Genomic DNA, 72,089 nt, shown 5'->3' with positions numbered 1-72,089 from the left:
CATAATATGTCTTCTTGAACTGCTCCCTAGAGATTTTGATTCAATATATCTGGAAATATGCATTTCATTAAAAATCCTCAATTAATCCTTAAGAAGTTATATTGACATACATTTGAGGTTAACATGAGGAATATCTGTTTTCAAAAATTCAAATCAATGATCCTCTATTTTTTAAAATATTTTATATATATTTATAAGTTTATTTTTATTATTTTTATTTGCTTAACTAATGTTATGAACTGAATGCTTGTCTTCCCACAAAATCCATCTGTTGAATCCCTAAAACCCAGTGTGGCTGTATTTGGAAATGGAAATTCTAAAAAAGTAATTCAGATGAGGGTCTAATCCGATAAGATTAGTATACTTATAAGAAAAGTATCAGAAAGCTCACTCTCTCTTTCTCAGAGAATACACCTAGGAATGCCACATAATGACACAACAATAAGATGGCCATCTGCAAGCCAGGAAGAGAGCTGTCACCAGACACCGATTATGCTGGCACCTTGATCTTGGACTGCTAGCTTCCAGAACTGTGAGAAATAATTTTCAGTTGTTTAAACCACTCAGTCTATAGCAGTGGTATCCAAACTGCGGCCCGTGGGCCAACTGCGGCCCGCAATCCATTTTTTATTGGCCCGCAGCAAATTCCAAAAATATATTTGGTTTACTTAAATAAAGCAGGTGAGTCAATACGTACTTCACCTCAAGTGAGTGGCCCGGCTGTTTGTGTATTTTACTGCATATGGCCCTTGGTGAAAAACGTTGAAAAAATTTTAGACATCCCTGGTCTATAGTATTTTGTCATGGCAGCTTGAACAGATTGACGAAATAAGTTAGATAGTATTTTCTCTCGTTTTTTATTTTTCATTATCCTATTTATAGTAAAGCTCCTTATTTCCAAAAGGCATGTTTCTGGTTTTCCTTTATTTAGAGGGGTTAATCATAAACAAAACAAAACAAAACAAAAGGGGGGAAGAAAAACACACTAGATGTCAGCAAAGAAAACAGAGTTTTTAGATGAACGTGATCAAAAGGTACAAACTTTCAGTTATTCCAAAAATAAGTACTGAGGATGTAATGTATAAGACTATAGATAACAATGGTAGATTGCCGGTATATTTAAAATTGCTAAAAGAGTATATCCTAAAAGTTCTCATTACAAGGGGAAAATTAACTATATGAAGTGATGGATGTTAAGTAAACTTATTGTGGTGATCATTTTGCAATATAATGTCAAGTCATTAGGCCATACACCCTAAACTTATGCAGTGTTGTATATCAATTACATCTCAATAAAAATGGAAGACAATAGAGTTATTAAGCACTAAGGGAATCAGAATATGTTATCTAAATTAGACCTCATCCAAATGAGTGAGTGTGGGAATAGTTTGAGAAAAAAAAAACCAATTAAAAAACATATACATATATATGCATATATATGTATATATATGTATATGTGTGTGTATATATACATATATGCTGCAAGAAAATCCAAGAAGTGAAGCACATCTAACAACTGAAGTACAATGGAAAGAGGGATCTCCTAGCAAAGTCTATGGGAATGGGAATTTCCAGCTCTTGGGGACTTTTTTTCTTTTTTTTTTTCAAACCTTCCAAATCTCATGTAAGTTGTAACCTTTGCCATCTGGAATCCAAAATCCAGAAAAGGGGATTCATGGAAAAAACACTCTCAGCCTTAGCCGAGTCAACATCAGAGTAATACAAACCAGAACAAGAAGCAACAAACAAAGAACTGAGCAGTTCAGTATTCTCTCCAAGTAAAGGTTAATTTTTCTCTGATTCTTCACAGTAAAATAGAGTTTGATAATAAAGCACTGACTTGGGAGTCAGAAAAATGAGGGATAATGCTATTTATTCCTTAAATAGCTGTATACCACAATACAAGTCTTTCAACATTTTCAGGTTAACCAGTTCCTTATATGAAATGAGGTTATTAAATTAATGATGGCTAAGCTGTTTCCTGGTCTAAAATTCTATTATTCTCCTTATTATTCTTTGTTTCTTTGTTGGCCATAGCAAAGAAAATCTAAAAATATGGTGAGCTATTGGAGTTTTTTATATAATACGGAGGTCTGCATCAATCAAACACAAGGTGCATTGTTTATTCTTGCCCTTGGATATTACCTGCTCTTTACAACCTTACATTATCCTGCTTTATCCCAGACAAGATTTGCTTTACAAACGCATTCAGCCTTGTGCTCCTTCCTCTATAATATCTACGTTATTTCTGATTACGATATTTCATCATTAGGCACCCAATTTTAGAAGCTGCCTTTGTAAAAGATGTTGCAGGGAACCTGAATTTGGAAAGCAATATTTTAATTATAAAGATTGCTCCATTAGAACAAAATGAAGATAGTATACTTTCTCTTCAAGTGTCACATTGTGTTAAATTGAACAATACTTTCTTCTTTTTATTTTTTTTATTAAAAGAGATTATTGTTAGAGAGAGAATAGTTAATTTCTCTAGATGAATCCAGATAATTTATGAAGATAATCTCTCCTCAAGAAAATGGAACTGCTTCACCCCTTTGTGAGTATGGGTTCTACTTAGCGACTTACTTTAAAAGGGGGCAGGAGTAATTTTACTTTGGCAAAACTTGGCAAACACTGCTTGGGGTAAGTGCGAGTTATGTCATCATTGATAACCCCTATTGATAGCACATACTACCAGGTAATGTGATGAGCATGGTACTTTACCTCTGTGGAATTCCTTTCAAATTACATAACCCTACATAGTTTAAACCCCAGGAGAAAAAGTGCTGTACAGAATACCTTTCCAGTACTCTTTGAAAGTGTTAAGGTATCATCAAAAACAAGGAAATTCTGAGAAACACCACAGCCAAAAGAAGACTAAAGAGGCATAACAATTAAATATAATCTGTCAGGATGGGATCCTGGAACAGAACAAGAACATTAGGAAAAAAATTAGTGATATCTGAATAAATTTGTGGAGTTTAGTTAATTGTAATGTACCAAGTTTGGCTCTTGCTTTCTGACAAATATACCATGAAAATATAAAATGTTGAAAATAAAACCGATGAGGGGCATATGGGAACTTTGTCTTATTTTTACAACTTTTCTGTAGATCTGAAACTAGTCTAAATTAACATTTAGGAAAATCATAGATTATTAGATAAAACTTGTGACTATATTATTTATTCATTCACTTAATATTAATATTAAATGCCTGCTTTTACACCCCTACCCTCAAACACACACATCTAGATTTGATTCCTTGGGAAAAACACACACAAAAAACACACACAACTCATTGTTTGTTAATATTGGGCCCATATTCTCTTACAGTAATAGTTAATTGGAGAGTATTGTGTTTTTCCATTTAGATAGGGCATGGGCTGTCTTGTTCACCAGAGTTTTCATCCAACCCATAAATCTCATTTGTCTTTTTTGTCCTTGCAGGCATTTACATCTGTAACTCACAATCTAAGAAACAAGACAGTATGATAAACAAAAAATGGTATATAGTATCATGAAACTGCAAAACTTTTCATATCATGTGAAAAGAAGGAACTCTTTCAAATGCCAATTTTTTTATTGTCTTGAATTATGTGTCACAGAAATATTATTTTCAAATATGAATCGGATTGTGGCAGGAAGAAATGTGGTAGTAGGGCAGGCTAGACTGAGATGCTACCACACATAAAAGCTTGGAAATCAAGAAGTTAGCTAGAGCTCCACCATATAATAGTGTTTCTTAATCTTGGCTGATTACCAGAATTACCTGAAAATTTGTTAAAAACACAAATTCCTAAGGGTAGTGTTTCTTAAAATGAAGTCTCATTACTAGCGATGTTACTATCACTAGGTCACTAGGTATACTTGAGAAATGCAAGTTCTTGGACCCTTGCTCAGATCAACTGAATCATACACTCTGTACATGGAACTCAAAAGTCTGTGTTTTCCCGTCTTTCAGCTAATTCTGGTTCCAGGTTAAAGGTTGGAAACCACTTCCAAAAGATGTGATATAGTTATTTTATGCAGCATTATTATTTTTTTTAAATCTAGCATTCATGAAAAAATGTGGGAAATACTGTTTGTATAAAGATACAAATATTGTGGAGAGGTATGTCGACCCATCATCCTACTCAACTCATAGAATGCAGTATGTTTGACTTTGATACAGAATAATGGAAGATTAATAACAACAACAACAACAAAAACAAAAATAAACAAGAAAAATTATCTACATTCATTGCTTATCTTCTGATATTTATTCTAGATTACTCTGGTCAAGCTACTTCTATGTTTTGTTTTGTTCTTTAAAACTACATTTTGAGCCATTATATGGTAAGTGTGAAGAAATATCCCTGTTTTATGTCTTCTAAAGAGTGAACAGAAAAATAATACATTTGTACAAATTTAAATAGAAGTTTTTAAAAATCTCTCCTGAAATTATGTCCTAGCATTAATATATACCTTTTAAATTTATAGATATAAATTTCCTGTATTTATGACAACATAATTGATATATATTAAGTCAATAAAAATGATCATGGATTCTGACCTACGAGAAAAAATAATTCCTCCTCCTAATGAGTATGATTTTAAATGATTAAAAATTTCATTAACCAATTATGATAAAGTACAATTTAAAATTATACTAAATTTAAATACAGAGTGTGTCCCCTCAAAAGTATACATGTTTTAAGACAGGAAAAAAAATATTAAAGTGGTAATGCTCAATATGTACGGATAGCAAAAGATGAATGCAAGTCACGTTTGACTTCTGCAATTACAAGAGGTTCTCAAAGTGGTTACTATCAACGTAATTTTAATACAGTTTTTTTTTTTTTCCTTTTTAAAAAGGTATATACATTTTTTGGCACCTTCTGTATTATTATCGTTTTAATTTAAAACTAAAAAAGTAAGAATCATTTGTAGTCTTGATAAATATAATAATAAAAACATACACAAAATTAAAAATATATATATTAATTTAATTTCGGTTATGTGTTGGATTTTTCCGGAACTATTTAATGTATATTGATGGTTTTGATTTGTTCATTTTTAAAAATATTTTGAGAGGAAAATACATCTTTGAGATACTACCATAAGTAATGTAATTGGATGCTGCTGCTGAGGAGTCTGACAGCTTGAAAGGCAATAGTTGCAGTGGGGTTTACACTGCTTTCTCCTCCCTGGCATTTGAAAAGAGAATTAAACCACTTTACATTAAAATGTGCACAAGACACAAGCCAAGAAGCTTTGGGCAAAGCTGTGAGACAACAGGGTAAAGGAGACAACTTTCTGTTAATGAGAATATGGGTCTAGTGTAATCTATTAATAAAAATTAAAAGACAGAGATATTGCAATATTTTTTACTTAAAGTTCAACATTTGAGATATTTCGGTTTTAAGCCTGCGGTACAAATACTGTTTGCCCAACATGGAACTTTTTGCATCATTTTGGTTTTTCCTAGCATGTTTTAATAATCCTCTCCCACCCCATCTCCATCTTAATTTATTATCAAAGTATAATTAAATTAGTGTTGTTTTCTGTATTTGCTCATATATTCATTATTTTTTGTTGTTGTTGGTTAAACCTTGATATACTTATTTTCCAATCAGAATATACTTAAAAAAATAATCTGAAAAGTATCGTGTCCATGGGTTTTTATTTGGGGAATAATAATCTTCTTTCTTTTCAAAATGAGAAAAGCAGTTTTAATGACCACTTAACCATTGATGAGAGAAAAACAATATCAGACAATGTGAAACATTATTACCAACCACTTCATATTCCATATCCTTAGTATCTCCTTGACCCTCAGTTTTTAAAGTTATGTATCTTTGTGTTTCTTTTTATTGTTCTCAGACCAGTACTAAAGTTGTTTTCATTCTGTTTGTATTGATAAAGTCACCCCCTACTTTTTTAGAGTTACTAACCATTGTCTTGTTACAACAGTTAACAGCAGTGGAGAACTTTTGCATTCATTTTGCGTTTGTGTCATTGTGAAGGTCAAAATCTGTGGGGCTGCAGCACATGTACTCATAATAAGGTTGTCTTTCTTTTACTTCTTCACCCTCAGGCACAGTGCATAATTCCTCATGAGTGGCTTCTGTCACAAAGACATACCAGGACTCGAAGTACTAGAAATGAGGGGTTTGGTGGTTTAGTGATTAAAACTGCTGACCCTTTACCTCAGAGAACATGGCTTAAATTCAAACATTCAATGTAACTGAAAAGAGATGGAGTTACTGATATTATCAGTGCAGAGTGTTTTCAAATAAAACAATATCTGTAACAACAACAACAAACGTCTCAAGACTAAATTTACTTGAAACGCCACTAACCTCCAGAGCACATGGCTTTGGAATTTGAAATTAGGATTGCTTTGTAATCCTGAGTTATTTGTTATCAATTCTCCTCTTCATCTCTGAGCCATTGTTAATTTCTTCACTATCCCTGAAGACATAAGATCCATAATTAAAACCAAGACCTTTATCTGTTTTAAAAAGAAAACCACCATTTCAATGACTAGTGTTTTTCAAGTGTACCATTCTTAGATATTAAATAAATGTTAATTAATATCTCAACTTCTTTAAAGATTCAATGAAAAAGTTCAACAAACCCAAATTGTTTATTGCAAATAGAGAAACAGTGAGATTAAAATAGTTTCTTAAAATAGTAATGTATATTACTATAGCTAATCCCTTTTCTAGCATCCCCTTTGTTATCTATATAATTATTTTTAATTGGTTAAATATATTATAATTGTTTAATATTTTGATTATGTGTAAATCATTGTATATATCTGCATATAAGGTGTCTCAGCACAGCTAATCCTTTTCCATCATGTTCCAGTATATCTTAGTGTGTTTTTCACATGGAATGATAATGGATCGTTTCCTCATCTAAAACCATAGTTTCAGAGAGCTTCATGCCACATTTTCCCATTTACAGCTTACATCAAGTAGAGCACTGGCAACTAGAAAGTTCTTAAATGAAAGTGAGGGAAAAAAAAAAAGTGTATTTAAATCTGAAAAATAACTGTTTTGAGATAATTCGATAGTTATCAAATTATTTTCAAAATAACATTGTTGCTTTATAAATTAAGTAGTATATCACTGCTGAAATTAAATAATTGAGGTCTGTACCATGTGTATAGAAAAAAGTCAGCTAGGCCATAGAATTTCTTCAGTGTTTTGTTTGCTTTCTTTATTTCTGCTTGTTATACCACTGCTTTCAAGATTATGTACATCTGAAAAATTTTGTCACAATTTCCTGCTAAAAAAAGTATTTCTTATTTATATGTTAGGGTTAATTATATATCATAACTTCAAAGTATTCTAAAAGATTGCATTATTCTCAGAGAGCACGTGGCTCCACAATATTTGTCATGAGCTTAAGGAATTCCAGAATTTTCTACACAAAACCATTCCCCAACATAACTTTATCACATTATATATATATATATATATATATATATATATATATATGTATACATATATGTGTGTATATATATATATATATATACATGTATAATCACTTGAAGTTCTAATTCTTCCTTTTGTCTTAATGATTTGCTTTCCAATGCTATATACCAAAGTTTTTTAGAATATTTCTCTATGTTATCTATCTATCTATCTATCTATCTATCTATCTATCTATCATCTATCTAATCTATCTCTGTCTATAATCTCTCTATGTATGGGTGCTTTTTCATTCCATCAGACTGAATCCCAAATCTTGATTCTTCCTTGGACATTTCTTTGAAGATTTCCCACGGTTCTTTGAATGTGTGTCAAGATGCGCTGCTCAGGTCCTCCTTTCTGGATCAAAGCACTCTTCCCAGCTGCTGAAAATATGATTGCTGCTAATGACTGTCAAGAACTGTAAAGGATCTGAGATTTTATTCTACTTGCAAACTACTGAGTTGGTCTGCCACAGTTTCATGGACGCTAGTAGAAGAGACAAGACTCCCAACTGAGGTACAACAAACACTTCATTACTCAGTGCAATGGCTGTAATCAGTATATCAGCACCATTTCCCAAAGGGTCACATATAGGGTGAAAGATGATATGCATATCTGTATTGGATTGTATCACACAAGAGGGACATTTAACTAAGATAATTTGAATTTTTTATAATAAACAGTAGCATGCGTGCCCCTGGCTCTAGCTGGAGGCATTATCTTTATTGTACTGAACAGTAAGCATCCCTGCCCTTTGCTGTAGAGGAAGATACTATCTCTGTCTTCCAAGTATGTTTATTATAGAAACATTCTTGAAAAGATAATGAGGAACAAAGAGGAATTAGTGTCTCACTCACAAAAATATGCAGAATTATAAAAGACCAATAAAATATTGAATTGCACATGATTGAAAATAACAGACTCACTCAACCTTACTCTCCTCACCACAGGCAGCCTGCACCTGAAGTCTGGTTGAAGTGGGAATTCAAAGATACAGCTCTGACTCTTGGGGTTCTCTGCAGAGTTGTCGCAATTGGAACAACTCTGCAGTGATCTCTGTGGATTTTCTGAAGTCTCAGTTGCTGCTCGATCAAGTTCAATTTTTCCCTCTGCCTAATCCTGATTCCATCAATCCCTTACAGTTTTTTACCCAGACAGCCCTTCCCTCATTAAGTTCCTGCATACAAATCTCCATTTCAAAGTGTGTTTCCTACCTAAGAAAGTTTCTCACTCTGTAGTCCATGAATTATTCCTACCCTGCACAGGCACGGCAGCTGGAATCTCATCAGAGAGACAGGTGAGCATTCAGCGCCCCTAGAATTGATGTTTAAACTTGAATTATCTCAGAGAATAGCTTTATTTTGTTTCAAGAGCAGTTTGGGGTTTGGAAGGTACAGAGATATTCCATATAACCCAAGCCAACATGTGCACAGCCTTCCTCATTATTAACACTCCTCACCAAAGTGGTATTTGTTACAACTGAAGCTATATTGACACATCGTTATCATTCCCAATTTGATAGATTAAATTAGGTTTCATTCTTGGTGTTGTACATTCTATGGGTTTGGGCAAATTAGTAATGACATGTAGCCATCATTCTATTACACGGAATATTTTCACTGCTTTAAAACCCTCAGTTCTCCATCAATTCATCCCTCCCCTCCCTGCCCCTGGCAACCACTGTAGTTGTGCCTTTATCAGAACGACATAGTTAGAATCATATATTGTGTGGCCTTTTCAGATTGGCTTCTTTCACTTAGTAGTATGCATGTGAGTCCTCCATGTTTTCCCATATCTTGAACTCATTTCTTATTAGCACTGAATAATATGCCACCATCTGGATGTACCACAGTTTATTGATCCATTTACCTACTGAAGGACATCTTGGCTGTTTCCAAGGTTTGAAAATTAAGAATAAAGTTGCTATAAACATTCCTGTGCAGGTTTATGTGTAGACATAAGTTTTTAACTCCTTTGGGTAAATACTAAGGAGCACAACTGCTGGACTGTATGAAAAGAGTATGTTTAATTTGTAAGAAACCACCAAACTGACTTCCAAAGTGGGTGTACATTTTGCATTCCCACCTGTAATGAATGAGACTTCCTCTTGGTCCACGTTCTCACCAGCATTTGATGTTGTCAGTGTTTTGGATTTTGGCCATTCTTTAGGGGTATAGTGGTATCTCGTTGTTGCTTTAATTTGTATTTCTCTAATGGCACATGATGTAGAACATCTTTTTGTATGTTTATTTGCCATCTGTGTATCTTCTTTGGTGAAGTATCTGTTAAGGTCCTTGACCCATTTTTAATCAAGTTGTTTGTTTTCCTACTGTTGAATTTTAAGCGTTACTTTACATTACAGATAATAGTTTTCTATTCGATACGTCTTTTGCACGTATTTTCTTTCAGTCTGTGGGTTGTGTTTTCATTTTCTTGACAGTGTCTTTCACAGAGTAGAAATTTGTAATTTTAATGAAGTCGAGTTTATTAATTCTTTCTCTCATGGATCACGACTTTGATGTCTTATCTAAAAAGTAATTGCTAAATCCAAAGTAATCCACATTTTCTGTTATCTTCGAGGGGGTTTATAGTTTTATGTTTTACATTTAGGTCTACGATCCATTTTGTGTTTTGTGTGTTTGTGTGTGTGTGTGTGCGTGTGTGTGTGGAATGTAATATCTGTATGTAGATTATTATTATTATTTGCACACGGATGTTTAATTGTTCCAGCACCATTTACTAAAAAGACTATCTTTGCTTCATTGTATTGCTTTTGCTCTTTTGTCAAAGATCAACTGATTATATTTATGTGGGCCTGTTTCTAAACTCTCAATTCTGTTCCTTTGATCTATTTGTCTGTTCTTTCACCAACACCACACTGTGTTGATTACTGTAGCTTTATAGTAAGTCTTGAATTTGGGTAGGATCAGACCTCCAACTTTGTTCTTCAGTATTGTGTTGGTTATTCTGGGTCTTTTGTCTTTCCATATATACTTGGAAATGAGTTTATCAAAATCTACAAATTTTGTTTCTGGGATTTTTATTAGAACTCTCTTAAATCTAGCTGAAGTTGGGAAGAATTGACATCTTGACAATATTGAGTCTTCCTATCCATAAACATGAAATAACTCTTCATTTATTTAGTTATTTGACTATTTTAAATACATCTAGTAATTTTTCTCATATAGATAGTGCACCTATTTTATTTTGGGGATGTGCTAATACAAATTGTAGTGCTTTTAATGTCAAATTCTACTTGTTCATTACTGGTATACAAAAAAATTGATGGCTTTTGTATATTCACCATGCATCCTGCAACATTGTTATAATTTCTTTTAAGTTCCAGTAGTTTGTTGTTTCTTTCTGATTTCATACATATTCGATCATGTCACTTGAAAACAAAGATGGTTTTCTTTTTTCCTAATCAGCACACCTTCTCTTGTCTCATGTTGTCTAGTCTTTTCTTGTCTTGACTTATTGAATTAACCAGGACCTTAAATATGATGTTGAATAAGATTCATGAAAGGAGCCATCCTTGCTGTGTTTTTCATCTTAGTGGGAAAGCTTACAGTGTGTCATCAGATAGCATGATATTAGCTGTCATTTTTGTCAATATTCTTTATCAGTTGAGAAAGTTCCCCACTATTTCAGGTTTACTGAGAATTTTTTTCATAAATGGTTGTTGGATATTGTCAAATGTTTCTGTGGCTTCTATTTTCACGGTCATATGATTATTCTTTAGCCTCTTGATGTGGTGTACGACATTAATTGATTTTCAAATGTTGAATCAGTATGCATACCTGGGATAAATCCCACTTGGTCATGCTTTATAAAAATTTTATACATTGTTGGATTCAATTTGCAAATATTTTGTTGAGGATTTTTGCATCTATGTTGATGAGAAATATTAGTTTGTAGTTCTCTTTTTCTTGAAATGTCTTTGTCTGGTTTTGATATTAAGATGATGCTGGCTTGATAGAATAAGTTAGGAAGTACATCCTTTGCTTCTATCCTCTGGAAGAGATTGTTGATTGTTAGAATTCACCAGTGAATCCATGCGGGGCTGGGTGTTTTGTTTTGAAGGTTGTTAATTTTTATTTGATTCATTTAATAGATATAAATCTATTCAGATTATCTATTACTTCTTGTGTAAGGTTGAGAAGATTGTGTTTTTCAAGGAATTCATCCATTTCATGCAAGTTATTAAATATGCAGTCACAGAGCTGTTTGCAGTAATTCTTTATTATTCTTTTAATGTCCATGGTATCCGTAGTGATGTTCTCCATTCATTTCATTTCTGATATTAGTATTCCATGTTTTTTGCTTAATTGTTTGGTTTTTTGTGTGTTTTTGTTTTGTTTTGTTTGTTTGTTTGTTTGTTTTTGTTGTTGTTGTTAGCATGGCTCTAGGCTTACCAATTTTGTTGGACTTTTCAAATAACAGCTTTTGGTTTCATTGATTTTCTCTACTGATTTACTGTTTTCACTATCATTTATTTATTATTTTTCATTCTACTTGGACTTAACTTCTTCCTACTTCCCTAGTTTCCTAAGGTGGAAACTTAGATTATTGATCAGCTGTTTCTTCTTTAGTACTATTCACATTCAATGCTACAAATTTCCCCAAGCACTGTTGGTGCTGCATCCCACAAATTTTAATGTTGTGTTTTTATTAGTTCAAAATATGTTTAAAATGTTTTCTTTATGTTTCTTCTTTGAACCATGTGTAATCTAGAAAGTGAGTTGTTTAAAATACACATAAAGTTGGGATTTTCAAGTTATCTTTTTGTTTTAATTCGATTGTGGAGTGAGAGTAGATATTGTATAATTCCTATTATTTTAAATTTGTTAAAGTGAATTTATGGCTCAGAATGTGGTCTATATTTATGACTTTTCCATGTGATCTTGAGAAGAATGTGTATTCTGCTATCATATGAAATAGTACAAATATCAGTTGTATCTAGTACATTGGTGGTGTTGAGTTATTCTACATACTGATTTTCTGCCTTCTAGACGTCTCCATTTATGAAAGATGGGTGTTGAAGTCTCCCATTGCAATAATGAATTCATCTATTTTTCCTTTCTTCTATCGGTTTTCATGTTTTATGAAGTTTGATGTTCTGTTGTTATCACATATATTTTAAGAGTAGTTATTCTCTAGGATAATTAACCTTTTTTTTTTTTTTTTTTTTTTTTTTTTTTTTTATCATTTTGTTATGTCCCTTTGTATCCCTGATAACTTCCTTGGTTTGAAACCTCAGTCTTAGGTTTCTTGTATAAAACATGTATTTGGGTTTTATTTCTTGATCCACTCTGATATTCTCTACCTTTTAATTGGTGTGTTATAACATTGGTGTTCAACAAGATTATTGATATACTTGGATTAATATTTACCATATTTGTTATTGTTTACTATTTGTTACCCTTGATTTTTGTTCCTCTTTGTCTTCCACTCTTTCTGCCTTTTGTGTATTTGATTGAGCAATTCATGTGATTGAATTTTATATTCTTTCTTAGCACACCAGTTATGTTTCTTTATTTACGTATTTAGTGATTGTCCTAGATTTTTCAAATACATTTACAAATATCACAAGCCCACTTTCAAATAACACTACAATGCTTCTTAGATAATAATGTGAGTACCGTATAATAACAAAATGATTCTTATTCTTTTTCTCCCAATCCTTATATCATTGTTATTCATTTCACATATATATCGGTGCATATACAGTGGTACCTTGGTTTTCGAACATAATCCGTTCCAGAAGACCGTTTGAGTTCTGAAATGTTCGAAAACTGAGGCCCGGTTTTCCCATAGAAAGTAATGCAAAATGGATTAATCCATTCCAGACATTTAAATTCAACCCCTAAAACTGTAAATTTAGCATGAATTTTACTATCTAATCGTACCATAGATCCATCAAATTTATGGCGTTTGTAAACCAAAATGTTCATCAACAGAGACATTCAAAAACGGAGGTACCACTGTAAATGTAAATATATAATATATTGTATATAAAATACATATTTGAATGCATTTGGTATCATTATTTTGAAAAAAAACAACTATGATCTGTTAGCTGAATTAAAAGTAGACAAATAAAGGTTTTATTTTACTTTCACTTATTTAATCTTTGATGCTCTTCTATTCTTTATTCTTTATTTGATGCTCTTTGATTGTCTGAGTTTCTGATGTACGTTATTTTCTTTTAATTGGGAGAACTTTAACATTTATCTCACAGCAGGTCTTCTGGCAAAATAAATAAATAAATAAATAAATAAATAAATAAATAAAACTCTCAATTATTTGTCTGAAAAAGTATTCTGGACATTTAAAGGATAATTTTTCAGGGAACAGAATTCTAGGTTGGTGTTTTTTGTTTGTTTTTTTTCTCCCAGCTCTTTAAACATTTCATTCCACTCTTTCCTAATATGCATGGTTTTTGAGTAGAAGTTCTGTAAATCTCATCTTTTTTTCCTCTGTAGCTCTTTTGTTTTACCTTTCAGAATGCTTTCAGGATTTTGTCCTTTTTTAAAAATTTGATATTCTGGTGCAGTTTTGGGGGCATTTATCTTGCCCTGTGAGATCTGTGTTTCCTGGATCTGTGGTTTCATATTTGACATTAAACTGGAGAAACTCTCAGTCCAGTCATTATTATTTCAAATATTTCTTGTCTCTTGCTTTATTTTCTTGTGATAATCCTGCTACATGTATGTAATATATTTTGTAGTTGTACCACAGTTCATAGATATTCTTTTCTGTTTTTTTTTTTTTTTTCACTCTTTGTTGCCTCATTGTTTTTAGTGTTGGAGATTTCTATTGCTATATCCTCAAGTTTAGAAACTGAAAAATAAATATTTTATTTAATCTCTTCTCAAGCCTGTAACTAAAAGTAACAGAAATATTGGGGATATTCCACTACCACCACTTCTCCCCTCACAAATGTTTATACTTTCCAGTTAAGAAATATTGCTCCTTGATAATATGGATCATTAATTATGAGATTTTGTAATATAATTGAATTTTAATTGCTAGAGGAAAAAGTATAGCAGATGTTATATTATTCTGAGAAGAAATTTTTAAAAGATTTTTCAAAAAATATTTCCAAAAAAATTGGTTATTTTAAAATCCAAACCATTTTAGAGAAGAATAACACCTAATTTCAATTATGTGATTGCTCTAATGTATAAATGATGAAATTTTGCTGAATTTACATTTTTCATAATTGATTTGATAATATGTTGTCTAAAATAACTTAAATTTTAAGGATGTGTATGTATGTGTGTATGCAAATTTAATAATTAAGTACTTTAAAATATTCAGTTGAAGCCTCATCTAGTTGTACACTGCTACTGAATTTTCATTAAGCATACAATGATAAAAAATAAGATTTATAGTTTAAAATTGATTTCACTGATAAAAAAATACATAATGTGCATATGAAAATTGAAGGTTTTATCTCAGTAAAGTAGCCACAAGGGAGAAAAAAAGAGAGAGACAGATAAAATGCAGAACTTTTCTAAATCTCTACAGTCAATTTTATAGCATGTCATATTTATCAGGTAAGAAATTATTGGAACCACTATATTTTAGTGAAATTTTGTGTTTCAGCATCAGAAAAAAAATCTAAAGTATATGAACAAGTATATAGTAAAACTGTCTGTAATGACTTTGCAGATAGTTCTGGACACATTTCTAACTTAAAAAATATTTTGGCTGATATTGCCAATATTACTGTCACCATGGCAATTGTCACTTTAAAAATGATTTTACATAAGAAGGCAAAAGGGAAAGTAATCATCCAACATGTGAAATATAAATTGCATGAAATCTTCTGCTGATTTATTGAGAAAAAAATAGAATTTAAAAACAGTTTTCCAAAATTAAACCGAACAGAGTTTTGAACATTTCAAATTTAGTTTTATCAAATATGTGACAATTTTAACACTTAGTATTGAGAAGCATGTTATTGATAAAACATATGTAACATTATCTTCAAGTGTAGAAGACACTTTATTCATGAATTGATTTTCAGGTAAAACTCTTCTTGTTCACTTTGCTAAATGAAAACTCCAGAGTAGAAATTTTTGTTTCTTTCACTTAAAAAACAATAACAACAACAACAATAGCAACAAAACAACAGTATTTTTCCCCTTGGAAAAATGTACTGAGGATGTTGTGGTAAGTAGAAAAAAATATTAATTTACTTAAAATGTAAGGTGCATTACTTCAAATATAATGAAAAAAAATGGGCAAAGCCTTCAGCTATTACATTGAAATTAGGACAAGTCCTACCCACATTTTGTGCCCACTTGTGGTCCACTGAATTAAATTTTAGATGGTGATGGTGAGGATGAAAAATCCCACATCAAATTTCCTCTAGTAAAGCATTGGGTAAGTCCCTTAAATTGTGTTTTCTTTTTTTAATCAAATTTATTGGGGTGACATTGGTTAGTAAAATTATACAGGTTTTAAGTATACAATTCTATAATACATCATCTATATATTGCATTGTATGTTCATTACTCAGAGTCAATTCTCTTTTCATCACTACCTCCTTTCCTCTCTGCTACCACCCACCTCCTCCTCTGGTTACCACTCAACTGTTTGTGTGTGTTTTGTTTTTTTTCTTTGCTTGCCTTGTTCATGTGTTGTTTTCAGTTTTACATCCCACATATCAGTGAGGTAATATGGTTCTCAACTTTTTCTAACTTATTTCAATTAGCATGATAATCTCAAGATCCATCCATGTTGTCGCAAATGGCAGTATGACATCTTTTCTTATAGGTGAGTAATAGTCCATTGTATATATTTAGCACATCTTTGCCCAATAATCTATCGAAGGACATTTTGTTTGTTTCCATGTCTTGGCCCAATTTTACTTATTGATTTTGTTAAAGAGAAAACTACAGTCCCAAAATGGTGTTATATATTCTAAAGCCCATGATTTAAAACAAAACAAAACAAAACAAAAAAAACAACAACTAGACTTAATACCAGACTTAATTGCAGTTTTGACCTTCACCAGAAATGCAATCTTAACCATCCAGTCTGGAATTTTCCAGTCAACACAAATGAGGTAATCTATCACATGGGCTCATTCCATTCTTCCCCCAAAGGAAAAAGAGGCAACCTTCATGATGAAACTCTTCTTTTCCCTTCCTTCCACAAGAAGTCCTGTTCTGTAAATAATCTTTTTTTTTTCTTTTGCTAATAACTACTCTGCCATACTCTTCTTATAAAAACTTTCCCTTTTGTACACCTCCTCGGAGCACGCTTCTACTTGCTAGATGGGATGCTGCCTGATTCAAGCATCACTTAGTAAAGTCAATTAGATCTTCTAATTTACTCAGATGAATTTTGTTCTTTCACATTGTTGTTTACATGCTAGTTGCAGATGAGTCCTACATAGGTTAGTTTCTTACCTTACTCAAATCTTTATTGTATAACTAAATACACAGATGTTTTTTTCTTATATGGATGCACATATGAAATATGAATTTCTCACTGTATAGTGATTTGCAGTGCAAAAACCTATAATTTATGTTTGATCATAGACTTTATTTATGACAGGAATATTGTAGCTGTTTAATATTGCTAGTACCATGTTTCCCCAAAAATAAGACCTAGCCAGTCAATCAGCTCTAATGCATCTTTTGGAGCAAAAATTATTATAAGACCTAGTATTATTTTATGATAGTATATTAATACCTTATATTATAGTAAAATAAGACTGGGTCTATAATATAAGATACTAATATATTATAGCAAAATAAGATTGGGAATATAATATCAGGTCTTATTTAATCTAATCTAATTTAATACCGGGTCTTATATTAATTTTTGCTCCAAAAGATGCATTAGAGCTTATTGTCTGGCTAAATCTTATTTTCGGGGAAACACAGCATTTAATTACAAAAGATTTCCCATATTATTCAATCCAGTAATATTCTTATGCAAGGAAAGTGGTGAGAAAGATGGAAATTGGCTGATAAATATATTGCTCACTACAGAAACTTGTTCAATCTATCTTCTTGCTGTCTTAATGACTGTGGAAGCCTGCCCACTGTGATTGGAGTAAAGGTCAGAAGCTTTGTAAAGTACAAATCTTCTTGCAAAGTCACGAGTGGCAACCAGAGTATGGATCTGGAAAAAACAAAAATTACAATAACAAAGCACTATATGTGTATGTATGTATATATGTGTGTGTGTGTATATCCATACATTTATATGGAAAATTTGAAAATCGGTTAACAGGATATTACAATACCACATTGAAAACTAAGCATGGGCTGTAAATTTCTATGCATTTTGTTTCACTACACATAGCACAAGCATTATAAACTAGATGCCTTTTTAACATGCAGAAATTGCTTAATTATGATAGGTTTCTAGGTTTTACAAAAGCTTACTTTGCCATTATATAAACCATTCTTTGAGTTAAAGGCACTCAAAGCATGCATCCATTACAAAAGAAAAGGAGAAATTATCTCATCTAAATTATTTTGGTGCAGGAAAGAAGTGCTACTGCTAGCCTAAAGGGCAAAATATTATATATAATATACATATCATATATATATATATATATGTATATATATGGAGCAAAAATTATATATAATGATGTTTGACTTATCATTTAATTGTTCCTTCACTAATATGTAAGAAAAACAAATAATATGTTACTTAAAAGATGGGTGAAATTTGAAAAATTATGTCTTTTCCTAAATTTTATAATGTAGAAAAAATATGATCCACTGAGAGTTCAAAAAGACATATTTGCTATGCTATTTTATTTGGTTTTAATTCATTGCACTAGTACATTAATTATTTAAGAAGCTTGCAACTTTAATTTCAATCCTGCTATTCTCACTAAGAAAATGAGTAGGTGCTTAATGAAAAGAAGGCAGGTCAGTGTTAAATAGTAATTATCTAGTTAGTAGAGTTAAACTACTTGATAGTTGTTTTCTGCAAATAGTGATGAATGGAAGTAACACTTTAAATGATGAACAAAACTGTATATACAACATTAAAATAATATAAAAATAATTTCCAATAAAGTAATATTCTCATTTCATAACTAAAACCTGCATGGACAGAATATTAAGAAAATAATCATGATCCATAAAATCCTATCAGCATACAAATTTTAAAATTTAGTAAAAAGTAGTTTTTAAGTAAAATGATTGTTCAATTCCATTTTATATCCCAGGTCCTTTTAATTTGTAATATTCTGGAAAATTGCATATCTGCAATGAAAATAAAGAAAAACCCTTATCAAGTGAAGACCTATATTTAAATGAAGAAAAATATTAACCTATATTAGACTTGAAAAAGAAGCCCATTTACCCCTTCAACTTCAATTTTATTCATAAACCAACTGCTTATAACTTATTGAAAACATGTATAACATTTGCATTAAACTTTATTTTTATAAATAACTATTAAAAGTTGTTCCAAATATATCATAGCATGAATACAAGCTTCTGACATCTCTTTCAAATATTTTTTTAAAAATGGGTAAAGTCATGTAACTCAAGCAGAGCCAAAAGAAATACAAAGTTTTTTGCTGGAATCTCTGGGGGAGAAATGTGATGTTAGAATGCAAGTGAATCTTAGTGATGTTGCAAGAGCTAGTATGAGTGTAAAGAGAAGACACAGAGATCCAAGGGGTAGAAAAAGTAAGTCCTAATGGCATGGCTGGTGTCTGGGCTTTAAGCTACAGTTTTAAGTAAATGTGATTTATTTAGCCATTTAATGTTAGACTTTCTGTAACCTCCAAAATAAGACCGTATTCATGCAATTGTATACAAGAGACTATGACTGGATTACATGTCTATAAAATATATGTCGAAAATCAAGCTGAATTTCACAGATCCTAAATCAGTTTGTCACCCCTTTTTTGTCTTCATAGTACAATTTCAAATACTAGAACTATTTTATCATCTCTAAAGCAACTAAATGACTCAAAATAATACTAAAATGAATGATAATTACAACTGAAAGTCACAAATGTTCTCGGGTATCCATTCTTTTCTTTATCAACCTCAGTATTCTATAGCTTTTTGAGAAGGCAATTTTACAGTCCTGACCACAATCATATGTTCTGGCTAAAAGATGAGCACTGTTATTTGTTGATAAACTTGATAAATTTGTTTAGTACTTTAAGCCCCTTTCTCACTATACCACATTATATAACTTGCTCAGCTCAAGTTCTGTTTTCTACACATCTCTCTAACTAATGTACTTACTAGATCTAACATTATATTGTGCGATCACTGTTTGATTGCACACCTGTAAAAGACAGCACAGTTGATCACTATTGCTCTAAAATGTAATTTACCTTTGAAATGTTTGCTCTGGAATATGTTCATAAATTGGGGTGGGGGAGATAATTCACCAACACTCTGAATTATTGTGCAATATCTTTTTTAATGCTTCCATTTGAAAATATTGCATCCATTTTTCTTTTCCTTCACATATGTACACAATGGTACAAATTGATTTGATAGTGAAGATTAATGCCATGTGCTCTTACCTTTCGTGATCTGTAATCTAGGGATGTTAGAGATTTACCTGGAGAAAGTGAGAGTAATGAGGAAAAGTGTTTAATTTAAATGAATGAAAACAACTATCTAAACATGTTTAATTCCTTTTGCAATTATGCTTTATGTTCTTATTAGTCAAAGAGACATTCGGACATTGTTGTTAGAAGGAATAATAAAGACTTCCATCTGTTCTTTCTCACAGCAAGGGTCATGATCATGCACATGGTAGAGAGATCCTGATTTAAGTTTGGAGCACATATTACGTCCAATAATTCATGCTATTTCAATTATTATATCTCATTTAAATTATAAGGATAAACTAGAACATCAAGCTTTTAAATTTATGAACACCAAATCTAGGGAAGTGGATCTTTTAACTGTAACTAAGAATATGCAATAGCAAAAAGCCTGCTAATATTAAAGATAGGGCCCTTTCTATTTAACTCATCAACTGTCTCTCACCAGATAAATGAAATAGTTTTGGCAGCCAAACTTAGTCTTTACAGTAAGAAAAGTTAAATATGTGATATTCTTCTGTTTTATTTGCATAAGCCTTTCTCTTTTGCTTGCTTTGAATTTATCTTTTATATTTTTCCTATTTCATTTAAACTCTAGATAAATGGGATTACTCTGAACATGAAATTTTAATAAGCTTCTAGTTATATCTACTTTTGCTCTCATTTAATTCTTAGAAGCACTGAAAGCACATCTTATGGGGAAAAGAGGGAGGATAAAGTACTTAGTTAACTTTTGTCCATTTTCATATGGAAACAAAAGGGAATCTTCAAAAGAATGAATTATCTCTTTATTCTATCTGAAACTTGTAGACGGTTGTTGGAGTAAACTGCAGGTAACTTCATCCTAGATGGTTATGACTTGCCCATTAACATTGCTTTTCAATTTTAGATTTGCTAAGGATAGATAATTATTTCTGCTTCTGTGGTAATAGTGCATTAGGCATACAAATACCCAGATATACCATAATCAGTGGCAGTATTATTACAACAATTAATTTGCAATGGAAAGGTGTCTTATTGACTACGTCACAATTTTAGAAGTTCCCCTTCCACTTTTCATAAAAACCATTGACAGTAGTTCTCAATATTTTATAAAATGCTTGACAAACTCAGGTAATGCCCTCCTCCCTCTATTGCAACCTGATTACTTCCCCTAAATTCCACTTAAGTAACAATTTGCCAACCACCCAAAATGATTTTTCATAGAGTTATACATTAGAGACAAGTCAAATTCTAGAGTCATTTACACGTACAAATGGTATTCTGAGGATAATCACATGAAAGCATTAAAAAGTGGGGTTTTTTTAATACAGATTTTCTTTTTAATATCTATTGACAAGAAATAGAGTCATGGTTACCTCACTATAAACAATGTAATTAACATGATACTTTTATTTTCAGAAGACAAAAAGTAGATATTATCATAAATTGACAGGCTATTAAAATAATTTTGTATAGTGCATAAATATAGACAATAGAAAATTAACAAAAACAGGCAAAAACATTACTCGTACAATTACTGTATTTTCATAATTTTATAAAGGTAAAGATTATAAAGGATATTATTGACAAAACAGTTTTTATTAGCTCTATTAATATGAGGTATGAAGATGGTAACAATGACACAGTAAACCATTAAATAAATAGATTGATTATACAATGCCTTCTAATTCCTGAGAGTAATAAGTGAAAAAAAGAGACATGTTTTCACAAGTTCAACATACGGACTCAGCATAATACTAGTCAAAATAATAATAATAATAATAATAAATCCATTTGTCATAAAAGCAAGTATTAAAACAGATATTTGTATGAATACAACATATTGAAAATGAAATGATAATAAATATAAATTAATAAAAATAAAGTTATTTCCCTTTTGCAGACTAGGAGTTATATGTTTCATTATTAATAATCATCCTTACTAATAATCAACAGTAAATTCTACCCTAAATATGTCCTACTCATTGATAAAAGCAAGGGAATATGAATTATAAAGCCAGATTTTTACGTTTAGATAGTTTGATGTATTATATGTACATAAGCAAGGCATTTCCATTTTCTCCATCCTTAGTCTCTTGATCTCCAAAATTAGTGCACCGGCACCTATGCGCTCTACCTGAGGCTGTTGTTAATGTCAAATAACAAGTAACAGGCATCCTTTACAATATAAAATTTTTAGCTAATGGTTTATGATGATATCAGTATATCATTTAAAAATTAGAACTAATAATATATATTTAATCAAGTTATTGAAACACAAAAAGGATATAATACTTGTGAAATGTCTAGCAAAATGATTTTTAAGTATTCCACAAGTGTTCTGAAATGTTATATTTGTGCTTTTGTTGTTATTTTAAGTGGTGGACACTTTTATATATTGGACAGTTTGATCTGTAAATATATTTTAAAATAAAAGTAATATTTTATTATTCCTTTTAAAAATAGCTTACAGTGCTATAATATTTGTATGGCAGCTATTTTAGTTGCATTATATCATCCCTGTGACTTTCACTATGCAAACAAATAAGATAAACTATACAATTATCAAGTCATGTATTAACAATATTGTTTATTTAATATTTGTAACATTGGCATACTTGTTGAGTTTCAAATGAGTAACTTTTCTAATTCTAACTCAAATATTTTGAAGTTCCAGGTTGCTAAAGGACCTAGCTTTTTAAATGCTACATTCTAAGTTCCAATTAATTTTTCTACCCCTTTGAGCACATTTAACTCTGAATTTGTTACTTTAATTAAACTGAATAATTCAAATATTAAATGAAATTGTGTAACTTCAACTAATTGAAAAATGAGTGAGCTGATTGCTGAATATAAAGTTAGACTTGAAATTATAACATTCTGTATTAAATTAATATTTATTCTTAAATATTATTTAAAATTATATTTTTGTGAATCTGAACTAAGGGAAATTCTCACTTTTGAGGTAAGGGTCTGTGTGTGTGTGTGTGTGTGTGTGTGTGTGTGTGTGTGTGTGTGTGTGTGTTTAACAAAATTAGAATATTCCATCACATTTTCTGCTTGATATGCATAAATTTCGTGGATCCCCAATAAATGTACCTCAGATATATTCTACCCTTCCTGATCAAAAAATGTATATGATGTAGTCATGATAAGCATCATTGATTAAAATATAATTTTAATAGTAAAGTTGAATTTGATTAAGTTAGGGCTTTTTCATTTAAAAAATCTTAACCAAATTAATGAATATAGAAAAGAAAAATGTCAGGAAAATATTCCTGTTGATTTTGTTTTTAATTTCAGCATCATTAGCATAGTTTACCTAAATGATGTGGATGTGCCTGACTGAGAAAATTTTGTCTAAAGTATATATATATATATATATATATATATATATATATATATAGAGAGAGAGAGAGAGAGAGAGAGAGAGAGAGAGACAGGTAACTATTATACTTCTAGTAATATAAAAATATTAAATAAAAAGTATTTGCCTTTTAAGTTTTTTTTTTTATAAGCATAGCAATGAATGCTAATTATTACAATTTCAATAACAACAACAAAAACATTTAAGTCCTGATTCTCATGGTGAAGTGAAAGTCATTGGATGGCTCCTTTAATTTTAGTGAGTGGCCTAACATTAAAGAACTAATGAATCTTGTTCTCCCATGAAAGTAGACCCAGCTTTAGATTTTATGACTTAGCCTTTAACTCGAAATGTATTACCTTAGTTAGTTCTATTTCCTTGTTGTTTTCTTAGAATACAGTTATTTGTTTTAATATAAACTCACCTTTAAATGACCAAATATATTCAAAGAATAGTGAGAATTTTCAAATTTCATTGTTCTATTATGTTTCTTTTCATTCTACTAATTAGATCAAAGGGAGAAATATCAATGTAGTATGCCCATATGTAGAGCTACTATGGGTCTTATGAAGCTCAATCATTTACCATGTTTACATTTTTGATGATTACTCAAATTTAATTATGAATGCAGGGAAGCTTTCCCTGAGTATTGATTTTTGAGTACTGGATTTATTTCTCTATGTATATCAGAATTGCCTCATAATCACCAACAGTCATTCAGCTAAGGGCTTACAATGTTTTACTAATCATTGGGACAATATTAATAAACAGTCAACTATCATCTCTTCTTTTGATTCAGTCATCAGTAAAAAACATTCAGTCCTTAATAGTAATCTGGCAATGGTTTTTCATGCTGTACTGAAAAAGACACAAAGAAAACTTAAATAATCTGAGTAAATATGTATGCTTTATTAATATAGGAGTCCTTGATAAAGCAGTTGAATAGGAGATTATTGAAGACCAATTTAAATAATGGGAAGATACATTTTTATCCAGATTGATGAAATCCATTAATTAGTATCTCATGTGTTGTTGTTTTTTCTTTATTTTATAAGCACTTTTCATAATTTTCCACATTTATTTTCTTTAAAAATTTTTTAATTTAATTTATTGGAGTGGCACTGGTTAGTAAAATTACACAGGATTCAAGTGTACAATTTTATAATACATCATCCATATATTGCCTTGTGTGTTCACCACCCAAGGTTAATTCTCCTTCTATTATCATATATTTGACGCCCAGCATCCTTGTCAGCCATCCCTCTCCCCCGTTCCCCTGTGGTGACCACTATACTACTGCCTACGTCTATGAGTTTTTGTTTGTTTGTCTGTTGCTTTCAGATTTATATCTCACATATGAGTGAAATCTTATGGTTCTCGATTTTTTCTGTCTGACTTATTTTGCTTAGCTGATAATATCAAGATCCACACATGTTGCAAATGGCAGTATTTCATATTTTCGTATGGTTGAGTAATATTCCATTGTATATATGTACCACATCTTCTTTACTCAATCATCTATTGAAGGGCATCTTGGTTGTTTCCATGTCTTGGTCACCATAAATAAAGCTGCAATGAACATCAGAGAACATATATCTTTATAGATAAATATTTTCAGATTTTTTTTTTGGTAGATATCCAGAAGACAGATTGCTGGGTCATATGGTAATTCTACTCTTACTTTTTTAAGTAGCCTCCAGAGTAGCTGTACCAATTTACATCCCCACCAGCAGTGTGTGAGGGTTCCTTTTTCTCCACAGCATCTCCAAAATTATTATTTGACTTGCTGATCATAGCCATTATAGCAGGTGTGAGGTGATATCTTATTGTGGTTTTGATTTACATTTACCTAATAGCTAGTGAAGTTGATCATTTTATCCGTTGGCCATTTGCTTGTCTTCTTGGGAGAAGTGTCTGTTCAGGTCCTTTGCCCATTTTTTTAATTGGATTTTCTGTTGTTGTCATTGAATTGCATGAGTATATATTTTGGATATTAATCCCCTATCAGATGTGTTATTTACAAATATCTTCCATTTGATTTGTTGCCTCTTTGTTTTGCTGATGGCTTCTTTTGCTGTGCGGAAGGTTTTTAGTTTGATATAGTCCCATACATCAAATTTTGCTCTGACTACTCCTGCCTTTACAGTCAAAAAAATAAAATCCTCTCTAAACCCAACGTCCATAAGCTTAGTACATATGTTTTCTTCAATGAAATTCATTGTTTCAGGTCTTATGTTTACGTGTTTGATCCATTTTGAGTTAAATGTTGGTGAATGGTGACAGATAGCAATGTAGTTTCATCGTTTGCACATGGCTTTCCAATTCTTCTAGCGCCATTTATTGAAGAGGAAACAACAAATTAAAATGATTATACATCATGATCAAGTGGGGTTCATTCCAGAGTCACAAAATGTTAAGCATATGCAAACAAATCATTGTGATACACACATAAACAAAATAAAGGATAAAAATCATATGATCATACATTTAGATACAGAAAAAAACATTGACAAAATGCCACATCCTTTTCTAATTAAAACATTTAATAAAATCAGTATGGAAGGATAGAAATTCAATATGATAAAGGCCATTATGACAGATCCTTAACTAACATCACACTCACTGGTAAAAACCTGAAAGCTTTGCCTCTAAGTCAGGAAAAGGACAAGGATGCCCCCTCTCACCACTGTTATTCAACATAGTGTTGAAAGTCCCAACCAGGCAATCAGGCAAGAGAAAGAAATAAAAGGCATCCAAATTGGGAATAAAGATATCAAATTATCACTTTTTGCAGATGACATGATTCTTTATATAGAGAACCCTAAAGATTCCAACAAAAAACTATTAGAAAAAATAAACAAATACAGTATTTGCAAGATACAAATCAATGTACAAAAATCCATTTTATACCTGTTTACTAACAATGATATTTCAGAAAAAGAAATGAAAAAAAATTCCTTTTCAAATTTCAACAAAAAAGAATAAAATACCTAGGAATAAACTTAACAAAGAGAGTGAAGGACCTTTTCACTGAAAATTGTAAGACATTATTAAAAGAAATTAAAAAGAAGACAAAAAGAAATGGAAAGATATTTTTGTAATCGTAGTTAAAATGGCCATATTTCCCAAGCAAAAATACAGACTCAATGCAATCCCATCAAAATCTCAATGGCATTTTCTTCAAGAAATAGAACAAAAAAATCATCAGATTTGTGTGGAATCACAAGAGACCCCAAATAGACAAAGCAATCTTGAGACAAAAGAACAAGGCCAGAAATATTATACTGCCAGACTTGTTTATACTACAAAGTGACAATATTCAAAACAGCATGGTATTGGCAGAAAAACAGACACACAGACCAATGGAAAAGAACTGAGAACCAAGAAATAAACCCACGTATATACGGGCAGATAATTTTAAACAAGGAAGCCATAAACATTTATTTTCTTAATTGCCAAATCTTGACACCATCTTGATATAGCTAAAAAGGAATATTATTTACTGGTATAGAGATTAGAAAGATGACTAAAGAAATATGCTTAAAATTACTTACTTTTAGGGCTATTGGAAATTTGGGTATGTGATATTGTTTTCATGAACCTTCAAAGAAAAGATTTTGTAAATTAAACTATACATTACTAGCTCTTACTCAATTCTAACTAAAATTGTTATAAATTGCATTAAATTTTACTTTCATATATCAACTCTTTCATATTTTAAACAGTTTAAAAGGAATTCCCTCCCTAATTTGTTTCTTTGGTTTTAGTGTTTAGTGTAGTACTTGCACTTGGTGAACTCAACCATTTTTGTTTATCAAAATAAATATTCATTACATTTTATCATTCAGAATAGAACTTGTAAATAATTAAAATATGCAAACTCAATAACATAAAGGTTTCATATGTGGAAAGTTTTCAGATTCTCATGTATATATACATACATATAAACTAAATAGGGTATAAAATAAATTGCATTAATAAAAATGGCAAAATGTTGTAATGCTTTAATCATTGCTATTTCAAAACACATACAGTCACAATGGCATGCTATTTCTTTTCGACACCAAGTTACTTCAGTTCTGCAATATCACAACTCACCTCATGAAACTGCAAAGGGAAGATTAGTGAGTTTACTGATATCCCCTTTATGGCTGAAATACAATTATTGTGGTATCCTAGAAAAATCTAACCAAAAATGGCTGAAGTTATTAGTTCACCATGATAACAGACAAAGGCAATACTCATATGTATAAACTTGTACCACATGTATTAGAAAATTCAATGCAAGTAGTTGAGGAGAACTTGTAGGAGGACAATTGAAATTATATTTTAAAATTTGTCAGTATCTGTCAATTTTTCTTGTATAATAATTCTGACAAGTATTATTCCACATGTTTAGGATATTTTGCTAGGTTCATCCAAGTTCAGTTTCCTCCTTTTTGTCATTATAATGGTGTCTTCTTTATGCTGACTAATGCCTATGGCTTTACAATTAATTTTTTATGTTAATGTAGCTATATGATTTCATCTTCATTATTAATTTCGTGAAATTTATTTCCATCACTTTGCATTCAAGCTGTCTCATACTTTACTATGAGTAGATGTTTTCAAATAATTCAAAATGCTATTTAATTTCATTGTAGTGTTCTAAGAAGCACTGAAAAATGGGAATGTATGATAGGAGTACACAGGAATATATAAAATATTTTGGTATTCCACTGATTTGGAAATGCAACTAAGAATAAATTGTAAATCCTTCCAATTTTCCATCCACATGAAGAACTTAAATAACAAATGAAAAGAGTTTCTGTTTACTGTTTAAAAAAGACAACAAATCAACCAAAAAACAAAAAAACAAAAAACAACAACCAAAAAAACACTAGCATGAATTGAATAGCTTCAACAGATGTATTCTTTTATAGTTTTGGAGCTGAGAAATTCAAACCAGTGTATCAAGACTACCATACTCTCACTTGAGGCTTTGGAGGAAAATGTGTTTCATGCTTTTCTCATAGCTATGGGTGGTAGCTGATGGTTTTTAGTGTTTCTTAGCTGGTAGCTACAGACTCTAATCTTTTCCTCTTTCTCCCTATCACCTTCTCCTTTGTTGATGTGTCTTTTCCTCTTCCAGTTGTGTGATCATCCTGTGCTATACTCCTATGAGGACACAACTTATTGAATTTAAGGGCCCACCCAAACAATTCAAGATTATCTCATGTCTCAAAATCCTTAACTAATTAATTACATATACAAAACCTTTTTTCTTCTTCATATAAGGTAACATTCATTGGTCATCTTAGAACTTAGACATATCTTTTGGGCCTACCATTCAACTTTTTACAAAGTTTATATCATAAATCCACGAAAACACTGTGAGTTTCTTTCTTTTCTTTTTGTTAAGTTTATGATATTATTGTTACATTGGAAATTTGAAAGCAAGTGTTTCAGTAGGAATAACACAGAAACATAAAGTAGAATAAATCCTACTGAGAAATATCACAAAAAGATTTTATGGAAAAAATTAGCTAGCCACTTCTCTGGAATTCCTTTTTTAATAATAGCCAATTTGTACGGGGGTTATTTATTTAAGTAATGTATTTAATTGCATTTATTCTGTTCTTCATATTAATGCAAGATATATTTAATAGGATAATTACTTTTAATTCACATATAATTTGATAGCTGAGTAGTTCGTATTTCACAATAGTCCTTAAGCAACATGAATAAACAGTAAGATCAATTGCCCTTCTTTTGCTGAAAATCCATGTCTACCTCCCAATGCTGAACTGTGCCTATAAACTATTACTGTAATTTAACCAATTTCCTGACAAAGTGAGTATTATATCAGAATGGCTTTTTACTGTTATTTTCTTGCCTATTGTTTCCATGTATGCCATTCCTGTTAGTATTTATTTCTTCCATTCAGGCACTACATTAAGCTAAAGTGTTGTAATTTATGTTCTGTACATTGTGTTACTGGCTTTGGGCAATGTGTACATTTTAAATAAGCTAAATGAATAAATTAGTTTTGCTGTTCTAACTGCCTCTTACCTTCAGTATTTTTCTGAAAACACATTGTCTAAAAGAATATCTGACACCCTAGTTAGGTCACAATTCTTAGTGAACAATGTGAGGCAATTGCAAACTATTTATGAAATATAAATGTTTAGATTAAAATATTTGTCATAATATGTTTTACACTTACCGACATTTCAAATATGTAAAATTGAGGTACTATATAAGGAAAAACAAAACAAAACAAAACCCATGACTCTGAAAGCCAGTATATATGGGGCAAGAGTTAAGGCAAAATGGAATACTGTAATAACGTTGCAAATAAAAACCTTGTTTTTTTTTTTGTTTGTTCGTTTGTTAGTTTTTTATTTTATTTTATTTTTTAATTAGAGATTATTGGAGTGACAATGGTTAGTGAAGTTATATAGGTTTCAGATGTACAATTCTGTACTACATCATCTATATATATCACATATATCTGTGTTCATCACCCAGAGTCAGTTCTCTTTCCATCACCATATATTTGATCCCTTTTACCCTCATTTACCATCCTCTCCCCCCTCACCCTCTGGTAACCACTAAATTATTGTCCATGTCTATGAGTTTTTGCTTCTTCATTTGTTTGTCTTGTTCCTTTGTTGTTTTCGGTTTTATATACTACATATCAGTGAAATTATATGGTTCTTTACTTTTTCTGTCTGACCTATTCTGCTTAGAATAATAATCTCAAGATCCATCCATGTTGTCTTGAATGACATTATTTCATCTTTTTTTATGGCAGAGTAGTATTCCATTGTGTATTCCATACCACATCTTCTTTATCCATTCATCTATCAAAGGACACTTTGGCTGCTTCCATGTCTTGGCCACTGTAAATAAAGCTGCAGTGAACATAGAAGCACATATACCTTTATGGATAAATGTTTTCAGATTTTGGGTGTAGATACCCAGGAGAGGGATTGATGGGTCATATGGTAATTTTAGTCTTAAATTTTTGAGTCTCCACACTGCCTTCCATAACACTGCACCAGTCTGCATTCCCACCAACAGTGTATGAGGGTTCCTTTTTCTCTGAGGCCTCTCCAACACCTGTTATTATTTGTCTTGTTCATGATAGCCATTCTAACTGGTGTGAGGTGATACCTCACTGTGGTTTTTATTTGCATTTCTCCGATAATTAGTGATGTTGAGCATTTTTCTTTTTGTATGTCTATTGGTTATGTGTATGTGCTCTTTGGAGAAATGTCTATTCAGGTTCTTGGCCCATTTTTTAATTGGATTGTCTGTTTTTTTGTTATTGAGTTTTGGATATCAGCCCCTTATCAGAGGCGTTGTTTGCAAAAGTCTTCTCCCATTTGGTTGGTTGCCTCTTTATTTTGTTGATAGTTTTTTTTTGTGCAGAAGCTTTTTAGTTTGATATAGTCCCATTCATTTATTTTAGCTTTTACTTCCCTTGCCTTTGGAGTCAAATTCATAAAAATATCTTTGAACCCAAGGTCCATAACTTTAGCACCTATGTTTTCTTCTATGCAGTTTATTGTTTCAAGTCTTATGCTTAGGTCTTTGATTCATTTTGAGTTAATTTTGGTACATGGTGACAGCAGTGTAGTTTCATTCTTTTGCACATGGCTTTCCAATTCTCCTAGAACCATTTATTAAAGAGGCTGTCTTTTCTCCATGTATGTTTTTGGCTTCTTTGTCGAAAATTATCTGTCCATATTTATGTGGGTTTATTTCTGGGTTCTCAATTCTATTCCATTGATCATTTTCAATAGAGGGCCGAGTGTGAAACCAAATTATTAACAAAGTGTGTCTTAAACATTTTAATAATTGAATGAAAACTTCTATATTGGTAAAGATATGCTGAATTATGCTGCCGGAATATATAACCTTAAATTATGGGAGGCGTAATGGAATACATGTTTGTATTCATACTCAAAATGTCTGCTCTCCTCTGTTTCTAAATGTTTCTCTAGGACATCAGTGAGCAATGCATTGCTACATTTCATGCTACTTTGATTTTATGACACCTTCCAATCAGCTTTCAATTCCAATAGTCAAATGGCAGAAACAGAGATCACGGAATACCACAAAGCAACTCTTAAATACTTGAACTCCTAGAGTGAAGTTATTCAATCTCTTACCATTAAGTATGATGATATCTGTAGGCTTTTCCTAGATATGATTTATTAGGTTAAGTACATGTACTTCCAGTTTTCTGAGATTTTTTTTAACATGAACTGATTTTGCATTTTTCGGAATGCATTTTTGACATATATTGATATAATCAGTTTTTTTTTTCTTATTTGGTCTGTTAATTATTATAAGATTTATTTTCAAATGTTCAACCAGAGTTGTATTCTCAGGAAGATACTCAATTTGTTGTGATTTATTATCCTTTTTGTAATATTGCTGAATTTAATGTTCTAATATTTTATTAGAAATGTTTGGTTCTATGTTCATAAGAAATAATACAGTATAGTTTATGTACATATATAAGTAGCATATATATTATATAGGGCAAATTATATATATGTATAATTATAATTATGTATTATAAATTATATATAATTTCCTCTATGCACAAACAATTTCAAATTCCGCTGAGAGTATCTCGTGGTTTTCCTTCTGCTTGACTTTGGGTTTTCTCTTTGGGTTGCTCCCCAGAGAGAGTCTTTTTCTGACTGCTCTCCCAGCTATATCCCACATCCCACTGTCAATTTTATTCAGGGCTCTTTCACATGGTGACAGGCTTGGGGGTGGTTCATGATATAATCATTAATTTTGTGTTTGGAAGGTACGAGGATTTGCATATGAGTTTTGACCTTTGCAAGTATCTCTGCCTCTTACCCAAGTACGGATGTCCCCTCTGCCCCATTCTTTCCCCCATGTGTAGCAGGTAAACCTCAGGCTTTCTGCATTATAGTTTGAAGTTCTTCCTTCTGAGGATTGATTATTTTATTACTTAGGTGAGATAGGTTAGATGGATCAATAGTGCCCTTCCTTTCTTCTCGAGCTGTGATGGTATTCCAACATTGCAGTGAACCACAGGACTTGGTATCCTTTATCGTACAAATAACTCTCTTGTTCTATAGGGGAGCTGGTGGAAAGGGGTTTGGCAGGAGTTCACAGTGGCTGCTAACCTGTACTTAGTTACCCCACTAGCCTGAACTAAGTGGGATATCTTCTTCATATTCTACTTAACCTGCCCTTGCAAGAGCCTAGTGAGTTCCTGGATGAAAAACCTATAATTGGGCGGGGACTGTCCTGTGACTTCTATACCCAGAAGCTTTACACTTTCATGCTAGCCCAGAAACTTGTCATCATGAATGATCTAATATCCTATTAGGTTATATTGGTTACGGTGACAATTGTCTCATTTAAGTAAATGTTCAGGTTGTATGCCTCTAGGTTTAATTATGACTCTTTCCTGGGACCTGAGTTTTCTTAGAAGTTCATGAATAGTCATAATCTTCCCGTTTCTGCTTCCCCCCCAACCACCCATATGGATATGAACTACTTCTTCCAGCTCTCTATGAGCTGAAATTAGAAATCATTTTTTGTTTGTTTGTTTGTTTATAATACAGAGTCAATATTTTGTATATTTACCCATTATGGAAGCCTAATAAAAGGGTCACAAAATTTGAGGCAAATCAGAATATCTGATGTATATTATGTATTTGATGGGTTGAAATAAAAATAATGCCTGACTCTAACAGATTTACACATTTTGTTTTGAAATGTAGAAAGATAACAAGCTATGTGGATCACTGATAGAGTAAGTGATAGTAAGGGAGCATATGTATTAAAATAAACACACTGCAATGATTAAGTATTTAATTGTTTTTTAAAGCAGGTGTGTACTGTGCAAAATGGTGCAAGGTGAGAACTATAATATCAGCATTATTTCTGATTTCTTTTTATGTAAATTCAGGGAAAATGCTACTATTCTAAAGGTCTTTATTTTTCCCTGAGATTTTGAGAATTATCAATAGCAAGAGAGTATAGAATTAATGATTCTTATATCCTAATCCTTGAGATCTACTTTTTGGAAGTTGATAATAGATTTTAAATACCAGGATGAAAAACTAGTAAAATTACTGGCACAATTTGGATTAAAGTGTGATGAATAAAAAATATCTTTTATCTCTTTCTAGTAATTTGAATATGTTGTGTATAATTTTTCAAGGTTGCACATTTTAGAGTAAATGAAACCTGCTGCTTTAATTAATTTTTAAATAATGAAGCATTTGAATCATATATTAACCAACTGTTTCCCACTAGGTTAAAACATAGTTACTTTTGAAAACAGTCATCTAGAAATGTGTAATTTTTAGGATGATACAATAAATTATGACTCTAATACTTTGGTTTATATAAATGTCTCCTAATGTTTTTCTGACATGATCTACAATTATAACAACCTTTTAAGCTCATAGAAGGAGAAACAAGAAAACTTCAGACAATTTGATGTATCTACTTAGTCAAAAAATCTCCATATTGTTCCTTTATTGAAACATTATCAGGGACTGTAACTGATATGTATTTATGTTTGTGTATCCATTTGTCAAAGTGGAACTGAAATCAGCAGGTTCTAACATTCATCAAAATCTTTTATCTCAGTATTGTTTATAATGCAAACACATTGCAAAGATCTGCTTGAAAATAAAAACCCACTGAACTATCAAGAAGAAGTGTTGAATACTTGGCATAATTTATTCTTGCTGTTAATACTAGATAATGTTTTAAACAAAGGCATCATGTTTGTTTTTGTATATTTTGTTAGGACTTCTCTTTGCTTTCAAACAGAACAATTCTTTATTCCTTTATACACTTTATGTTTAACTTTTGATTATTAAAAAAAAAAAAAGGTACTAGAAACAAGAACTCCAAAATTCCAATCTCAGAACATAAAAAAAGAAAATCTTCAAAGCCAACATTTTGCTAAGCAGATTTGAAAACAAACTATCATCCCTACGGAGCCATTAAACATGCCTTGCTTTTTCAAGCTTAAAGAGCAAAGAAAATCTCTTCCTTGTTAAGCGCTATTGAGAGTCATGCCTGTCTGACAGCTTACTTCATTAAAAATATCTGTGATTTATTTTCTTTATTTTTACAGATGCCCACACAGCTGCAATGTCTATAGCACTTATGTATGTTGATATGAGAAATTAAGGTTTATTTTTATGTAAAAAATATAAAAGATTATTCTGATTTTAGGAAGTAGAGATTTGTTTTTCTCTTTCTTTTATGCCATTTTATTTCATGGTCAAACTTCTGCTAAACTCATCATCCTTTGTGAAACCCAGTAGATATATGTATGCAGCCTTAAAGTATCATATATATATTTACTGCACTGGTTGAATCCACTGCCTTTACCTTATTTACACAGTCAGAGACAAGAAAGAGTTTCTTATTCTGTTATTTCACATTTCTATTACATCATTTCAAATCCTCTATATTAACTTTCTTTCAAATTTAAAAAGTGATTGTTTCTCACATAATAAACTATATTTTGCCGTGTATAATGCGCTTTTTTGGCCCAAATTTGTGAGAGAAAACTAAGGATGTGCATTATGCATGGGTAGTACTAATTCTGTATCTACATAAATGTTTTTAATTTTTTAAATTTATGCTTATAAGTTAAAAGTGTAACTCTAGAAATCAATAAAGATACCCATATGCAAAATAATACCCTGGACTATAATAATCAGTTTTGTTGAACTTACAATAAACTTGTAACGATGAAGAATTCTTCACCTTCTATGATGCATAAATATTGTAAATATGTCACCGGTATGCAAAATATCTTGTGCCTTGTATCTGTTCTTGTGTTTTGTAATTATTTGTCATATAAAATGTCTTGTACCAAATATTTAAAAGAATAAATGCTAAATTTCCTTTATAATACATAAAACAATGACCTAAATTTAAACAAATAAAAATTTGAATTAAAAAATTAAAACAATTTTTTCCCCTGAAAGTTTGGGTCAAAAACACATGGCAAAATAGAGTTCATAAAATATGTATATGTATATATAATATTTACCAACATAAATACATGTGCAACCAATGAACATATGTGTATATATATATAAGCATACTTACTTTATTATGCTTTGTGTTTTTTACAATTTTAAAATTTGTGGCAACCCTGCATCTACCCAGTCAATCAGTGTCATTTTTTCAACAGCATTTGCTCACTTTGTTTCTCTATATGTGTTCCTGGTAAAAACATTTTGAAGATTGTTGAAATGACAACAAAGGCTTTAGAATATTACACAAACTTAGTTGATAAAGCACTGGCAGGGTTTGAGAGGATTAACTCAACTTTTGAATGAAGTTCTACTTTGAGTAAAATGCTATCACACAGCATCACATGATGCAGAGAAATTGTTCATGAAAGGAAGAGTCAATTAGTGCAGTATAAAGTTAATTGTCATTTTATTTTGAGAGGTTGCCACAGCCACCCCAACTTCTAGCAACTACCACCCTGATCAGTCAGCAGCCATCAACACCCAGTCAAGACCCTCCACAAGCAAACTGATTATGACTTGCTGAAGGCTCAGATGATGGTTAACATGTTTTAGTAATAAAGTATTTTCAAATTAAGGTATCTCCATTGGTTGTTTTTAGTTATAATCTATTGAACAATTAATAGGCTATAGTATAGTACAAACATAACATTTATATGCACTGAGAAGCTAAACAATGTGATTTATTTTATTGTAATATTTGCTTTATTGTGGTGGTTTGAAACTTAACCATAATATTTCCAAGGTATGCCTGCATTTGTATTTACATACATACATATACATATAGAAATACATATGGAATCTTCCTGAAATCAAAGACTTGTGTTGTCTCTGTTAAATCTTGGATAATAACTAAATTTTTTGCAATTCCTATGAACCTTCTAAGTAAACTCTGAAATTAAAGACAATCTTTCCTAGCTAATTAGAACATTTATTGTATTTATTTTTGAAGAAAATGCCTTTATTTTCAATAGGCAATTGGGTATTTTTGTTTATTAGGCTTTTTTAAAAAAAAACTATTAAAAGAACTAAAACAGTTATTTATACTCATTCATTTAGAGATACAAAGAGTTTTCAAAGTCAAGAAATTTGTTTAATTAAATTTAATAAAAAACAAAATCAAGTACATGAGTATAAAGCTAAAATAATATTAAAACACGTTCCAAAACCAGCCTGAAATATCCAAAATTTAGAAGAGGTAATTTTACCTAAAAGCTGTAATAAAACATTTAATTAATGTAGCTAATGTGTGCACTTTATTAAAAATTAATCTAGATAGAAAAGATATATACTGAATTATTATATTTTCCATTTACTTCACTCATAATCTTTGTTACTCTGTCTCTGCCTGGATCTTATGAGAAACAGGACCTTGAACTGCTTTGCTTCTCAAGCATGTTCTTCTTGAATCGTAGACCCCTTTGTCCTCCCAGATGTATCTAGTGTATCTACATTGGTGTTAGTTCCTTTCTCCTTGGTTAACATTGGCTGTCATATTACTCACAGCTGGTTTCAAGGAAATGCACATCATTGCAAGTGTCTAGTGCTTATCTATAATGAGGGCTAATGTGCCCCCAGACCAAAATCATGTGAAATATGACAAAGTGGGGAAAGTTGTATTTACCTAAAACTATTCTGGAGGATGAATGCATGTGTTGGAAACCCTTTGGAGTGGAGTGTGAGAACAATGCCTACCTCCATCACTGTCTAAGGCTTTATAAGGATAGATGGTCTCTAAACTGACTTAAGAAGAGAAAGGATCTGGGTAATGATAAAATTATGATTATCTGTGTGTAATCAATTTGAATCAGACCTGATACCAATAATTTTCTTTCTCATGGCATCTCCAACATATCACTAATTTTTTATCTTAAAAACAAACAAATACATAAAGAGTATATTCCTTAAGGTGAGAAAAATTACATAAATATTCTATGCCTTAACATGCTCTGGCCTGACACACTCCAAAGAAAGAGGATTGATGCTTAGAACTTCTTTCAAGAAGGTATTGACTCTCACTGTTTTTCCTCATCACAATATCTAGTGAAGAAGATATTAAAACCTAACAACCTATTTGCACTTCTTAATGCCTTAACCTTTTACAACCTATCACCCAATTTATCTTGATTATGAATGTACTTATAATTAAATGTCCTGTTTTGTTCATATAACTGCTTCTTTAGTTCTATTTTTCACTTTAAATTATGAATTTTGTTAATTTCACTTCAACATTTACATAGTCTTTAATGTTAAAATTTTGCTGATTAAAAAACTTAATTGGAAGAACTAAATTTTCATGGCATGTTTTACTTTTATTGGAGAATTAATACTAGTTCTTGTTAAATTAAAAAAAAAGCAGTATAAAGAAATTTAAAAAAAAATCTTTAAATGCTATGACTCATTCTTACATAGGATTCAAAATAATTTTTGTGCTTTTTTATAAAACACTAAATTTTTTTTAAGATTTTGTATTAAAATATAGATAACATACAATATTATATTAGTTTCAGGGACACACCATAGTTATTCAACATTTATTTACCTAAAAAAGTGATCACCCTAAGTCCAGCTTCCATCAGACAACTATACCACGCTATCACAATATTATTAACTATGTTCCCTATGCTGTAAATTACATCCCCATGACTTATGTGTTTTCTACCTGGAAATTTGGACCTCTTATTCCCCCCCCCCACCTTTTTAAATGTACCAATTACAGTTGACATTAAATGTTATTTTCTAGTAATTTCAGGTGTACAGAATAGTGGTTTGACATTTATATAATTTAAAAAAGTGATCCCCCTGAGTAGTCTAGTATCCACCTGACACTACACATAGTTATTACCATATTTTTGACCATATCTCCTGTGCTGAACTTTATATTCCCATGACTATTTTGTAACAACCTATTTGCACTTCTTAATGCCTTAATCTTTTACAACCTATCACCCAACCCCCATCTATCACCCCAAGAAGTCTAGTATCCATGTAACACCATTATTACAATATTATTGACTATATTCCATATGCTATACCCTATATCCCCATGACTACTGTGTAACAACAAATTTGTACTTCTTAATCCCTTCACCTTTTTCATCCATTCCCAACACCCCCTATAGTCTGACAAGTATCAAAATGTTCTCTGTAGTTATGAGGTTTTTTTTTCTGTTTTGTTTGTTTGTTTATTTTGTTCTTTATATTCCACTATAAGTGAAATCATATGACATTTCTCTTTAGCTATCTCTGACTTACTACACTCAGCACAATATCTTCTAGATCCATCCATCTTGTCACAGATGGCAAGATTTCATTCTTTTTAATGGCTGAGTAATATTCGATTGCATATATGTGCCACCTACTCTTTATCCATTAATCAGTCGCAAACACCAAGGCTGCCTCCACATCTTGGCCATTGTAAACAATGCTGTAATGAATATATGGGTACAAACGTTCCCTTGACATAGAGTTTTGGTTTCTTTAGATAATTACCCAGAAGTGAAATTACTGGGTCCTTCTTTGTTAGTGCTTTGTTGTACAGTCTGTTTTGCCTGGTATAAGTATTGCTACCTTACATTTTGTTCTTACTTCCATTTTCATGAAATATATTTTTCCCATCCCTTTACTTTCAGTCTGTGTGTGTCTTTTGACTGAAGTGAATCTCTTGTAGCCAGCATATGTAAGGATCTTGTTATGTTATCCATTCAGTGACCCTATTTTTTGATTGGAACATTCAGTTTACATTTAAAGTAATTGTTGATAGATATGTATTTAACGCCATTTTATTATTCATATTTTTATCCTTTTTCTTTCTTTTTTTCATCTTGACGTTCCTCTAATATTCCTTGTGAAAATGGTTTTGTGGTGAGGAACTCCTTTAATTTTTTCTTCTCTGGGAAGCTCTTATTCTGTCCTTCAATTCTAAATGATAGCTTTGCTGGGTAGAGTAATCTTGGTTGTAGGTCCTTACTTTTCATCACTTTGAATATGTCCTGCTAATTCCTTCTGGCCTGAAAATTTTCTGTTGAGAAATCAGCTAACAATCTTATGGGAGCTCTCTTGTAGGTAAGGAACTGCTTTTCTCTTGCTGCTTTTAAGATTCTCTCTTTGTCTTTAATATTTGGCATTTTAATTATACTGTGTTTTGGTGTGGGCCTCTTTTGTGTTCTTCTTGTTGGAGTCTCTCTACACTTCCTGGGTTTGTATATCTATTTCCTTCGCCAACATAGAGAAGTTTTTAGTCATTATTTCTTCAAATAGATTTTCAGTTCCTTGCTCTCTATCTTCTCCTTCTGGTACACCTATGATGGAAATGTTGGTACACATAATGTTGTACAGAGGCCCATTAAACTATCAGAATTTTTTCTTCTTTTGGATATATTTTTTTTCTTTTTCTTTTTGCTGTTCTGACTGAGTGTTGTCTGCTATCTTACCTTCTAAATTGATGATTCACTCCTCTGCTTCATCTAAGCTACTGTTGATTTCCTCTAATGCAATCTTAATTTCAGTTATTGAAGTGTTTATTTTTGACTGGTTCTTTTTTTTAAGTTTCCTTTTTCCACATTTATGTTTTCTATCTCTTTGTTGAAGTGGTCTGTGAGATCACTGAGCTTCATTATAACCAGTGTTTGTAACTCCATGGCAGATTGCTTGTCTACATTTTGTTTAGTTCTTTTCCTGGAGCTTTGTACTGTAATTGTATCTGGGACATGTTTCTTTGTCTCTGCATTTTGGCTGCCTCCCCATTTTTGTTTCTATGTAGGGCTGCTATACCTCCAGGTCTTGGTGGAGTGGCCTTATATAGTAGGTGTCCTGTGGGACTCAGTGGTGCAGTCTTCCTTGTCACCAGAGCTGGGTGCTCCAAGTGTGTCCCTTGTCTGGTTTGTGTGTGCCCTCCTGTTGCTGTTGAGACTTGATTGCTGTTTGTATGTTAATGCAAGGGATTGACATTCTGACTGATTTGTGGTGAGGACTGGCTTGACTACAATGAAAGAGCTGTTGTGCAGGGTCTCATATGTGCTTTGTATAAGAAATTAGTTATAGTACAGACTCCAGATTGTGCTATCTCACTGTTACCTGTGTTGTGTTGATTTTGGTTATAGAAGATAGTTGAATTCCTGGCTAATCATCTTGACCTTTTGTACACTTAAATTTAGAATTTGTTAGGGCAGATTCCAAGGTGTTTTCAGAGCTCTTCTAAATCAGCATGACAAACTCCAATCTCTTCATTCTGTAAAGATCTTGCAAAACCTTGGGTTTTGACTTTGTTAGAGTAGATCTAAAAGATGAATTGTTCTCATGTGTAGCCATTGTGATTCTTACATGTAATCCTGGTGTCTATCCCAGTTGCATTTTGTGATAAACAAATTTCTGCACTCTGCATGAACTAAAATTCTTAACTCTCCCAACAGTATTTGGTCTCTAGTGTACTTGCTTGTCTCTCAAACCTTTAGTAGACTTGATAATTGGCTACTCTCTCTGATAAACCTTGAGCTTTTGCTGTGTGCATATGCAGCCTTCCTGTCATCCAAGGATTCATAAGGGAACTCTCACAATGAGTTATGAGACCCTCACCCCCCACGTACATAGATACTTCCTCTCTAAGGACCTGTCCTGAGATTTAAAATGCTTCTGATTAACTGATCATTGTGTTCAGGGCATCACCATGATATTTTTGACTAGCTCAATGTAGTTTCAGCAAGATTTGATCATGTAGTTCACTTCATGAATGTTCCTCTTATCACAAATTATAGACTTGAACTTCTTGTTTTCCAATGCCTAAAAAGAGCTGACTCATATATTTGGTCTGTTTTAAAACTTGTCTAGTTTTAGGGCTGATCAAGTAGCACTTAGTCTATTATAATTGGAAGTGGAGTTCTCAAAAACTTATTTTTTGAAAAACAAACAAACAAATTAAGTGAGAGAACAATAGTGTGATTAAAAATAGCCTACTGATTTTATCCTGTATTAACCCATCACTATTATATTGCAGCAATGCCGTTCTGTATGTGTAGACATTTCACTGATGGAATTCAAGTAGCTAAGGTCCATTTGTAGGTGGAGGAACTTAGAGTGAATTTTGTTATCAGCCTCTAAGTTTTCCCTAGAGTTGCTACTCTTCTTTTGTGCACAGAACTGTTCTCTGTTAGCTTAGCTGGGCTTCTAATCTAGCTGAGCTTTGCTCACTCTGTCTCAGCATCATTTTGTTCTGCTCCAATGCTTACCCAGCTCTGTTTAGTGCTTTCAAAGTGTAGCTCTGTTCCCTGACCTTTCCAAATTTGTGCATTTATACTAACGACATGATTTAATGTTACTTATTCAGTAGATTTTGTTAAGGTACTTAAGCTGACCTGGAAAATTGTTTAGCCCACTGGATTTCAAAGAGACAAATATATTCATTAAAATAATAACTTATGGCAAATGTACAGAATTAATTTTTATAATTGCCTTAATAATCTGTATGACTGATCATTTAGATTTAGGAATATAATGCCAAATGGAATAGGACACTAACTGATTCTAATAGCATGGGAAATAATTATGATTTAGGTGAAAACTATGAGAATTGAAGTTCTAAACAATTGCTGTGAGCAACTTTGAATAAGAATTCACAAAATAAACCTGTACATATTTTACATTTTGAATATTACTTTATAGTGAAATACTGTCTTCTGGTTAGTTTTGCAGATGAAAATGGGTTATAAAGTGTTTGGGGTTGATTAGAATCATCTACTCATTCTCGATATCTTGGCAACAGATGATAATCCCCGCAACAGGAATTTGATCCTAGCAAAGAAGCATATGGAGAACAGCAGGTCCAGAAGAAAACATCTATCCAGGCTGCCTATTCACACTGTTCAGGTGCAATAAAAGACTCTCAGATATGAATTCTCACTTGAGGTTATTGAGATACAAACTGGTAATTCTGCTTTGAGCAAGAAACTATGGCGAATAAAGAATGTAAACAATTCCTCCTATAGGTTGTTGGTAACCTAATTTGAAGACATTTTGATTTATTCTCAGAAAATGAATATATAATGCACATAATAACACAATTGAGTTTACCATATTAATATTAGTATTCTGACTTTTCAAAACAAAATTTGTGAGCAAAATGAAGGCATTTATAAATTTTTGAAAAAAAACTTTTATACTATGCCAAACAAGTCTTTCCTTTAAAACACTAAAGCCTTAAACCTGTAAGTTTCTCAATCATACACTTACAAATAAATGCTTTTGTCCTACTTGAGGTGATAAATCAAGTTCAAGGTAAATAAAGGCTTGATTTATTCACCATTTCCCTTTTAGAAATGTTTTCTTTATATTTTAAATTGGCATCTATCCTGGATTTTCAGTGCTTGCTAGATCCATAGCAAAAGTAGTAACAGATTTATATTAGATTTTTTAATCGCATTGGGTGGTACAAAGAAGAAGACAAACACTGGAAATAAGAAGTTTAAAATCTGTAATGGGTCTGTTACTAATTGGATAATATTAAATCATTCTCTTGTTTATTTACAAAAAAATGAGTATATGACTATAAATTAAAATTGTTTATAGAAGTTATATAGTACCACCAAATATCAGCACATATGACACCAAAAATATGTCAGTTGAAATTATGCAGCAGTTGAAGAATTCCTGTTTCCCAATGAAAGTGATGAATTCTCTACCTCTGGAGTAAACCAGTCAGGCAAATACAACAGTATGCATTTATCAAGAGTATTATAAAGGAATTTCCTATATACTATGGGATCCCTGCCAATCACAAATTACTAATAAAACATAATTGAATAACTGTGTTTATTTCTGTGAATAAATTCATTATGAATATTCTCTATTGTCAAACACCAAGTACAATAAATTTCCTTTATTAATTTATGTCTAAAGTGCTGTCATAGACCCACTAGTAATATAATTTCCTTCTTATTCCTAAAGCTAGTAGGCTGAAAACTTTAAGGAGAAGGCAGAAAGTATAACTAAAATTAAATCACCTTCCATCTCAGACATAAATATTTTATAATTTTTTTAAAAAATTATCTTTTCTGCATTTCTCAAAAATGTGCTATTTATATGGAAAATATACTCTATAAGATATAATTAGTAATAACAATAGTGAATTAAAATCACGTCTAATATGGGAGCATCTGTTTTTCCATAAAAAAAAAATCAATGAGAAAATTCTTAATACAAAGAATTTCAAATCTCATATTCAAATCAGTTATTTTTCTGTCAGCTGAGGTTTATAATTTGAACATTCAACCTACAATCATTATAAATACTGATTTCACAGTACGTTTTATTTTATTTAAAATCTTTGCCAATCTAGTCATATAACTGAAAATTGTCGATTGGTATTTAAAATCAAAATAAATAGTTTTATATATAACAATGTTGCATCATACTTTTATATCAACAACAGAGGTTATTTTACAAAATATATTGAATGACCATTTCTACTTTTAGATCGTTAGCCTCTTATCTCATCATAAATATAAGTATAATTTAAAAAGGTGTATACATTTTGCTAAGATTTAGAAAAAAAATGTTCTAAGTTTTTTCTTAATAAATGCATTTTATTATTAATTTATGTATTAAAGTTAATTAATAAACTACTATATATATGCCCTCCTTATACTCAAGTTCATGACAGAAAGACGCATTACAACTACTTTGGCACAACGAAAAGTTATATTTAAGTTTATGTGTATTTTTTGTACTCATATATTTTTAGTATTCATGTCAACAATTAGTGTGATGAATTTAATGGTTTTTGTGTGTGTATGTGTTATTGGGAGACAATTGGTCATGGATCTCTCATGCTTCTACATAATTAAATATCAACAGCAAATTATTTTTAAGACTAACTTTTCTTCTGTTTGTGCTTGTATAAGTGCATAGAGTTGGAAAAATAGAGGCAGTGGCTCCTACTGAAGCTGATTTACTTACATTTCCAGATAGCAAAGATAGAGTCGTCTCCCTCTTTCCAAAGCTATGTTAAATTGCGTTCCGAGGTTTTGAGATCATGCATTTCTCTAGATTGGGAGAAACAGACAAGTTTATGAACAGGGTTTCTTATTCATAGGGTTTTTCTTCTATAATGCACCCTACTGTATGCACAGGACATTCAGTCTTCAATGTGCCACGATGGGAGAATTAGGGCTTGAAGAACTAATACAAGATGTTATTCAAAACCACTGCTCTGTTTAATAGGCTATCTTTTGTCTCGGACCCAAAGGCTTCATGTTTGTCTGTCAGGGCCTATGAAACTGTGACAGACTACCTAAATTTTGAGCTTATAATTAGGGTAAAATCTCAGACCCATCGAAGCTCCTGAGTTGATATTTTAATATGTGAAAATAATACATACCAAAATGGCCTATTTTAAAAGCATGATATTAATGAACACTATAGCATAATTGTAATGTTTATGTAGAACATATACATATATATATAAATAAACTAATTTCCATATAAAATATATATATATATTTAACATAATGATAAAATGTAAAATGCAAATTATCTACAAGGATATAAGGTCTGAGTTACATGTAGAAAAAATGTGGAATACTTTACATATATTTTAAAGGCACAACTTGTTACCGATGTCTAGGGAACATTGTAAATTATCATTTTCTTCTATTCTTTAAACTTGTACTAACCTTTGTTATTGCTGATGCGTTTGATTGAGGTGTGAATGGCCACAGATTCAGAATAACTAAAAGTTACTCTACGGTTCATATAACAAATATTCCTAACAGAAAATTAGACTAAAAGTGAGGTTACATATAAATGAATATCATAATTATTTTAATATCTATAATGAAATCTGAAAACAATTCCCAGTGTAATATTCCCTAATAGGCTAGTGAAATGTTGATCAAAAACACCTTAGAATGGTGACACCACCACTATGGCCAGCTAGGAGGGGCATAAGAATGAGAGACTTAGGTAGGACTTATAATTATACCTACAAGTTCGGACAATTAAGTTCGTGGACTCATCCTAGAAAAAGTGCCATATACCTCATTGCTGAATATCACTATGGTCACTTTTGAAGTACTCCCCTTGGGAAGCTATGCACCTATACCAGTGCCTAGTCCACCCTTCAAAGCAATTTTGGAACTCTTTTTCTCAAATGGCCATCAGATGCTGTCATCATATTACCCTTGATATCCTGAAAGTCATCAAAATGTCTTCCTTTCAACATTTCCTTTATCTTCAGGTAAATATAGAAGTCAGTGGGGGCCAGATCAGGTGAATAGGGAGGATGTTCCAATACAGTCATTTGTTTACTGCCTAAAAATCCCCCCACAGACAGTGCCATGTGAGCTTGTGCATTGTCGTGATGCAAGGGTCATGAATTAGTGGCAAAAATTTCAGGTCGTCTAACTTTTTCATGCAGCCTTTTCAGTACTTCTAAATAGTAAACTTGGTTAACTGTTTGACCAGTTGGTATAACTTCATAATGAATAATCCCTCTGATATCAAAAATGGTTAGCGATATAGTCACAACAAGTTTGCGAACTTAAGTGTCAGAACTCGTATAGCTATGGTTATACGTAATAATCCTATATCAGAAGAATAAAGATTAACCTGTTCTCCAAAGCTGTGTCAGTAGCAGTCTACCATACCTTTCTTAGAGATGCATTTTTACCTTTACTTTTTTCTTTCTTTTTCTTTTTTTTAAAATTAAATTTATTGGGGTGAACTTTTACTTTTTAAACACAGATATTTTCACACATGAAAATATAAATGTAGAAGCCCATGAAATTCTTCCTTCAACTTCATAAACTCAAAATCAAATCAACATATATTTCTCTAAGAATACTAATCTTAATTTATGCTTGAATATGGCATAAATACAACTTTACAGAACTCTGTACTTCGTGTAAAGATTCATTTTGGGCTGCCATTCCACTGAAGTGATGGAAAACCTCAACTTGAACCTGACTCATCATTTCACACTACCCCCAAGGTGGTGTTAAGGTTATAGGAGACTCAGGCAGTGTGAAGGCTTTGGGTAAGGCAGTATAGTTGATTGTGCTTTTAAAGTAACCTTTAAACATTTTGATGCATCATAAAACTTCAGGTTCAGTAACTCACTGCCCGTAATCCCATCTACCTGTGAGAATCATGTGTCTATCTCTTACTAGTATCACTTTGTGTATTTCTATCACCAGCTGTTTTATCTGAGAAGCAGTTTGGTCATTCTATCTATACAGGAACCCACAAAACTCCCTAGTTTTATCAGATATCTCTAATTGGGAGAATCTTATTGATACAGCTAAATAGTAGTTTTAATCTTAAAATAGTTCATTTGTAAGAGCTAACTAATTTATTGAAAAGATGTTTGTGAGATAAAGGACTTGAAAGAATTAAGACACATTCCCAATTCAAAAATACAGCCAACAGCTGAGTACAATTCAGAAAATTTTCTTAAATGTACTTCTCATATTATACTCTCCCTTCTATTGCTGGACCTGTAAGTCCAGGAACTATATTACCCATACTTTTTTGCCTACAGAGGCATCTCATTTTCATTCCACCAATGAGATGAAATCATGTGAGGTCTGGAAGTTAGAAGAAAGATAGAGGATACCTTATTCTTCCCCCAGGATTATCAACCAGGGGATGAGTTTAGGAGATAGAATTTCTGCAATGGCTTTGAAGTGCCCCCATCTGAATCACAACAGTAGTGAAATCCTGCAATTTCTTATCTGAATGAGAGGAATACTTTTCTGATTCTCTGAAAGCTATTGATAAAGCTGGGAGTTGGTGGCATCCATTTTTGACTTCAGTCCTCTAGCCTATTCAATGGTTTTGAAGCACCAAATTTCTGTGCTGAATCTCACATTAATTAAACAGAGAGGAATTCTGTTTAATTAGAATGGTTTCTACATTTCTCATAAAATAAATGAATTTGTGTCTGCTAGTGTTATATTCCCTGCTCAAAAATAATTTATAACCCACTTGGGCAGACTGTTTACTCAAAAATTTTAGAAAAAATGTAATATGAAAAAAAAAAAATAAAACTATTAAAAAAAAGGATAAGTATGCCAAATTATGCTGATACCATTAGAGAACATGACACTAAGCTACATTCATATTCCAGATAGTCATTTAATGGAAATGCTCTTTATCAGGAGCCATCATTAGGTAAACATTCCTGAGGAAGTCACACTTGGAGAAATGCTGAATGAGGATAGACAGAGAAGAGGACATTATACAAACAAGAGGTAGCTTCTATTACATTGGTGCAAAAGTAATTGTGGTTTAAAAGGTTAAAAATAAATGCAAAAAACACAATTATTTTTTGTACCAACTGAATATATGTAAACTATGTAAAATAAATGAACGAAAACTAGCTTAGTTGTAATAAAAGATTCATTTTGGAGTTTAGTGGGAAATAAAACTGAGCACATAAAATGGTAAAAAAATTAAAAACAACATACACATGTCATAATGTAATTTAGATTTAATGTATTGCTTTAAGTCTGTGAAATTGCCATTTCTGCACTGTGATGTAGCACCATCACCACAAGAAGACGCTCCAAAAATTATACTAACTCACTGGAATGTGGAATGTATATTTTATTAAGTCATATAGCTTATTATCTTCCTCTGATATTTTTAATTTGCACCATTTGTTTGACCTCCTTGCTCCCAATCATTTCTTGTCATGCTATCTACTATGAAGCATAGCTAAAACACCATTTTTGAAAAGAATTTTTCAAGTAGCAGAGAAGTTATTCAGATTAAAGCAGGATCATGTATTAATACCTGCCATAATTAACTCCAATTAAACTATTAAAACAAACCAAAATAGTCACACATGCACCAACAGCATTTCCCTCCTTATGACAGAGCTCTCAACAACAATTCCTCCTTTTCAAACAATATTGATTTGTGTGTGTTGGAAGAAAGGTTGGTTTTCATCCAAGTGTTATTTTTACAGTGCTTGTTTATTTCTTAAAGTATAGCAGACTAAAGGACGTAGCAGTTGGGCCTCCAACCTAGATTATCAATTCTAAGTTCCCATTGACTCCAATTTCTCTCTTAGCTGCCTGTACTTCATGGGGAATGACCACTCAGGACCTTTGTTTGTATCTCTTGTCACAGTTAGAAACCTTTTATTTTTAGTGGACTCTCCCCACTCATATCCCACCACTGATTTTTCCACCAGTCATTCAGTGCTCTAACACTTGTGTACCAGATGGTATAAAACGACTAAGCATGTATTTGCTGAGTGAACATAAGGAAAGCTGTCACTTGGCTTACTTCTCTTTCATTACCAGCATTTTGCCATTAATGATTAGACAAGGAAATGTTTGATGGAAATAACAAGACCTGAACTTTTTGTGCTTTCTAACATCAAGTAGTTATCTTTTTATTTCCATTGTTGTGGAAGACTCATAAAGTTAGTAATTTGGTAAGAGTGATGTCTTTTCATTCTATTTTTAATTTTTTTATTTGACTAGTGACACTCAGGTTTCTTTTTTTCCTCAGATTTGCCTTTTCCCTTCCTTTTTTTCCTTCCTTCCTTTTCCCTGTTCCTGATTTTTGCATAACAGTTACACAGTTTCAGTGATCATTATCTCAAAAATATGTTTCGGTAATTTCCTAGTTGTGTTTGGCATAATTGGTGAAGGAAAGTTCTTCATTTTGTCAATAAATAATGTGCCAGGATATTGTGTCAGAATTCAAAAGGTGAGGGGCAAAAGTAATTTTGAAACTATCACCTAGGTAAATGGAATTTTGCTTTCTAAAACCAAATCTCCTACATTTCTGTTTTAAATATAATGCCATATGTGGCTTCATTTTACTTCCATAGGAAGCCAGAGATAATATATATTAATTCTTCACCAGCAAATTGTAAACACACATGCTTTCTAATAGGCACTCTGTTTTTCAGGGCTGCTGTTATTGGGAAAGTTTATGTTTGATACATGTTTTCCTATTTCTCTTATTCTCTTTTCAGATAGCTTAGGTCACAGAATTAGATTGTTTTAAAAAATGCTTTAACTCCTCCGTATAGTGGTCAACCAGCACAGCATTTTACATTTAACCTTTAAGAAAATCAACAAAAAGAAAAGAAAACTAAATGTTATATCATAGGAACATATCGATAGTATATACTGAGGTAGCTGAAGTATTATCAGATGTTATAATAATAAAAAAAAAAAAAACATTTAAATGAAGTATGAGGACCATATGAGCAGGTAATCATTTATCCTCAAAGAACAAAGATATTTTGGAGGGTATTATGTGTTTTTGGAAATAGTAATTTTCCACACAGTTGGAATAGAAAAGAAAATATAAGTAATATTCCCTTAAAATTTTGAGCTGAATTATAATTTTATTTTTAAATTACATTTGTTTATTTCTTTAAACTGAAAATCTGTTTTGTTTTGTATTTTGTTTTTTTCCTTTTCTTTAGGACACTGGCTAAGGAAGAGTAGTGTTCAAGGATAAGAGTGTGCTTTTTTCAATGCTTTTTCCTATCTCTGCCTGTAGCAGTAACAAAAACTTCCTGAATGTTCTCCCCCAGTCTTTAGATTCGTACACTGCCTTCTCTCAGCTTGTTCAATGTTTTGCTTACCTCTGTCAGCTTCATTTCTAAGGGAAGCACTCTTTCTAAAGCCTGTGCAATTTTTCCTCTGGACAAGGACTCTCCTCTACCTGTATCCCACTGAGCTGACTCTGCTGGTATTTAGTCACAATTCATTTCTGTCAGTGATTAATAACTTTGATGAATCTTTTCTGTTTTGCGTGTGTGTTGTTAAATTTGGTTATTGATGATAACTTTTTAATGTTATTATAATCTTAAGTATAAAGCAAGTATTTTAAAGCATTCTAAAGTCTGTGACTATAAATACCAGTTTTCACTTCTTTGTCTCCTCCACATTTTATCAAATAAATATAAACAACTTGGTAAATGTGCATGTGTTTTTAATAGCTTTTTTATTATAATTGATATATTTAAGGTGTATGCTCCAGGTAAAGACTGTAAAGGAAAATATTAAATAAAATAAAAATTGTTCATGGCATAGTTTTCTAAACTAGAATTGAATTTCTTAAGCACAAAATTCAAAATAGGTCTAATACTAAGGGATATATTTGTAAATGAAAATAATTTCTTCAAATAAATAGAAACACTGAGATATGCTGTACTTATAAAATGTATTAAGAAAAGACATCTACTTGCATATATTTAAACCATTAAAAAGGAATTGATCATATCAGTAATTGATGGAAAATATTCATCATGTTCAATAACTTGATATTGGAAATACTATTATTCTGTTTATAACAACAAATGTTTATGATTCATTACTTTAAGAATGTTAGCTTACAGTTAAAGAATATTAGCCATGTTAGCTAACATTTATTGAGTACTTAATTAGAGTCTGGTGTTATTATTAGGTGCTTTATATATGTTTCCTAATTTTTCCTTATATAAAACTTTATGAGATGGAAAATATATATTTATTTTATGTAAGCAAATTGAGGTTTAGAGAATTCACCTAGGAAGGGATCCATACTCTTAACAACTATGATACATTGATCTATTACTTCAATCAAATTGAAAATGGTGCACTCTAAAAACAGATCAGTCTGAAAGCAAGACAGCATGCAAGGAATATTGTCTGATAATTACAGCCCACATTTAATAGTCAGTGAGCTCTTATTTCCCAACTGTTGATAATGTTATGCACAGCTTCCTATAATGGCTAAATAATAAATTGTAACAAGGTCTACAGTCAGAACAAGCATTATATAATAAAACATTATCAATGGTATTGTATTTCTAAGAGTAAAAAAATAATTTATTTGGCTAATTTCCGATTTTCTTAATTGAATCAGTGGGATTCATTCAATTATAATAGTATAAGAATTTACCTTATTTCAAATGCCAAGACCTCATAAAGGAAGTAAACACAAAAGCTTGTCAGTGTGAATTTTATAGCTGTGGACCCTACATGGAGGGTTGGAGACAATGAATTGTTCTGGGGATTAGAACAAATGAGAACAACTGAAGGGATGATAGGACATCAGCAGAGAAGCTGTGGTCACTGAAATTACTGTAGCTGTGGTGCTATTTTGCTAAGGTCTGCCCCTATTTAAGACCCCATGATGGAAATGATATTAGTACTCCACATTTATCTTCTCTCCATCTTTAGAGTATAACCACCACATAAACAGTCTCCAGCTGCTTCTGTCTATATGTTAACAAGATTTTTTTTTTTTTCCTGAAGATTGTTCTCAATATGGCAGAACAGACTGGTTCAAAGCAAAGTTTTGATGAAATGTTTTCTCAAGAAAATCTGTTTCTGCTGCTAAGAGACTGCCACCCACAACCATCTGTGGTTTTGTTTTCCTTGCCAAACTTTTCTGTTGTCTTTATGTAGATGCTGCCTTTGTCTCTTTTGTGGCATCCAAACATGGCAAGCTCTTGTATCAGTTGGATTCTTTTGTTACACGTGTTTAACCATCCTACTAAATATTATAGTGCATGTTCACATACACATACACACACATTACATACTTTAATATATTAGGCACTGTACTACTCTAGCCAACTTATCCAAATAAGCATAAAGCTTTCTTAGAGATTCTTATCCCCAACATTGGCAACAGTGGTTTATATAAACATTATGGATCATAAGATGCATCAAGAAGCATGGAGAAGACACAGATAAACTATATAACAGATCCAAATATAGTTCTAATGGAATAAAATAGATTACATGGCAATAAGAAATATTGAAAATAATCACTAACAAGTTTCTGTAATTGAAGACATGTATTCTTCAGTAAAAAGCACATGCTGATTTCCAACCAAGATAAATAAAAATAAATTCTCAACTTGATTGAGTATACTGACACCACAGTACATCTTGAAAAAGTGACAAAAGTCTATTTGCCACAAGGATGAAAGTAAAGTTACCTAAAAAGGAAAACCAGATGTTTATCTTCAGCTATAACAGGGTAGCTCATATCAAACTAATCCTTCTACTCAGAACACCTAACAAGCTAGATTATTGTTGTTATTATTATCTTTATCACTGTTATTATTTATGACAACAAATAGCCCATCATTGGCTGTGAAAGGCAACAGAAGGAAAGAGAACTCACAGGACCTAAATATATGGGAAACTAAATGAGATGAATTTTACATTTTTTCCTGCTGATTTTTCTTTTGTCGAGTATCTGCCAGTTATTGTATAGGCCACAATGGTGAAATAGGAAACAGCAACCTAGAATTTAGGCCTGGGGAGACCTAAGTTGAAATTTAGGACTAGCACTATAGCAAGGATCTGAGGCTCAAGATCACACAGGAAAGAGAACTGTAGGCCAACAGATCCATCATTCAGAACACAATTTTCCAAAGGCATTTGTCACCTCTAAATCTGTGTGTGTGTGTGTGTGTGTGTGTGTGTGTGTGTGTGTGTGTGTTTAAAGGAGGCAGTGCTAAAAAAAAGAATCCACCACAAAGAAGTAGTTGTATATTAGGGGGGAGAGAGAGAGAGAGAGAGAGAGAGAGAGAGAGAGAGAGAGAGATTTGGTAATTTTTCTTGGCAGGAAGAAAACAATTACCTAGAAATAATGAGCCCTAAGAAAAATCTCTAGCATTGAGGTAAGCTTCTGCAAACCTATAGCTTAAAAGTTCAAGCAAATCAGGCTGGATTGAGATAATATATGCATTTTCTACCAGTCTTCCAAAAGAAACATAAACAGTCTCTAGATAAAGATAACAGTTCAGAGTTACTATTTTTTCTTTAGATCTGTTTGCTGCAACAATAAGTCATTGCTACAATAACATTGTGTAAATCACACCAAAACTCCATGTCTTGAAATAACAATCACTTATGCTTATATTCATAGGCTCCAATATCTATAGTTTTTCTGTATCTGGGCTTGGTTCAGCTGCGCTTGACTCCAGATCATTAAAAAAAAGTGGGTCAAGTGAATACAGTTAAAATATTCATCAATTATTAATAGCCAAGTGTGGGCTAGCATAAGAGTATAGAAGCACTTGGAACCATAGATACAAAATCATTCTTCTCTGTGGACATCTACCTGGTGCTCACAAAAGGGATTAGAGAACTGAGTATAGACTGGGAGGGTTCACTAGGTGATGCAGTCCTAAAAAAAGGAAACAGTCTTTGCTACAAGAAATACACAGTGCCCCACACAGTCTCTTATCCATTATGAATCAAAAGCCTTAATCTACTGGAGGAGGGGGAGAAATGCTGTCAGGTCAGAGCCAAGGTGAAGACTGCTGTAGCTGGAAGAAGGTTAGAGGAAAACAAACCTCTACTCAAACAAACAAACAAACATAGAAACAAACACAAGCATGCCTTAGACAAGCTCATCAGTAGATTTAGTTGATATTTATAGAAAACCCTACCGAACAACAGAATACATGCTCTCTTCAAGTGTGCATAATTGACCCAGGTTGCTCATATTCTATGTGATAAATACATCTTAACAAACAAACAAGCAAAAACACTTAAAATTATACAAGTAATATTTTTGATCACATGTAATTAAGCTAGAAAGCACTACTAAAAAGATAATCTTGATAATCACAAATGTTTGGAAATTAATCATACTTCAAAATAACCCATAGATCAAATACAAACTTATAAGTGAAACGGAAAAATATTTTCAATTGTATGATAATGAAAATAATCGAAATTTGGGAGACATGTAAAGCATCAATAGATGCAGACAAACACTTGCAATACTCAACATTCATTAATCATCAAAAAAGCTCAGCAAATTCAGAATAAAATGGAACTTCTTTAATGCAATAGAGGCAATTACAAACAAACAAACAAAATGTCTCTACAGATAACATCATTCTTAATGATGGACAAAGACTAATGCTTTGTCCTTACAATCAATGATAAAGCCAGAATGTCCATTGTCAGTCCTCAGAATCAATAACTTCAGATTCTCATGAGTGTGATAAGGTAACAAAAGAAAAAACACTTCAAGATTCAAAAAGAGTGAAAAAAGCTGCAACAAAAGAAACAGCTGTCTACATGTAACTTTTGTAACACATAAGCAAAAAATTATTTTAATTTATAAATGAATTTAGTAAAGTCACATTATAATGCCATTATACAAAAGTTAAGTGTATTCCTCAATATTAATATGAGTAACTAGACCTTTCTAATGGATAAACTAAAAGAAAAATTGACAAGGTGCTGGTGAGAATGTGAATATTAACTGAAACGCTCATACATTTCTGGAGAGAATACATTTTTAAGAGGTGAAGTCACATTTCAAAACAATTGAATAACTTATAAATCTATATGTACATTTGCCATATAACCCAGAAATCTCATTCTAAGGAATTTCTCCAACAGAAATAAAAGTGTGTGTTCACACTAAAACTTTTACGCAAATATTTAGAGTGGTTGTTTTATAATCAGTAAAAATCGGGAATGATAAAATATTTAATTGGTGAATAAATAAACAAACTATAATATCTTTATACAATGCAATACTGTTTGGCAGTAAAAATGAACCAACAGATTATATACACAATACCGTGGATGATTCTTAAATGCACTATAATGAGTAAAAGAAGTCAAACTCAATTGCATTTTACATTCTTCTCTTTAGTTGACTTACTGAAAAAAAACCAAACTGTGTGGATAGAATACAAATCAACTATTTCCATGGGGTTTTGGGGTGTAGTGTTGGCTATAAATGGTTATTTGAGTAATGAAAAGTTTCTATATCTGTATTGTGGTGATGGTTAAATTACTATATAAGTTTGGTAAAACTTATTAAATGGCAGATTAAAAAGAGTAAATTATATACTCAGGGTAATTTACAACTCAATAAAACTAATAAAAAAAATCAACTATACGAAAAGGTAAAATAAGATGACAGACAAGCTATCGTAAGCAGGGTTGGAGGCCAGAGCACAATATAATAACATCAATGGAGTCAAAGGAAAATAATTTTTATCCTATAACTTTATATCCAGGAAAATATATGAAGGTTCATTAAAGATTTTTTACAAATATAACTTTATGCATAAAATATATAAAAATATACATGTATAAATATAAATAATATGTAAATATAAAATAAAAATGTATAAATTATAAGTATAAGTAAAGTTTCTCAGCATTTGGTGAAACAGATATAAACACATTATTTAAATGAATATTTTTAAAGTTCTGCATTTTTTGATGTTATATAACTCATCATTGTTCAAATTTCCAATTGAGGTATTCTACAGTGAGTGAAGAATGTATTATATATATGGAAACCAGAGAAATCTTGACCAAAAGAACTAAATATTCGATAATTCTTGCTTTTTAGTACATACAAGCTCTTTGTTAGGTGTTTCATAAAGCCTAAAGATTAAAGAGAAACATTTCATTTCCTCCATCAAGTTTATTGAAGATACCTATCTTCTTTACTTACAGAGATGTTTATGAAGTAGAAGAATAATGAATCAATGGAAAATATGCTTTGGCTATGTACTACAACGTAGTACAGTTTTAGCCACAATTTAATAGTATCATAAGCAATTCTAAAAAAGAGGGATTAGGAAAAATCTATGAAACCAAAACCATTCCTATGTACTATTTAACAGGAAAGCAGTCTATCATCAATCTCTGCTAACATTATAAAAGAAAAAAATATACTTAAAGGCATCAGTTATGATTTTTGCATCTGTATTTGTAAAAATCAATTGATCATGTAGGACCGTGGTTCTCAATTACTCAGAGCACTGTGGGAAGCCTCTCTCATACACATTAGGATTGTTTGCATGTATGGAGGTGTGGAGGAGTTCAAAATGCTTGCTGGGTGATTTCAGAACTACATTTGAATGGTATCTACAAAAAACTTAGAATGTATAGTGTTTACAGTGGGAAGTATAGAAACTATTAGGTTCAAAGTAATACGTTAAAAAATAAATTAATATATTTTAAAATATCTAGAAATATTACTTACTTTATACTTAAGAGAACATGATATTTGACGTCAGTAGGCATAGAAATGAATTGTCTTGTTGACTTACAATTGATGATTAGTTCATATAATCATAATTTGCTGATATGTTTTTAATGACCACATCAAATTTTTTAAAAATTAATATAAGATAAAGGTTTCTTTTTCTCTCTCACAATGTTCACACATTTGTTTAAAGTCTTAATTTTATTCTTCAGAAAGAATATTAATTATCATCTAGTTGAAACTTAGGAGTTAAGAATGGCCTAGAAGATTCTTCATGGCAAATAACATACAAACACACTTACACACACACACACACACACACACACACACACACACACATATATATCTCAAGAGATATACATATTAGCTCCAAAATGAGCCTCATTCAAAAGACAGAAGAACCTTCTTGTATAGAAAATAATTTGCTAACAATCAGTTTATTGCAAGCCAGGCAAAACAAAGCACTGTGATCTTAATGGCAAGAATGTTGTGTGACATAATAACTATATATTTGTGACAAGCAACCTAAAGATCAACCAGTTAGTATTATTGTGATTGCAGATATTTATTATGCTTTCATGAACACATTTAATATAAAAAGTGTGTATGTTAAAAACATAATATGATAGTAAAAGTAGCAAAAGATAAATTAACCTAAGTATCAAAAACATATTTGTATATATGATAGAAAAGTAATAGCTATTATCTTTATGGCATTTCCATATTAACAAAAATAAATATGCTGTTATAAAATAATATAATTTAAGAGAAATTAAATATATATGACAAATAAACAACAAAAAATATTTTTTTATCAAAGAATATTGACCTGCTAATATGAAAAAATATATTGCTGGAGAAGACCCAAGACTGCAGAATAGATAAAGGCTATGCTTGTCACCTCTGGTAAACACGTTAAAATTACACCTAAATTATAGAATAATCAACCTGGAGGACCATCTGAAGTCTAGCTGAACAGAAGTTATATAACTAAGGATATAGAGAAGAAGCTACATACAGACTGATAGGAGGGGCGGAGACATGGAAGGAGTCAGCCCAAAACCTTCATGTGGCAGTTGAGAATAGGGAGGGATATCTCAGCCTGGAGAATTGGTTCTGGGAAGTGGAGCTCCCACAAAATCTGACTGTGAAATCTAGTGGAGATTCTGATCATCAGGATGGAAATGAAGGCTGTGGGAAACCCAGACATCCTCCTAAAGGGCCCACACACAGACTCAATCACTCACAGGCCCTCACCCTGGGCTCAGGTAGAGGAACAGTGACTCAGGGATTTTGTACAGATATAGGGAAAGATTGAGCCATGTGGTCTTGGGTGAAGGGGCAGTTGACATTTACTTGTGTGGGGTCCTCGTCCTGAGCAGCCATAAGGTGGGTGCTATCTTTCCTGTGTTGAGCTCACCCTCACACAGCCAAATCTGAATCTGATTTGACCAGGTGAGCTCTGCTTGCTCCACTCTGGTAACTCCCTGAGACCACACCCCACCCAATTTGTCCAACCCAGAAGGCACTTTCTCTGTGAGCACCATTTGAACCCACATTGCATTCTTTCTTGGACAACTCTCAGGGTGGGAGGAGGGGTCGGCAGTTGTCCTCAGTGTGCTGTGAGACTTCCACTGAGTATCTCCAGGTTTAGGACCAGCACCAAACCAGAATTTACATTAACCTGGTGAACACCATTCATCCCTCCCGGGTGACACCCTGAGACCATGCCTCACCCAAATTGTGTACCACATGAGGCTTTACCAGCAACTGAACCTTAGCTAGAAGGAAGTATTGGGTCTTAGCGTGTCCTGGGCTTTTTTGGAGCTACCCCAGGACTGGTACTGGTGGCAGCTGTCCTCAGATCGCAGAATGGTCTCTCCCACATCCCTCCAGGTCTAGCAAACGCAGCAACCAACTGTGGGTCGCTTTGTAGCCCATACCAGGTATTCCCCGGCTGGTCACAGACTGTGGTTGACCTGGACCTGCAACACAGCCCCTCCAGAGAGGCCCTAGAACCAATATATCTGGGAGGTGGCTTCAGTCCACAGAAGAGTATCACCCAATTATCCCTACAAGTGGCACAACCAAAAGGCAGTCTCAACAGGCACCACAGCCTGCTGAGGCAGATCCCACACCATGGGGTAAGCCTCCTGCACAGCATCCTGTAAACTGTGATGTGGTCAAACCCCACAGCAAGCCAGCCTGAAGGACAATTTCAGCCACTGATGTGCCACTAGCAATCAAGGCTCAATTTTAACAGAAGAGCACATAGAACCCACACAGGGACACTCCTGGGTCACCCAGTGTGGGTGACCAAGGAGACAGTGATGGGGCCCCACGTGACACCTACTATATTTGCCACTCAGCATGCCTGGGAGACATAGCAGATATACCTAGTACATAGAAACAAATATAGAGAAGCAGCCAAAATAAGGGGGAAAAAGGAAATTATTCCCAAATGAAAGAGCAGGAGAAAACTCCAAAAGAAGAACTAAACAAAATGGAGGCAAGCAACCTACCAGATACAAAATTCAAAACATGGTATACTCAAGATACTTTGTGAGAACTTCAACAAACAGATAGTAAGCATAATAAAGATATGAAAGCCATGTTATAGAACCAGTCAGAAGTGAAGAATACGATGACTGAAATGAGGAACGCACTAGGAGGAATCAGCAGAGGACTAGATGGAGAAGATCGAATTAGCAAGCTGAAAGACAAAGTAGCAGAAAAGACCCAATCAGAAGAGAGAGAGAGAGAGAGAGAGAGAGAGAGAGAGAGAGAGAGAGAGAGAAAAGGGGGATAGTTTAAGAGACTTCTAGGATAACATTAAGTGTAACAACATTCACATCTTAGGGGTACCAGAAGGAGAAGAGAGAAAGCATGATATTGAGAACCTGTCTGAAGAAATAATGACGGAAAATTTCCCTAACCTGTTGAAGGAAATAGACATACAACCCCAGGAAGCACAGAGAGTGCCAAACAAAATGAGTCAAACATGACCACTTCAAGAAACACTATCATTAAAATGGCAAAGTATAAAGAGAAAGAGAGAATCCTAAAAGCAGCAAAAGAAAGACAACAAATTACTTACACGGGAGAGCCCATGAAACTGTCAGGTGATTTCTCAACAGAAACTTTGTAGGCAAGAAGGGATTGGCATGACACATTCAAAGTAATGAAAAGTAGGGACCTACAACCAAGAAACTATCCAGGTAAGCTGTCATTTAAAACTGAGGGAGAGATAAAGAGCTTTCCAGACAAGAAACAATTAAAGGAATTTATCACCATCAAACCAGTATTACATGAAATATTAAAGGGACTCCTTTAAGAAGATGAAGAAGGGAGTGGGTTGGGGGAGAAAAATAATGATGAATAATAAAATGGTAATATCTATGTACCTATCAATAATCACTTTATAGGAAAATGGATTAAATGCTCCAATAAAAAGAATAGGATACATGAATGGATAAGAAAACAAGACTCATACATATGCTGTCTATAAGAGACCCACTTCAGTTAAAAAGACACACAGAGACTGAAAGGAAAAGGATGGAAACGACATTTCATGTGAATAGAAATGAAAAAAAAAAAAAAAAGCTGCAGTAACAATAGTTATATCAGAGAAAATAGACTTCAAGACAAATGCTATAATAAGAGACAAAGAAGAACATTTCATAATGATAAAGGGATCAATCCAACAAGAGGGTATAATTCTTATAAACTTTCATGCACCCAGTATAGGTGATTATTTTATATGTATAAATGTATAAGCACAATGCAATAAATGTGTAAAGTAAATATTGATCAAAATAAAGGGAGAGCTCGACAGTAATACAACCATAGTAGGGTAGTTTAATACCATAATCACACCAATGGACATATCTATCAGACAGAAAATTAATAAGGAAACAGTGGCCTTAAATGACACATAGACCAGATGGATTTAACTGATATTTTTAGAGCATTTCACCCCAAAGCAGCAGAATAAACATTCTTTTCAAGTGAACGTGGAACATTTTCCAAGGTAGACCACATGTTAGGCCACAAAACCAATCTCAATAAATTTAAGAAGACTGAAATCATATCAAGAGTCTTTTCTGACCACAATGGTATGAAACTAGAAATCAATTAAAAGAAAGTCACATAAGCACATTGAGGCAAAATAATATGTTACTAATTAATGAATGATAATCATCTTAACAATAAATTTAATAAAATAAAATTTAAAAAAAAGACTAATTAATGAATGACTCTTCAACCAGATTAAGGTAGAAATAAAAAGACACATTGAGACAAATGAAAATGGAAACAAAATGACACAAAATCTGTAGGACACACTGAAAGCACCCCTAAGAGGGAAATTCATAACAACACAGACTGACCTCAAGAAACAAGAAAAATCTCAAATAAACAATCTAACCTTATACTTAAAGGAAACAGAAAAAGAACAGCAAACAAAGCTCAAAGTAGAAGGAAAGAAACAATAAAGATTGGAGCAGAAATAAATAAAATAGAGTCTAAAAAACAAAATACAAAAGATCAATGAAACCAAGAGCTGATTCTATGAAAAGATAAATAAAATTAATAAACCTTACACCAGACTCATCAAGGGAGAAAAGAAAAAGATGATACAAATAAATAAAATCAGAAATGAAAGAGAAGTTACACTAACACCACAGAAATACAAAGGATTATACACAAATATTATGAACCATTATATGCCAATGAATTGGACAATCTGGAAGAAATGGATAAATTCCTAGAAACATACAATCTTCCAAGACTGAATCAAGAAGAATCAGTTTGAACCAACTGATTACTACTAAGAAAATTGAATCAATAATAAAAAAAAAACTCCCAACAAAGAAAATCCCTGCACTGGATGGCTTCACAGGTGAATGTTAACGACATTCAAAAAATAATTAATACTGATCCTTCTCAAACTATTCCAAAAAATTTCAAGGGGAGGGAAAGCTCCTTATCTCATTTTACAATGTCAATATTACACTGATTCCAAAACCAGAAAAAGGCATTACAAAAACTGAAAATTATAAACTGATATTCCTGATGAATATAGATGAAAAGATCCTCAACAAAATATTAAAAACCAAATTTAGCATTACATTAAAAAGTTTGTATATCATGGTCAAGTGGGATATATTTCTGGGAGGCAAGATTGACTCAATAAATGCAAATCACTCCACATAAACAAAATGAAAGATAAACATTATATGATCACATCAATAGTTGCAGAAGAAACATTTGACAAAATCCAGTGTTCATTTATATAAAAACTATCAGCAAAATTGGAAGAAAAGGAACATACCTCAATATAATAAGGTCATATTCGTCAAACCTGTAGCTAACATCATACTAAATGGGGAAAATCATTCTCCTTAAAATCAGGAAAAAGACAAGGGTTCCCACTTTCTCCATTTTTATTCAATATAGCATTAGAATTTCTAGGCACAGCAATAACACAATAAAAAGAAATAATCATTCAAATTGGAAAAGAGGTAAAATTGTCACTATTTGCAGATGACATATACTATACATAGAGAACTCTAAAGATTACACACACACACACACACACACACACACACACACACAGCTATCAGAACTGATAAATTAATTCGGTAAAGTAGGATACAAAATTAATATTCAGAAATCAGTTTCATTTTTACATAGCAATAGTGAACTTGTAGAAAGAAAAAATTAAGAAAATATACCATTTACAATTGCATAAAATAAAAAAAAAAACCAAAAAAAAAAAATACCTAGGAATACATTTTACCAAGAAGATAAAAGAACTGTATTTGGAAAACAAAAAGACACTGAAGAAAGAAATTGAAGAAGATGCAAATAAATGGAAGCATATGCTATGCACAACAATAGGAAGAATTCATATAATTAAAATGTCCATACTACTCAAAGCAATCTTTAGATGCAATGCAATCCCTATCAGACTACCAATGGCATTTTTCATAGAATGAGAACAAATAATTTTAAAATTTATATGGAACCATAAAAGACCCTGAAAAGTCACAGTGATCTTGAGAAAGAAGATAAAAAATAAATAAAAATGGAGGTATTGTACTAGCTGATAGCAAACTATACTACAAAGCTATAATAATCAAAACAGCATTGTATTGCCATAAAAACAGATATAAATCAATGGAAGTGAATAGAGAACCCAGAAATAAACCCATTCCTATATGATCATTTAATCTATGACAAAGGAGGCAAGAGTACAGAGTGGGGTAAAGACAGTCTATTCAATAAATGGTGTTAGAAAAACTGGACAGTTACATGCAGAAAAATTAAACTGGACCACCTTTTTAACACAATGTACAAGAATAAACTCAAAATAGATTAAATACTTCAATGTGAGACCTAACAACATTAAATCCTAGAAGAAGATATAGGCAGTAACTCTCAGACATTGCTCTTAGTAATATTTGTATGGATATATCTCCTTGTACAAAGGAAATAAAAGAAAAATGAATAAATGGGACTACATCAAACAAAACATTTTCGCACAGCAAAAGAATCCACCAACAAAAGGAAAAGGCAGGTTACTGAATGGGAGAAGATAATTGCCAATGATATATCTGATGAGGGGTTAATATCCAAAATGTATTAAGAAAACATATAACTCAACACCAAATAAAGCAAACAAACAAACAAAAGACAATCCAAGTAAAAAAGGTCCTAATGACCTGAATAGACATATCTCTAAAGAGTGCATACACCTGGCCAATAGACATACAAAAAGAAGCTTAATGTCACCAATCATCAGATAAATGCAAATTTAAGCCACAATGAGATATCACCTCACACCTGTCAGGATGGCTATCATCCATAAATGAACAAACAAGTTTTGGCAAGGACATGGAGAAAGGTAACCCTCATACACTGTTGATGGGATTGCAAGGTGGTGTGTCCACTATGAAAAACAGTATGGAGGTTCTTCAAAATATTAAAATAGAACTACCTTATGACCCAACATTTCCACTCCTGGGTATTTAGCTGAAGAAATCCAAAACACTATTTGAAAGATATATGCACCCCTATATGCATTGCAGCACTATTTATAATAGCCAAAATATGGAAGCAAATTAAATGTCCATCAATAGATGGTTGGATAAAGAATTGGTACAATGGGATATTAGCCATAAAATAAAATTAAATCTTACCATTTGCAAAAACATGGATGGATGTAGAGGGTATTATGATAAGTGAACTATGTCATACTGAGAAAGACAAACACCTTATGATCTCACTTGTATGTGGAATCTAAAGTACAAAACAAACACCCAGAAAGAAACAGACTCTTAGATGCAAAGAACAAACTGATGGTTGCCAGAGGGGAAGAGGTTGGGGATATGGGAGAAAAAGGTGAAGGGATTGAGAAATACAAATTGGTAGTTACAAAATATTCACGGGGATGGCAGCATAGAGAATATGGTGAATAATGGTGCAACAACTATGTATACTGCCAGGTGGGTACTAATCAGGGAGATCACTGCCTAAGCTATATTTACTAACCACTATGCTTTACACCTGAAACTAATGTACAATAATATTCAATGTCAAGTGTAACTGAAAAAAAAACAAGTTAAAAAGAAAAAAGATAAAGTTATTGTAGTAAATTTTGAAAAAAAAATTACTAATATTTTAATGGTTCAGCTGAACCACTTTTTTGAAGTCCCTGGGGGGAAATCTTATTTGATCATGCTGTATGATCCTTTTAATGTGCTGTTGGTTTAGATTTGCTGAGGATTTTTGTATATATGCTTAGTAAGGATTTTGGCCTATAATTTTCTTTTCTTGTAGTTTCCTTGTATGACTTTGGTATCAGGGTAATGCTGACCTCATAATATGAGTTTGAAAGTGTTACTTTCTCTCCTAAAGTTTTAGAAGAGTTTGAGAAGGATTGGTATTAAGTCTATTTTAAATGTTGGTAGAATTAACTAGTGAAGCCATCTGGTCCTGGTCTTTAATTTGTTGGGAGGTTTTTGATTACTGATTTAAGTCCTTACTTGTTATTGGTACGTTCAGATTTTCTACTTCTTCAGGATTCAGTCTTAGAAGGATGTATGTAACTAGGAATTTATCCATTTCTTCTACGTTATCACATTTGTTGGTATACAATTTTTAATATTAGTCTTACAATATTTTTGTTTTTTTTGCATTTCTGGGCTATCAGTTATAATGTCTATTCTTTCTCTTCTGATTTTGTGTCTTCTCTTTATTTTCATACTTAGTCTAGTTAAAGGTTAGTCAATTTTGTCTATCTTTTCAAGAAACTTAGATTTTGTTTATCTTCCTCATTATTTATCAAGTCTTTATTTTATTTATTTTGTTTTGATCTTCCTTATTTTCTTTCTTCCTCTAAATTTGGGCTTAGTTTATTCTTCTTTTCTTAGTTCCTTGAGATGTAAAGATAGTTTGTTTGAGATCTTTCTTTTTTCTTAATATTACTATAAGCGTCCCTCTCCGAACTCTTTTTCTTTTATGCTATAAGTTTTGGTATGTTGTGTTTCCACTTTTGTTTCAAGATTATATATATATATATATATATATATATATATTTTTTTAATTTGATTTTCTTCTTTCTTTCATTCTTCCTCATTTTGATTTATTTGGATGCAGGAAACACTTTATTAAGTCACAGTTGTTACATTTTTTAAAAAACTGCTCTATGGAATACCCCCCAATTTTTAAATGACTTAGACAAAAACTAGCATATCTTTATTAAGCAATTTCCAATTTCACAGTTTTCTCTGCCCCCACCCTCAATAATTAGCTACAGAATATTCATTTATTTTGTGTCTTTAGTGTATCTATATTACAATAATTTATTAAAAGCTTTTGTTGCAAAAACACATTTCTTAACAATTAAATACAAATGGAAAATATGATTAGACATTTTTGTGACTTGAAATGTTTAAAAATAATACTCAATAATAGAGTTGCCATAAGGGTGATGGCATCTTTCAATTCATTTTGGTATTTTATTATTTTTTTCAAACATTTTCTCTTAAATCAGTCTAAGTCTTATTTTATAAATGCATCATGAATGACACAGGATACTGATAAAGGGAAATGTTCTGATAGATACAGTATCGTAAGCATTTAAGAGGATCATGAGAGGGAGTAAGTATAATGACTGTGAAATCAAATGACTATTGCTGAAAGTAATCAAACAATTGGAGAAAGATATGTAAGGCTGAGGGAGATTTAACATCTATTTTAGGTGAAGTATAAAAACCACAGGATTTCCTTGGTAGCGTGTAAAGAATCACTCATCTCCAACAGGTAAAAGGCTGCTCATGCTGAGGATCAGGACCAGATTTTTATTTTATTGAAGAAAATCTCCATAAAAAGCTAAATTTTCAACTCCAGAAAATGTACCACACTAATTGAGAGGACTTGGAACAGTGAGATTTAGGATTGGATATTCCAGTCAAAGCTCTAAAAAATCATGAATCCTCAGATCCCTGAAGAGTATGTGGCGTCAGTAACCCATTCAGTAACCCATTCACTCTATTCCCTCATTGATTCAAAATAATTAAAATGTTTTTGCCTTATAAAACTAAACATGCCCCCCTTCCAATCTCTGGACTCAGAATCTACCCCAACTTCTTTCCTGGTGATCAGAACAATAAGGAGAGTAAATTAAAAATATAATCTGATCACATATAGGCTGGGCCTGCAATGGAAGGAAAGGGACTGTTTACCAAAAGAATTAAAAGATCTAACCACCATGAGCCAGCAAGAGCTGGAAAAAAAATAAGATTCCATATCCTGAAAGTAGTATATAAAGGGAGCCAGAATATAAAATGATTAATTGACATGTGCAACAAAGTGTAACTCTGACAAGGAAGCCAGAGGAGCATGCTCTCATGTTGTTAGGATGGCTTTTAGAAAGTTGGGTAAAGTAGTGGCCCAGAATAAGTGAAATAAAAAGCTCAGAACTTCCACTAGGTCAGTTGAGGAAGGGATAAAAAAATAATGAGCGTGTCAGATGGGAAATATTATAGAGAAAATGTACTGTATTAGTTTTCCTTTTTTTATTTTTATTCAAGTTTATTGGGGTGACAATGGTTAGTAAAGTTACATAGATTTCAGGTGTATAATTCTGTAACAATTAAATACAAATGGAAAATATGATTAGACATTTTTGTGACTTGAAATGATTAAAAATAATACTCAATAATAATGTCACATTGTGTATTCACCACCCAGAGTCAGTTCTCCTTCCATCACCATATATTTGATCCCGTTTACCCTCATCTACCACCCTATATTAATTTTTTATGGCTGCCTTAAGAACCACAAACTGGGTGGCTTAAACAACGAACATTGATTTTCCCACAGGTCTGGATGTTAAAAATCCAAGATGAAGGTGTTAGTAAGGTAGGTTTCTCCTGAAGGCTATGAGAGAATTACTATCCCATGCCTCTCACCTAGCTTCTGGTAGTCCACTAAAACTTGGGGCATTTCTTAGTTTGTAGAAGCATGACCCCAATTTCTGCCTTTATCTTCACATGAAATTCTCTTCGTGTGTGCCTAACTCCAAATTTGTCTTTTTTATAAAGGCTGAAGTTTCATTGGATGAGAGGGCAACCCTTTTCCACTATAACCAAATCTTAACTAATTACATGAGTGATAACTCTATTTTTAAAATATGTTATATTCTGAGTTACATGGGGGTGCATTTCAACATATGCATTTGGAAGGGACATAATTCAAATAATAACACTTAATATCCGACTAAACACTATGGGAAGACCTGAAAAACACTCCACTTACCAATGTGATAGGAGAAATTATTATAATACGGGTGTCAGCATCACTAAAGGAAAATCAGTGATGGCCAGGGCTGACAGTAGAAAGTCCTTTTACAGGAATGGGCTTCCCATACCAATGGAGATAATAAGATTCTGATATAATAAAGATCAAGTAGGAGCATCTAAACATCAGAAGCAATATAAGTACAATTATAGCACTAAATTGCCAATGTCAGACTGATAGCCAAAGGGGCCTGACTCTGAGAGCTTTATAGATAATTAATATACCACATAATTTTTAGGACCAACATTGATAGACAGTCAAAAAATCCATCACTTAATGTATTTAGCTAGTCAAGGACAGAATATCAGAAGGCTAAAGGCAACTGCTCCCATTCAATTGTTCATAATTCCTTGCCTAGTTTTAGAACTTGAGATAATTTTCACTTGGCAGTCTTGGTCTGAGAGGGCCATTCTCCATGGAGAAGGACCCTTACAGTACAACAGCAAGTTTATGTTTCCTCAAAGGGTACTATACACATTTATTCCAATAGACATACATTGGGGATAGGAGAATACATAGACAGTTCAGAATAATTTGACAGATAGCTAATATTGATATTGATTCTCAGGGACTTAAAGTTTCACCTTGCTCATTCTGGGAGCACATGGCTTCCTAGTCAAGGTTCAGTTTATAAAACACAGATCCACCCCTTGGTCATTTCCTTTCCCCAGAATTTACAATGAGAGTATATATACTTAGTAGTTGGCAGAATGTCCATCTTTGTTCCTAATCTTATAAAATAAGAAAACAATGCACAGAGAAGTCCATATAGAAGGTTCTAAACACTTTTTCTCATGCTCGTCCTTACTCAAGATAATGCATTAAAAAAAAAATCACATGCAGGGAGAATAGCAGAGGTTATTTAATGGCAGAGAATTTAAAAACATAAAGAATGCCGGGGTGGCAGTCCCCAGCTTATCCCACATAATTCACTAGGCTTGTCTTTACAAAAACTTAATGGTTTCTGGATCATGACAATGATCCAGACTATGGTAAATTAGTAGCCCCCATTAAGACTGTGTGTGACATGTGTGATGTCTTACTAGAGAGAGTAAAATCAATCCAAGCACATTATTTTTAGCCTTATGAAAAATTCTATAATTTTCATTTATGTGAGCTGGACAGCAGTACACATTCTGGATTATGCACCTAGGTTTTAATTTTCATGCCCTCTATCATAAAATGGCTCTAAGGAAAGTGGACAGTCTTGACAATTCAGAGACAAAGTATTGGCCAACTGTCATGATGGCATCATGTTAATCATACTGAATGAGTAAGGATTGGCAAGTATTTTGAAGACTTTATAAGATAAATAATCTCCAAAGTGTTTTAAGGACCAATGGCATTAGGGACATTTTTAGGGAACCAGTGGTCTGAAGCATGCTTGACAGTCCAAAGCAAATGCAAAATTATTGTCTCTTAAAATTGCCATTATTAAAAAGGAAGCACTATGTTCCGTAGGCCTCTTTTGGTTTTAGAAGCAGCATATCCATATTTTTTCTAAGCTTCTTCATGGGATTGCTGCCTCGGTATCCATTTTGTTTGGACCTTAAACTGAACGTATCCTCTTCTTGCAAGCTCAGTGTCCCAGAGAACAGCTTGCAGAGTGATAAGCGACTGTGAGTTCCTGATAGGACTTCTCTAACAAGCCTTTTAATGAAGAGTCTCCCTTGCTTCCCCTGGTGCTCCCCTTAGATTAGACCCAGTGTGGCTTATCAAAATTCTACTGATTTGGTTTGAATTGACCAATCTGGTCTCAGCCAGAGAACCTAAATCACTCCACACATGGACTCTAATAAAGTCATGTACTCAAGGTCTTGCCTTTCTCTCTGTCCGAACCCTGCCTTGACCTCCCCTGTAGTCCCTCAAGGCAAATGGGTTACTTCCTCCAGGACTGTGAGTAATAAATGTCTCTATTTCAATTCCTTTTGTGACCTGTTGTTCAACCATTGCTCACCACCCAGCACCCCATGCTTCACTTAATAAATGTTAATTTGACAAATTCATAACAATAATATGCTCAGTCCCATTTACTTAAGTAGAGAAAAGGCTACGAGGGAGTGGAGCCCACAGTTCAAGCAAGGACTGCAAGTGTAGACCTGCCAATGGAACCATACGACCCAGTAGACTGTATATTACTAGAGATATCTAAGGTGGAAAAACATGCTGCACAGAGTTTTTGACAAGCCCAATAAGAATCACGCGGCAGAACCCCAGAGGTCTAGAAAAAAGCTATGCTGTGTGTGACAGAGAAGTATCTATCTTTCTAAATTCAGCTCCTGGCATCCTATCAGGCCCTGGAGGACATGGCTCCTAAACGCAAGACATGAAAGGTCCATATGGCCAGAGCTGCCTTCATGAGCTAGGTTGTCTCAGCACCCTGCTATGTCATAAAGTTCAGTGTTTTCAACAATAATCTGTATGGAAGTTGTACATACAGGTTCAAGCACGAGCAGAATAAGAGATCATAGATAAATTTCTTATTTATGTCTCCACCACCAAGGTAAGATATCAGAGTTTGACCAAAATTAGTTAAGTTCAATTTGTCATGATAATATGAATTTATCAGTAAAATTGAATGAGATAAATTCCTGACAACTTCAAGCTTTGTGAATAATTTCACTTATTGTGTTACCTAATTTAACTTAAATTTCTTTGTGTGAAATTGAAGATTTAAATTTCCATTTCATATATAATGAAAATGAAAGCATAACCCATGTATACTGCCTAGAATAAAGTAATCACTCATTAAATACTATTAGTAGTATATAACAGTCAATTATTTAAAAGTTAGATGAAAAAAATAAAATTGCTTACATTTTCTATTATTGGACTTCCCATCTATTAAAAATTCCAGCTAACTGGGTAATTAGGGAGAAAAAAAACAACAAAAAAAAAAAAAAAAAAGGGGGAAAAAAATCTTTCCAGTAGCTGAAATGTTGCTGATGAGATAACATATACTCTGCATTCAAAGGGTGCCAAAAATATATATATACACATTTTAAGAAAGAAAGAAAAAAAAAAACTATTAAACTTGTGATATTCAATATATACCAATAACAAAAGATGAATACAAGTCACGTTTGACTTCCGCAATTAGAAGAGGAGCTCAAAGTGGTTACCATCAGTGACCAGACACTTCTGATTACTGGGAACTACTGCTTGAGCAAAGTGTATACATTGTATTGGCATGCCTCAGTATATATAGATCTATTTCTGCAAAGCAATATTTAGTAGGACATTGTCTCTAGTCTTTTTCCGAAATACTTCATCAAGAAAGACGAAGTGCTCTCATTATTAAAAATTTCAGGCATGCAAAATTCAATTAATCTTGAGTATTAATTTGTGTCTGACTCTCCCTCATTTTTATATTTTATATATACTTACAAGTTTTCATTCATTAATTTTGTATTTATTCTTATAACTTACACTCATAAATTAACCAGCCATGCAAGAACTAGAATGTTACCAAAACTCTTGATTTCTATTTTTATGTCCTCTTCGATTCATCCTCTTGGCTTGCCTCCCTTTCAGAGGTAACTGCAATTCTCAATCAGGTGTTTTATTCCTATCACTTCTAAAGTTGTGTTTCTTTTTTTGGTGCTTGGCTGTTGTTTAAATAGTTAACAACTCTGATCTGATTGTTTCCTTTGATGCTTCAGGGATGTTTGAAGAAAGTTAAATCTTAATCAAATTTCTTAGGGAATCACCCAAAGGTATGTATCCATTGGGAGGGTTTAGCTGGGATTTCTATGTACTAATTAATTAGTACTGCAATGCCTCTTAGAATGCTGTAATTGGGATTATTTGCCATACAATTGTGGACCTCAGATGTGCTAAAGAATGGGAGCAGAGCCTACACCCCTCCAGTGCTGGTGACTTGCAAGGTTAGCTGAAGCAATCTAACCTTTTCAGCTTCTTTGTGCTTGTGACTTATGTTTTCATCATCCTGAAAAAGAAAAAAAAAATCACCTTATATGTTTGGGAACATCAGAAGTTACATCTAAGTGATGAAAGCTTCTGAGATCTTGCTGCTGTGAATGATGCTATATTATTTTCCAAAGGTAAATAAAGTTTGTGCTGGGCTTGCATATTGTGTCTAGTAAGTTTAATTAACAATTCAAACTTGAAATTTGCTCTACTGGCCATACAATGCCTTACCATATGATGATGATGATGATGACGACGACGACGATGACGACGACGACGACGACAATGATTATTGTTAAACATTTAAAAATGTTTAATTATTAAATTGTTAAATTATTACAAATAATTTGCATTGTTCTGTCAGAATTTATTACTACAACTCATATAGATTAATGCATGTATCTATAATACATTCATTTGTATTACTTCATAATATACCAGTCTGTGTAAATAAATAAAGAAATATGCATATATGTCTACATTACATGTATATTACATTCTCACTAGTCCTGTATGAAGGTTACAATTCTTCCCAATCCTTGCCACCAGTACAGTATTTTAAATTTTAGATATTCTAATAGGTAAGAAGTTTTATCTCACTGTGGGTTAATCTGCATTTTCTAATTATTAATTAAACTGAGCATATTTTCTTGTAAATATTTGTACCCATATATCTTCTATAGTAAAATGTCTATTCAAATCTTTGTTCAATATTTCAGTTGGGTGATTTTTTTTTGTTTTGTTACTGAGTAGTAAGAAGTTTTTATATAGTTAAAGTACATGCGCTTTATCGGACATATAATTTACAAATATATTCTACAAGCTTGTGGCTTGCTTTTCATTGTCTTAAAAGTGTCTTTTGAAGATCAGAAAGT

This window comes from Rhinolophus sinicus, linkage group LG01 (genome assembly GCF_036562045.2).
Source record: "Rhinolophus sinicus isolate RSC01 linkage group LG01, ASM3656204v1, whole genome shotgun sequence".
NCBI lineage: Eukaryota > Metazoa > Chordata > Mammalia > Chiroptera > Rhinolophidae > Rhinolophus > Rhinolophus sinicus.
This window is presented reverse-complemented; position numbering follows the sequence as displayed.